Below are 57471 nucleotides of genomic sequence, written 5' to 3' on the forward strand. Positions count from 1 at the left end.
CAGGAGAATCGAATTAAACTGGTATCGCTGTCCGGATTCAATCCGTTACTAGAAAGCTTGCGGGCCATACCTGCCAAATGATTCCAAAATGTTACCACCAAATTCATACCTTTGTTTTTCACTGGAATATATCTGATATCACTATAAACGTTGACGTTGGAATTTGGTTTAGCATTTTTAAATCACCAAATAGTTTTTTTGAATGCCGGGGATACCTTTTGCGTCAAAAGTAATACAGTGGTATCACAGATATTTGAATTATATTCATTCTGTAGCCTGTATATATATTCCTAATGTAACTTACGTAAAACGGATTTGCAGTATTTTTTTCGCATCCGTGAATAACCGAATGTCCATTGTCCATTCGGCCCAACAAAGTTTGCACTTTTTCGCCTTCTCGGAATTTGGCAAGGTCACCGACGTGGTGCTTATGGGGACTATAGTGAAAATTCAACACCGTAGTTGTATTACTAAAATATGATATATTTACATTATCTAAATTTGCTGTCTTGAGTGAATCTTATTACTTGAAAGTATATTTTTCTTACTAGAAATATCTCTAACAGCTGAAGGATTGCGCGAAAATTGGTAGGGACCAAATACATTCTGTGGACCCAGTTCTACCATTACAAGTCAAGGAAAGGCTGGTGTGTGCTCGCTTTTAGCGAAGAGCATAGAAAACGTATCAACAGCGCCACGCATCTCTGGAGCCCTACGCAACAAGCAGGCTAAGGCAATCGATATCATAATAATCTGACATATCCAATGTAGACTACTTAGACGCAGCCTACATATCTCTATCAGCTGAAGGATATTGCGCGAAAATTGGTAGGGCCCTAATACATTCCGTGGACCCAGTTCTACCCTTACAAGTCAAGGAAAGGCTGGTGTGTGCTCGCTTGTACCGAAACGCATAGAAAAAGTATCAACAGCGCAGCGTTTCTCTGTGGCGCGGTTGCACATTGCTATTGCCGCGACGTCAGCTGATCCCACTCTCGCCGCTCGGCCGCATCCTTGCTCTTGAGCTAGTCTCTCGTTTCGCCAGACATCATTGTTGCGTCACACTGCCAATCCACTCGACAATGAATAATTTGGGGCAGATTGTGGGGGTTCCAGGGCCATGAGTGGAATAAAATTTATATTTTCGCAAGCAGTACAGCGTCAGCTTTCGATTGATACCCGATTCATCAAATTTAATGCTCGGCAAGTCGGTCGAAAATCACCGTCAAATTGCCTGTAGCCAAATGGAAACTGTGACGTGATACAATTTCATTGAACCGTGCGATTTGCTTGTGTCGACACCATATAGGACACTATGGTACCACCATCACTGCCGTTTGTTATGTATTTTGGTTCGATGAAATTAAAGACTCTCTCTCTCTCTCTGTCTCTCAGGTGCTAAGGGGATAACTCACCCCACTGATCTAATCCATCCGTAATCCCAGCCTCACCAAACTCTCCAATCACTTAAGTCAACTCGACCTTATTCAACTCTCTGCAGTAGTATATCGTGACATCGCCAAAGTATAATATGATATCTCTAAAATATATGATTAATCGATGATGATGATGATGATGACATCTCCTGAGCATATGGTATATGTTGATATCGCTGACATCGCCGACACCGCTGACAACACTAATGTATATGAACCCCAATATCATAACCACTGTGATGCTAATAGCACATTGGCAGAAATATGATGACCGGGTGAATCATTGTGAATGTACCTGTAAATCATGTGAATTTTCTGTATGTAAAATTTAGAATTAACTGGGATAAGGGTTGCCAGATCACAAAATTCTTCGAAAAAACCGGTTGCCAGGTATTAGGCACTAATTGGTGGTTACAGATAGATACACTTTACCAGTATTGATATTATAACGAAATTTCAAAAATCATTTTCACTACCCTGCCGCGTCCTAGGCGTAACTACATATTGCTACAAGTTGAGAGGAGTATCCCAACATTACCCCCAAAAATATTTAGGCCTTCGGAACACGAGAGGGGACCCACCATAATCCAATGAAAATGACCATTTTTCAGGAAATTGACATATCAGTATTGATACTATAACGGAATTCCAAAAATCATTTTCACTACCTTGCCGCGTCAAAGGCGTAACTACATATTGCTACAAGTTGAGAGGAGTAGCCCAAAATTGCCCCCCAAAATATTTAAGTCTTCGGAACACAATAAGAGACCCACCAGAATCCAAGGAAATGGGTCCTTTTTCAGGAAATAGATATACGAGTATTGATATTATAACGGAATTTCAAAAATCATTTTCACTACCCTGCGGCGTTAAAGGCGTAACTACATTATGCTACAAGTTGAGAGGAGTATCCCAACATTACCCTCGAAAATATTTCAGCCTTCGGAACACAATATGGGACCCACCAGAATCCAAGGAAATGGGTCCTTTTTCAGGAAATAGATATACCAGTATTGATATTATAACGGAATTTCAAAAATCATTTTCACTACCCTGCGGCGTCAAAGGCGTAACTACATTATGCTACAAGTTGAGAGGAGTATCCCAATATTACCCTCAAAAATATTTCAGCCTTCGGAACACAATATGGGACCCTCCAGAATCCAAGGAAATGGGTCCTTTTTCAGGAAATAGATATACGAGTATTGATATTTTAACGGAATTTCAAAAATCATTTTCACTACCCTGCGGCGTCAAAGGCGTAACTACATATTGCTACAAGTTGAGAGGAGTATCCCAACATTACCCCAAAAAATATTTCAGCCTTCGGAACACAATAGGGAACCCACCAGAATCCAATGAAATTGGTCATTTTCAGAAAATAGACATATCAGTATTGATATTATAACGGAATTACAAACCTAATTTTCACTGCCCTGCGGCGTCAAAGGCGTAACTACATATTGCTACAAGTTGAGAAGAGTATCCCAATATTACCCCAAAAAATATTTCAGCCTTCGGAACACAATAGGGGGCCCACAAGCATCCAATGAAAATGGATCATTTCCAGGAAATAGATATACCAGTATTGATATTATAACGGAATTTCAAAAATTATTTTCACTACCCTGCGGCGTCAAAGGCGTAACTACATTATGCTACAAGTTGAGAGGAGTATCCCAACATTACCCCTAAAAGTATTTCAGTTTTCGGAACACAATTGGAGAACCACCAGAATCCGATGAAATGGGTCATTTTTCAGGAAATAGACATACTAGTATTAATATTATAACGGAATTTCAAAAATCATTTTCACTACTTTGCGGCGTCAAAGGCGTAACTACATTATGCTACAAGTTGAGAGGAGTATCCCAACATTACCCTCAAAAATATTTCAGCCTTCGGAACACAATATGGGACCCACCAGAATCCAAGGAAATGGGTCCTTTTTCAGGAAATAGATATACCAGTATTGATATTATATCGGAATTTCAAAAATCATTTTCACTAACCTGCGGCGTCAAAGGCGTAACTACATTATGCTACAACTTGAGAAGAGTAACCCAACATTACCCCTAAAAGTATTTCAGCCTTCGGAACACAATTGGAGACCCACCAGAATCCGATGAAATGGATCATTTCCAGGAAATAGATATACCAGTATTGATATTTTAACGGAATTACAAACCTAATTTTCACTGCCCTGCGGCGTCAGAGGCGTAACTACATTATGCTACAAGTTGAGAAGAGTATCCCAACATTACCCCAAAACATATTTCAGCCTTCGGAACACAATAGGGGGCCGACCAGCATCCGATGAAATGGATCATTTCCAGGAAATAGATATACCAGTATTGATATTATAACGGAATTACAAACCTAATTTTCACTGCCCTGCGGCGTCAAAGGCGTAACTACATATTGCTACAAGTTGAGAAGAGTATCCTAACATTATCCCAAAAAATATTTCAGCCTTCGGAACACAATATGGGACCCACCAGAATCCAAGGAAATGGGTCCTTTTTCAGGAAATAGATATACCAGTATTGATATTATAACGGAATTTCAAAAATCATTTTCACTACCCTGCGGCGTCAAAGGCGTAACTACATTATGCTAAAACTTGAGAAGAGTAACCCAACATTACCCCTAAAAGTATTTCAGCCTTCGGAACACAATTGGAGACCCACCAGAGTCCGATGAAATGGATCATTTCCAGGAAATAGATATACCAGTATTGATATTTTAACGGAATTACAAACCTAATTTTCACTGCCCTGCGGCGTCAAAGGCGTAACTACATTATGCTACAAGTTGAGAAGAGTATCCCAACATTACCCCAAAACATATTTCAGCCTTCGGAACACAATAGGGGGCCGACCAGCATCCGATGAAATGGATCATTTCCAGGTAATAGATATACCAGTATTGATATTATAACGGAATTACAAACCTAATTTTCACTGCCCTGCGTCGTCAAAGGCGTAACTACATATTGCTACAAGTTGAGAAGAGTATCCCAACATTACCCCAAAAAATATTTCAGCCTTCGGAACACAATATGGGACCCACCAGAATCCAAGGAAATGGGTCCTTTTTCAGGAAATAGATATACCAGTATTGATATTATAACGGAATTTCAAAAATCATTTTCACTACCCTGCGGCGTCAAAGGCGTAACTACATTATGCTACAAGTTGAGAAGAGTATCCCAACATTACCCCAAAACATATTTCAGCCTTCGGAACACAATAGGGGGCCGACCAGCATCCGATGAAATGGATCATTTCCAGGTAATAGATATACCAGTATTGATATTATAACGGAATTACAAACCTAATTTTCACTGCCCTGCGTCGTCAAAGGCGTAACTACATATTGCTACAAGTTGAGAAGAGTATCCCAACATTACCCCAAAAAATATTTCAGCCTTCGGAACACAATATGGGACCCACCAGAATCCAAGGAAATGGGTCCTTTTTCAGGAAATAGATATACCAGTATTGATATTATAACGGAATTTCAAAAATCATTTTCACTACCCTGCGGCGTCAAAGGCGTAACTACATTATGCTACAACTTGAGAAGAGTAACCCAACATTACCCCTAAAAGTATTTCAGCCTTCGGAACACAATTGGAGACCCACCAGAATCCGATGAAATGGATCATTTCCAGGAAATAGATATACCAGTATTGATATTATAACGGAATTTCAAAAATCATTTTCACTACCCTGCGGCGTCAAAGGCGTAACTACATTATGCTACAACTTGAGAAGAGTATCCCAACATTACCCCAAAAAATATTTCAGCCTTCGGAACACAATAGGGGGCCCACCAGCATCCAATGAAAATGGATCATTTCAAGGAAATAGATATAGCAGTATTGATATTATAACGGAATTTCAAAAATCATTTTCACTACCCTGCGGCGTCAAAGGCGTAACTACATTATGCTACAACTTGAGAAGAGTAACCCAACATTACCCCTAAAAGTATTTCAGCCTTCGGAACACAATTGGAGACCCACCAGAATCCGATGAAATGGGTCATTTCCAGGAAATAGATATACCAGTATTGATATTATAACGGAATTTCAAAAATCATTTTCACTACCTTGCGGCGTCAAAGGCGTAACTACATTATGCTACAAGTTGAGAAGAGTATCCCAACATTACCCCATTTGCTGGCAAGCCATAATCACTCGTAGATACATCGTTCACAAATACTTGCAAAGTTTTTAGCAACGTAGTTAGTTACGTATCATACAGATTCTCTCGTTTCGTCGTGTCCCGATCCCGCTGATGTACGGGCGAACGTTACGTGATTGACTCAGTACGGTCCCTCGACATGTGGTCGCAAATACAGGAATTATGGTCAGGTTGAGGAGACGCCACATAACTCCTAGGTTTCTTCAAATTTAATGTTTCATCATAGTACTAATATCTCTGTAGTGCAGATAGGCTATAATTAATGTTGAAAGTTTCGAGTAAACCTACCTTTGAAACCTGGCGCTTCGGCTATATCTATATACGAGAGCTATTTTGGTGATTCGCGTCAATATTTCCTATTCTCCATTTAGTACATAGTTCAGGAGTTGGCAAAATTCAGGTGACATCCCTGTAAAGGAATTATACGTGACACGCGAAAATGCAATGGCGAAGAAAAGAGAAAAGGATGAAGAATTTGATCGACAAAAAGTAAGAATTACAAATTCCAGTTTATGGGGATTTAAGGGGTGTTGATAGCCGAGTAGCAAATTGACCCATCCAATTTTAACCTCTTTTCTCCAACTTAGAGCCATTTTGATGCTTTTCGCACCTTCTTTTTCCACTTTACGTAAAGTAGAAACAACCTTGGGGTGTCTGCAATGCAATATTACTACTTCTGCGTTAGCTGGGTGTCATTAATGACTGATGACTCGGGTACATTGACGTACACAGTAACACATTGTCGAATTTCATGCCTTGATTAAAAGAGTGGCGACGAAATCGCTTGCGAATGATTGTGAACGGGGGAATACTGCTTGCGATCGTGTATGCCAGAGGTGTCAACTAGCGTCGCGGGTTGGATTCAACACTTCAGATCGCTCGCGGGCCGCCCTAAAATTCATCAAATTCATGCTCTTGCTTTTCATTTGAAGACTTTATTACCAGCCCATGTACAAAATAATATATTGCATTATATAACGAATCATAGACGTTCTGTTCTAGCTGTACCTTATTCGCAAACAGTGGAATTGATCATAATACGATGATTGGGCGGCTGAATACAGTTATAAACCGATACAACATTTGCTCTAACGATGATATGAGTTGGCATATTTCTATGCCCTTCGTTTTAGTGATATATTGGCATCACCCCAGCGTAGACTATGCGTTGTGAGGAATGCAAAAGATTTAACTACTGTAAACGCGGTCGTTGGAATTTGCTTCATATTAAAGTTATATCCCGATTCGGGGTTTTCTCGAGGATGGAGACCCTGTAATATGTTTTCCATGTAATCTGCATATAACGGTTTCGCTTAGCGTTTTTGCTTCTGTGAATAACTAGGATTTTGTCAGTAAAGTGAATTTGCATTTTCATGCATTCTCGGAATTGGGTGTCAATGTCAGCGACCTTCTTCTAATGTTGACTAGAAACCATGGCCGTCGGGTGGTTATAATGTGGCCTATTAACACACTCGACATGTACTGTCTTGACGGACTATTAACTGGAAGTATTTCTTACTAACAATCTCAACAATTGTAAGAAATGTGCTGGATTATACAGGCATTTTTCAATCTATACTTAGAATTGCTTCGCGGGCCGAATGAAATCGTCTGACAGGCCGTATGTTATCGCCGATTTTTACTTGCAACCTATATTTTTGCGACCGAACTCTAACCCTGGTTCGCATTCGCATTTACGATCGAACGTGAATATTTTACTTTAGTCGAACATCAAAGAACATGACATGGCGCGACAATATTCGTGTTTTTTTTTCGGAAAAGTTTATGATTGGGATAGGCATTTCGACCTGTAGCACAGTGTAGTTCTGCCTGTGAGGCCACAGGGGAAGGATATGAATATGATGTTTCTAACTTCAGTTATATTATCAGTACGAGCATGTCTATTTCCTGAAAATGATCCATTTTCATTGGATTCAGGTGGGTAACCTATTATCTTCCGAAGGCTGAAATACTTTTGGGGTAAATGTAGTAGTGAAAATTAGGTTTGTAATTCCGTTATAATATCAATACTGGCATGTCTGTTTCCTGAAAAACGACCCATTTCATTGGATTCTGGTGGGTCCCCTATTGTGTTCCGAAAGCTGAAATACTTTTAGGGGTAATGTTGGGATACTCTTCTCAAGTTGTAGCATAATGTAGTTACGCCTTTGACGCCGCAGGGTAGTGAAAATGATTTTTGAAATTCCGTTATAATATCAATACTGGTATATCTATTTCCTGAAAAAGGACCCATTTCCTTGGATTCTAGTGGGTCCCATATTGTGTTCCGAAGGCTGAAATATTTTTGAGGGTAATGTTGGGATACTCCTCTCAACTTGTAGCATAATGTAGTTACGCCTTTGACGCCGCAAGGTAGTGAAAATGATTTTTGAAATTCCGTTATAATATCAATACTGGTATATCTATTTTTTTACTGAAAAATTACCCATTTCATCGGATTCTGGTGGGTCCCCTATTGTGTTCCGAAAGCTGAAATACTTTTAGGGGTAATGTTGGGATACTCTTCTCAAGTTGTAGCATAATGTAGTTACGCCTTTGACGCCGCAGGGTAGTGAAAATGATTTTTGAAATTCCGTTATAATATCAATACTGGTATATCTATTTCCTGAAAAATGACCCATTTCATCGGATTCTGGTGGGTCCCCTATTGTGTTCCGAAAGCTGAAATACTTTTAGGGGTAATGTTGGGTTACTCTTCTCAAGTTGTAGCATAATGTAGTTACGCCTTTGACGCCGCAGAGTAGTGAAAATGATTTTTGAAATTCCGTTATAATATCAATACTGGTATATCCATTTCCTGAAAAAGGACCCATTTCCTTGGATTCTAGTGGGTCCCATATTGTGTTCCGAAGGCTGAAATATTTTTGAGGGTAATGTTGGGATACTCCTCTCAACTTGTAGCATAATGTAGTTACGCCTTTGACGCCGCAAGGTAGTGAAAATGATTTTTGAAATTCCGTTATAATATCAATACTGGTATATCTATTTTTTTACTGAAAAATTACCCATTTCATCGGATTCTGGTGGGTCCCCTATTGTGTTCCGAAAGCTGAAATACTTTTAGGGGTAATGTTGGGATACTCTTCTCAAGTTGTAGCATAATGTAGTTACGCCTTTGACGCCGCAGGGTAGTGAAAATGATTTTTGAAATTCCGTTATAATATCAATACTGGTATATCTATTTCCTGAAAAAGGACCCATTTCCTTGGATTCTGGTGGGTCCCATATTGTGTTCCGAAAGGTGAAATATTTTTGAGGGTAATGTTGGGATACTCTTCTCAACTTGTAGCATAATGTAGTTACGCCTTTGACGTCGCAAGGTAGTGAAAATGATTTTTGAAATTCCGCTATAATATCAATACTGGTATATCTATTTCCTGAAAAATGACCCATTTCATCGGATTCTGGTGGGTCCCCTATTGTGTTCCGAAAGCTGAAATACTTTTAGGGGTAATGTTGGGATACTCCTCTCAAGATGTAGCAATATGTAGTTACGCCTTTGACGCCGCAGGGTAGTGAAAATGATTTTTATAATTCCGTTATAATATCAATACTGGTATGTCTTTCTCCAGAAAAATGACCCATTTCATCGGATTCTGGTGGGTCCCCTATTGTGTTCCGAAAGCTGAAATACTTTTAGGGGTAATGTTGGGATACTCTTCTCAAGTTGTAGCATAATGTAGTTACGCCTTTGACGCCGCAAAGTAGAGAAAATGATTTTTGAAATTCCGTTATAATATCAATACTGGTATATCTATTTCCTGGAAATGATCCATTTTCATTGGATGCTTGTGGGCCCCCTATTGTGTTCCGAAGGCTGAAATATTTTTTGGGGTAATGTTGGGATACTCTTCTCAACTTGTAGCAATATGTAGTTACGCCTTTGACGCCGCAGGGCAGTGAAAATTAGGTTTGTAATTCCGTTATAATATCAATACTGGTATATCTATTTCCTGGAAATGATCCATTTTCATTGGATGCTGGTGGGCCCCCTATTGTGTTCCGAAGGCTGAAATATTTTTTAGGGTAATGTTGGGATACTCTTCTCAACTTGTAGCATAATGTAGTTACGCCTTTGACGCCGCAAGGTAGTGAAAATGATTTTTGAAGTTCCGTTATAATATCAATACTGGTATATCTATTTCCTGGAAATGATCCATTTTCATTGGATGCTTGTGGGCCCCCTATTGTGTTCCGAAGGCTGAAATATTTTTTGGGGTAATATTGGGATACTCTTCTCAACTTGTAGCAATATGTAGTTACGCCTTTGACGCCGCAGGGCAGTGAAAATTAGGTTTGTATTTCCGTTATAATATCAATACTGGTATGTTTTTTTTTTCTGAAAATGACCAATTTCATTGGATTCTGGTGGGTCCCCTATTGTGTTCCGAAGGCTGAAATATTTTTTGGGGTAATGTTGGAATACTCCTCTCAACTTGTAGCAATATGTAGTTACGCCTTTGACGCCGCAGGGTAGTGAAAATGATTTTTGAAATTCCGTTATAATATCAATACTGGTATATATATTTCCTGGAAATGATCCATTTTCATTGGATGCTGGTGGGCCCCCTATTGTGTTCCGATTGCTGAAATATTTTTTGGGGTAATGCTGGGATACTCCTCTCAACATGTAGCAATATGTAGTTACGCCTCTGACGCCGCAGGGTAGTGAAAATGATTTTTATAATTCCGTTATAATATCAATACTGGCATGTCTTTCTCCTGAAAAATGACCCATTTCATCGGATTCTGGTGGGTCCCCCGCTATTGTGTTCCGAAAGCTGAAATACTTTTAGGGGTAATGTTGGAATACTCTTCTCAACTTGTAGCATAATGTAGTTACGCCTTTGACGCCGCAGGGCGGTGAAAATTAGGTTTGTAATTCCGTTATAATATCAATACTGGCATGTCTATTTCCTGAAAAAGGACCCATTTCATTGGATTTTGGTGGGTCCCCTATTGTGTTCCGAAGGCTGAAATATTTTTTGGGGTAATGTTGGGATACTCCTCTCAACTTGTAGCAATATGTAGTTACGCCTTTGACGCCGCAGAGTAGAGAAAATGATTTTTGAAATTCCGTTATAATATCAATACTGGTATATCTATTTCCTGGAAATGATCCATTTTCATTGGATGCTTGTGGGCCCCCTATTGTGTTCCGAAGGCTGAAATATTTTTTGGGGTAATGTTGGGATACTCTTCTCAACTTGTAGCAATATGTAGTTACGCCTTTGACGCTGCAGGGCAGTGAAAATTAGGTTTGTAATTCCGTTATAATATCAATATTGTTATATCTATTTCCTGGAAATGATCCATTTTCATTGGATGCTGGTGGGCCCCCTATTGTGTTCCGAAGGCTGAAATATTTTTTAGGGTAATGTTGGGATACTCTTCTCAACTTGTAGCATGATGTAGTTACGCCTTTGACGCCGCAAGGTAGTGAAAACTATTTTTGAAATTCCGTTATAATATCAATACTGGTATATCTATTTCCTGAAAATGATCCATTTTTATTGGATGCTGGTGGGTCCCCTGTTGTGTTCCGAAGGCTGGAATATTTTGGGGGGTAATGTTGGGATACTCCTCTCAACTTGTAGCAATATGTAGTTACGCCTTTGACGCCGCAGAGTAAAGAAAATGATTTTTGAAATTCCGTTATAATATCAATACTGGTATATCTATTTCCTGAAAATGATCCATTTTCATTGGATGCTGGCGGGTCCGCTATTGTGTTCCGAAGGCTGAAATATTTTTTTGGGTAATGTTGGGATACTCCTCTCAACTTGTAGCAATATGTAGTTACGCCTTTGACGCCGCAGGGTAGTGAAAATGATTTTTGAAATTCCGTTATAATATCAATACTGGTATATATATTTCCTGAAAATGATCCAGTTTCATTGGATGCTGGTGGGTCCCCTATTGTGTTTCATTGGCTGAAATATGTTTAGGGCAAGCCCCGAACTACTGCTATCTCCGGCTAAGCAAATTTGCGTGATCCCCATGCGCAGATGCATTGTGGGTACTCGGTTAATCGATTTAGTACAGGGGCTTATGGAAAAGCGGTCGGTGTTTGAATATATTTGATTCGTATTGGTTCTGTAGTATTGTATGCGTATAGAGCTTTGAATGGCTAATTATTCAAACATTCAGGATTTGTTTCAGCCCAATATCTCGTGTCAGTATATTGATATTCTGTGTAATTCGACATGTCGAAGATAGTACGTTTATCTGGTGGTAGTGGTAGCCTTTGCTGTGCCTATATGGGTGTAGTAAAAGGCGGAAGAAGATGTCCAGTGAGTCGTATGCAAGAAGTAATAGTAACGGCAGTAGTGATGAATGAGTCGATAGTAAAGCGTCGATACCCCAGAAATTTTCACCGGTAAGTAAATAACAGAATAAGCATATCAGCCAGACATGCCCAGATCAGTCACAGTTGTAATGAACAGGTCATGGTAAAGTGATAGCAGAACATTTCGTTGCAGCTATATGAATGAAATGACCAGACCAGACTACAAGCAGAAATCCGTGTCACCATATCTTCTATGTAATGTTCATCATCAATATCTGTAATAATGTCCATCTCACTGTTCGTATTTTGTCCATGATCGAGTACAAGCAGTTCGGCCAATAATCAGTTTAGTATTCAATTCTTGCTTATGCTATGTAGGCAAGAGTAGGAATACAAGGAAAAGACTCAATTAATGGCCTATGGGTTTTCATCAGCATAGTTAAAACAGGATATCTTTTTCAGATGCTAAACAAATACTGTGGAATTTGCAAATTCCATAGTCGAGTTCATCTATATAGTCCTTATAGCTCTGTGCGAAACTGTCAATTTATTCATTCAAAAATATTTTTTAAGGTTTACCTTTGAACTGCTTTAGCTTTAGAAGGCTGCGTCAATCTTGAATACAATAGCCTATGGAGTGAAAAGTGGCAGATGTATACTTTTATCAGACAAGTTATTTTATGTCCCTTCTGCTTTTATCATAGCTCGTAACAAAGAATTGACTATTTAGTGTGATTTGCTTCATACAATGCTCCGTATAATGCAGGTTTCCTACTAATGAATCGCTGAAAGGAAGATGGTTAGAAAAAACTGGGTTCCATCAAGATCGTCAGTTATCTGCTGCGATCATTTTCCGGAAAGTGCCATTTACCATGTGGGCCAGTTGATACGTTTGAGAGAGAATGCGGTGCCAACGAGATTTCTGAACTTTCCGAAATATATGAGGTCAAAGGTACAGTAGACATTTATAAATTTACTTCTGAAGTTAAGTTTATATTAGTATACCCTTACCCTAGCCTCTGTTGATGTGAAATTCGTGAATTTCAGGCTTCCAACAAACGGCAAGCGAGACCAGCAACACTTCAAGATAAGAAACGTTATTGTAAAGCACAAACCGGTGAAGCAGTTCTCCACGACCATAGTTACTGTGCACGTACCTCTCCTCAAAAGCTCATTCAACAGCAACGCCGTAGAGTGGTACAAATTAAAAAGGGGTTGCAAGCTGCCAAAATGAGGACATATGCCGCCTGAGGAAAAAAGTGAAAACTCTGGATGAGGTCATTGCATCTCTGAAAAAAAAAAAATTTGATCAGCGATTTGTGTGGAAAAGTGATGTCACACAAATTCAGACGTCTACCAAGTGAGCTGTTACAGCCATGAAGCTACAAGTTGGTGGAAGAGGAGTCAAATACTCTAAAGAACTGCAATATTTTTGCAATGACGCTGCAGTATTATTCTGCTAAGGCATACAATTTTGTGCGTCAAAATTTTCAACTCGCTCTTGCCCATCCGACTGTGATAAGGTGCGGGTATGGAAAACTTCCCGCTGAGCCTGGCTTTACTGGTATTGCGTTTTATGCTATCAGTTGATAAGTAGAGGCATCAACAACTCCTGTAATATGTTCCATAATGATGGATGAAATGTCGATCCGCAAACAGGTTTTTTGGGATGGAAGAAGATATCGAGGATATGTAGACATGGGTACTGACTGCGAGGACGATGATTTTTTGCCACTGGCAAAAGATGTATTAGTTTTTATGGCTGTTTGCGTCAATTCATCCTGGAAGATTCTGCTTGGATACTTTTTCATTAATGGTTTGACAGGATCGGAACAAGCAAATATGGTATGGCGAAACCGGTGCAACTGTTGCTTCATTGACATGCGACGGGCTTTCCTGCCACTCCGCTATGCTTTCCTCATTGCGGGCAAACATATCGTCCAGGAACATTGAGTCTAGTTTTCCCGGTCCATATTTACCCAATCATCAAATCCAAGTAATTTTAGATACTTGTCAAATGCTCCAACTCATCAGAAACTGCCTAGCAGAATGGGTACTTTGCTGGAATGGCGTGGTCAGCAAATTTGGTCTACTAAATTGCAATTACGATCAGAATTGGTTCGTTTATTGTACCTCGTTTGCAGATATTAAGCCCTTACTTATCCCACATTTTACTTTCAGATCACCCTCAATTACGTCGAGGGTGACGTCAAGTCAATAACAATTGATTAATTTCTGTTTTTATTTTTTTATGTTACTTATTTTAATAGAAAAATCATTCAAAACCTTGCGTTTCTCGTGACTGAAGCTAGTGTTTCTGAAAACGAAAGTTTGGGTACGAGACAGTACAGCGTGGTATTTCATGTGATCCCAGAAATAGTTGATTGAAAGCCAGGTTGTAATGCATCGTCTTGTAGGGAAGAAAGGTAGGCAGCAATTGCGTGATCCCAGAAAAAATGGTTGATCCGAAAACGCACCAGGTAGGAATGCTTCATCCAGCAGGCAAGGAAAGGTGGGTGTAGATTACCTCAGGTCGTTGCGTTACCTTGCTATCTTTTCATCGATGATTGATCTGATCAAATCAATAATGATAATAAACTCCGAGCGCAGATTGCTGTAACCAACATAGCGTCAATTTCAGTGAGCACTAGGCAATTCTACCCCGATCTAAACAAGGACTCATGCATTCATTTTGTTTCTCTCATTTAATGATATAAATATATTATTTCTCTCATTAGATAACCTCTGCAGAAATCGCTAACCCATATTGCTACACATAACTCACATATCCTCACTTTCACTTTCTACGATTTATTTCGACTACTTTGACACAATGAATAAGTAGAATAACAATTAGATGGTATAAATTTGATTGTAGCTGTGCCTTTGTCATGTCACATGATGCTGAATCTTCCTCCGCCAGTGGTATTCATAGCCCCCACGTAGCTGGCAGCGACAGCATTGACATCAGCGCCATTGTAGTGAGAAGATTTCGAATCGAGGCCAGGGTGATTCTGAGGCAGTCTCCGGTAATAACTTGAAGCTGGTGGTCATAGCCATAGATGCTTTTACTACCTATAGATACAGTACCTGGGAAATAACAACAAAACTGACATTATCCATTGCAATCATCTGATATAGCTTGGTAATTATTTATACTTGAGATGTGCCTGTTTGCTGGTTTTCAAAATTTGAAAGAATAGTAAATTACAGTGTGTGCTTGCAACAACAATAATTCGAGGACGCAGTACATGAAACTGAAGCTATAATGAGTAAAAAGACAACATCAGCAAGCTCCCTCCGGATTAATGGCATCATATCCAAATCAAATTGCCATACACAGTACCTGAAACTGAAGCTGTAGGTATAGAGAAGACTGCATTACCAAGCTCCCTTAGGATTAATGGCATCTTATCCAAATCAAATTGCCATACACAGTACCTGAAACTGAAGCTGTAGGGATAGAGAAGACAACATTACCAAGCTCCCTTAGGATTAACGGTATCACATCCAAATCGAATTATCAATGCCATGACATTTGACTTATCCCAGCAATTGTGAAAACAGCACTCAAGGCCAGCAGGAATTTTTGAGTAGAAGCATATGTTTATTTACCTGGATACAACAAGTTTAGCAATCTACATCAGGAAGATATTTGCAAATGAATACATACGGTGACACATATATAACCTTATCTTGTCCGAACCATTGAAATCGATATGTCCAGGCCAAAGAGTAATCAAAACAGTCACATCAACCAACCACTTCTGCCTTGACTACCAGCTTAACGCGCAACTATCAACTTAACCCAAAGATGGCGGTCAATCGATCACGCAAATATCGCGAGTAACGCACTCCAGTGTTTATATAGCTCAGTGGTTTAGGGGTAATGTTGGGATAGTCATTTCGACTTGTAGCAAGGTGTAGTTCTGCCCTTGAGGCCGCAGAGGAGTGGATATGATTTTTCGGTTTTATGGTTAAAATGTGGGCACTTGCATGTCTATTTTCCGGAACAGGATCCTTTTTGTTGACCACCTCCAAATATTAAGAGCTGGCAACCGGTTTTTCGGAGGATTTTGAAATCTGGCAACCCATATTCCAGTTATTCCTAAATTTTATAGACCGAAAAAAATCATGTTGTTCATGTACATTCACAATGATTCACCTGGTCATCATATTTCTGCTGATGTGCTATTAGCATCACAGTGGTATATCATATTGCAGGTGCATTTGCATTTGCATTAACATACGTGTAGTGTTGGTGTGGAAGAATACTTCTCGTTGATCGCAGCTTCGTTTTAGCAAGATGTTTGGTAACAGTTACGGATATGGAATGCCTCGTATGGGATACCCGCCAGATTTCCATCAGCAGCGCATGATGCGGCACAGGTACGCCAACGAAATGGCCCGTCGCCAGCAAGAGGCCATGTGCATGGAAGAAAGACTGTACGCGCAGGCGTACATGCCAGATCGCATGTTACCGCCTTCTATGCGTCCTTTCCCGCGACCAAGGCACTCCAGAATACCCAGATTACCTTACAGTCGCGGCCCTACGCATACCCATTGGACTAAGCAGATTATTCATGACACTATTAAAAAAACACAAGAAAGACTTCTGTCAACTCAATCGAGTAATGACTCTACTGCAAAAAGTGCATCGACTTCTTCAACAAATAATGACAAGGAAGGTGGATCGGAAACGGACGTTGACGCCCCGCCTGTGGCGATTGGCCCGCGTATTCCTGCTAAACAAATGTGGGAGAGCGCTTACCGCGACGTGGTTTCGGAAGAACAAGAAGCCAAAACACTGGAAAAGCAACTGCCCGCACAAAAACCGAAGCAAGCACCTCAAAAAAGCAAGAAAAAGCAAAATTTTCGAAACAAAAAATTCAAACCTTACCACAAGAGAAAAGGCAAGAATAACGGTACAAACGCAGCTACCGATAATGGAACTGAGACAAAGGATCAAAACAAAGATAATTCGCAAAAGGAAACGTCTGCTCACAATGAAAACGTTACTAAATTCACAACCAGCAGTAAGCCAGTAAACTTAAGTTTAGCGAAATTGAACGAATCCACGGAATTACCGACCAACACACCCGAATGTACCCAATGGGGAAAAGACACGGGAGATAGGACTGTCAACACAATCCATTTTTGCAGATTATGCTCAGTTAGGATGACATCGTTACCAAATGCTTCGCAGCATTACTCGGGAAAATCGCACGCGAAACGTATTCGAATAGTCCAACGCGGCCATAAGCCACACCGTAAACCATTCGCTCCGACAAGATTTATCAGCGGTGGTACCTTAGGAATGCAAGCTAAAACAATACCTACTTACTCGCTGACAAATTACGGTTACGGCACACAGTCGGTAGCTACAAACTCAGTTGTAGCTACTCATTCTGTCGTGCAGCAAGCTGTACCTACGTATCAGCAAGTTGCGGATACACTGGCCGCACCTGGGACGTCGTCGATTAATCTGAAGCCTAATTTGCCGGGAAATTTCGCGAACAGCATGACTCCGAGCGGGCAGTATTACTGTTCGACTTGTAACGTCGTCATTGAACACGCTGGCAAATTGAATCTGCATCTACAATCTAAAGCTCACAAGCAAGCTAAAGCTAGTGTATGAAAGATTATTGATTTTTGTTGTTTTATGCAATGATATGATGACATTGAGAGGACTGATACACTCGTTTGCAACTTTGTTGTAATATTCTCCTCCCCCACTGTTTATAATCTGACTGAGTCACTCCCAAGCAGACTTGGACCACTAGATTATTTGTGAAACACTCCTGTGCTCTCAATTTAATTTCGGTTTTCCTGAAAATGCGACATGAAAACTGTATAGTGTGAAACGACTCAAGCTTGATGTACATTGTACATACATTAGCCTTTCTTGTGCTTATGAGTATCAATTCTTATTTGATACGAATTGAATTTATGTTATTCAATTTACGGGTTTTTGTGAATTAAGTGTAATCTAATTTGGAAAAAACTCAAACTATAATATTAATTCTAATCTAATTTGGAAAAACTGAAAACTTTCTGGTTTTCCGAATCTGCTTTGTTTCAGTCAATAATTTACTCGAGATCTTTTTCTACTTTTTGCTATTTTCTTATTTCCTTGCCCACTGGGACGAAAATTCGGTCGCAAAATCCGGGCTCTGCTGTGCTGATGACTCAGTCTGGACAATATAGTTGTCGTAGTCAAGGCGCAACTTTATGTTGAAAAAGCACATCTAACCCTTATAAATATACATAATTTAAGTGGGGGGGGGGTTTGCAAAAGAACCAAGGTAGCCTTTTGCGAAACTTTGCATCGACCCGTATTAGTTCAGTCACGCTATAGCCCTACAACCAATCAAGGGCTCTTTTCTGTGTGGCACAGTTATTTTGGGTATGTACAATGTACATAGCCTGCAATTATATGTGCGATGCTGTCAGGCTAAATATTTTCATGTGGAAATGGCATTGTTGATATTATTTGTTAGTTGGATTCCTGTGTAATGACGCATTACAACAATTTTGACGTATGATAACTTTTTTTCAAGTGTTACTGGCTATTTGATAAAATTGTCCAATTGACTAGAAAACGCTGCGCATCAAATTTTGCTCGATTTCAAACTGTAGAAGAGATGTTAATAATTAATTGCGGTAATTAATTATTAGTTAATTGATCATTAATCATGGAATTTCCCAATGAAATAGTAATTGTTTTCAATTCCAAAATTTTCTACTCCAAAAATTAACTTTCTTCAGGTTGGAACGAAGCCAAATTTGTTGTGCATCGTTTTTTTCAGACAATCCAACAATTTCATGTGGTAGCCAGTAAAATGTTTGAAAAATGTTTACATTTTTTATTTGATGCAATTCAAACTTCTGCTCGAATATCTTTGCTTCTGCAAGTTGGAATTTAGCCGAATTTGATGTAGAACGTTTTTTATGCTGCCTTTCAATTTTAGCAACTGGCCAGTAAAATTAGAAGAAAAAAAAGATTTTTGAACAACCCCCATGTTGATATTCAATTTATGGTGCAAATTTTTGCATCAACGTACTAATTGAAAATTTTGTGTGATCGCTCGTATTTGTGCAATGCAATTCGCGAATCAGTAACCTATGAACCCTTGTCGGCCATATTTTTCATGCCTCACCGCAACTTATCACTTGGTTATGGTTTTGCGTTGGCAGACTTCAAAATACCATTGGAGTAATTTCTTTTGGGGTTATTTTTCTTTTTGGATATTGTTGTAGTAAAAGGAATTGTGTTACAATCCTGATTATTCTTGATGTTCTCACTGGCCATAAATGTAGGAATTTCATAGCGTGCGAATACTGAACGGGGCTCAAGATATGAAGTTGATATGAATCGTAGAAAAAGCATTGAATACCGTATTGTTTTTATCTTGTAATGAAGCCCGTTTACACTTTGTCGTTCGTCTGCCAGACTTGGATAGCTAGATAATGCTAGTTTTCTGATTAGAGCTAAATGCTGGTAATCTAATTCTAATCTAATTTCAAAATACTTCATCAAAACTGTATAGCGCGAGGATGAGTTGCTCTAATTTCATATGAACTCAATTTTGTATTTCAAAGTTTTCGCAAATTTAGTAATTCTAATTCCAATCTAATTCGGAAAAAACTTAAAGTGTAATTCTAATCTAGTTTGGAAAGCTGAAAATATTCTCGTTGTCCAAGTCTGTAGTGTGCTGCTATTTTTTCAAGTTGTCAATATACTTTTAACGCCTCCCCGGTGGAAGTGTTACAAATACCTTTGCAGGTGCTTGGAAGAAAATGACAAATGATTCGTAGATATGGCCTTTCCTTTTGTTTTTCATTTTAGCGATCTTACAAAATGAGCGTAGATGATTCTGTGTCGTGGAGGCATCGGAGTTGTGCTTTATCAGACGAGAAAGTACCGGGTTGGAAAGTTCAAAGGTTGAGAAAAAAAAATATGATTCAGCTAGTGGACGAGATGTTGGAAAATGATTTGGAGTACGACGCGTTTTCGATGCTTTATGACAAGGAGCTGGAGGAATACTCCTCGTATGTCGATGGTTAGTCGTGCTCCAAATTTCTAGCATGTAATCTTGCTCCGGGAAGTGCCCTGTTCAGTTTCATGACGACAAAACCAGCTTTCGTAGGTGGTCAGTATAGGGTTGTCACGAGTCAATCTCACGTTTATGCATTTGACTCAAGCCGTTGTGTACAGTGTTCAGGTCATGTCCAACCCAATTTTGCAACTACGCTTGACTCATCGGCTCAAGACTGATGCGGAACAAGCAAAGGCCATAAATTCTGCAATTGGCAAACTCTTGTTAGATAATCCCGCCCGTGCGAAAAATTAACGAGACGACAGATTTCACGTTGTCGAATGGGGCCGTTCACCAGAGTTGTAATGACTCGAGTCGCGATTTTTTTGGGGCTCGACTTGAGTCAAGTTGTGTATTGACTCGACATGTACTCGAGTCATTGCGCATGACTCGGACCAAGTCATATGACTCGAATCTGGGTCTACCAAGACAGGCATTTCATTGTAATTTCCAAAAATAGTAGAGTTATTGCAATGTTATTATTCCGTCGATCAGTACTGGTACTTGAAAATGCTACCATAAACTGTTAAAAGTGAGGAAATTAGTAATGCAAAGCAATCGATATCACTGAGCAGAGTTGTAACAAGTGGGTTTCACATGACATTAACGCAGAACTGAACAGTGAACGCAATGACTTGGACTCGGACTCGACACTATACGGTACTCTGTGACCTGGACTCGGACTTGAGTCGGTGGTGAATTGAAAATGACTCGAGTCAAAACTATAAAAGTGAAATTGACTTGTGACTCAGAACCTTGTGACTTGGTTACAACCCTGCCGTTCACACTTTCATTTGTGTGCCTTGAGGTCGAATTTTATCAAAATGCGGCAGCCAAGGCCGTGTCAACAAAAACAGTTCGTGTACCATCTAAAAATAGTACATTGAACGTTCTCGTTTTCGAAATTTCATGCTGGCGATGTCATATTTTGTGATACGATTGTTGATATACGATGTTCTTTTGAATTCTCTGCTAGTTGCTGACGATTACCCCTGACGAGTGTCAGCCGAAAATATCCGGTTTCATTTCAATATGAATATACTATTCAATTGTATATTGAAGCTCTGTACCTCCAAGGAGCTGTTCAACTGTGCTTGGGTGATATCGAATGACTCGTACGGTATTCGTAATATACCAATTCCCTCACTCTTAACAGTTTCTGGCCCCGTTTTTCAAGAACCAGCACTGATAGACGATATAGCCTACCTATCTTATGGTAACTTACTATGGTTCGAAGTGACAATGAAATGCCTGTCATGGCCGTCCTCGTCTTGAGCCGTGCACAATCAGTGTTACCTTATGTCCAATAGGGCTCTTCAAAAATGACTTTTTTTCTCAAATCGTACTGGCTACTTGATAAAATTGTTAGGTTACCTAATTTAAGCCTACACACAAAATTTGGTTCAATTCCAGCCAGTAACCGCTTTGCTACAGGAGAAGAAAGTTTCTATTTATTATATAAAAATAAATAATAAAAAATTTGAAAATTTTCTGTTCACCCCATGAAAGTGTTGGGCTGTCTATAGAAACGATGCTCACCAAATTTGGTTCAATTCCAACCGGTGGAAGCGGAGTTATTGCCGTCGAAAAATTTGGATTTGAATAAAATAGTATTTATGGTGACCGATTCTTTGTTTATTTATTATAGTTGTGCTCACCGTAAATACTATTTTAATAAAATCCAAATTTTTCGACTGCAATAACTCCGCTTCCACTGGTTGGAATTGAACCAAATTTGGCGAGCATTGTTTCTATAGACAGCCCAACACTTTCATGGGGTGAACAGAAAATTTTCAAATTTTTTGTTATTCATTTTAATATAATAAATAGAAACTTACTTCTCCTGTAGCAAAGCGGTTACTGGCTGGAATTGAACAAAATTTTGTGTGTAGGCTTAAATTAGGTAACCTAACAATTTTATCAAGTAGCCAGTACGATTTGAGAAAAAAAGTCATTTTTGAAGAGCCCTAATGTCCAATGTGCTCGGAGCACGCCCAAATGTCCTATTTCGCAATTCGTCCGCGTGTAGCTTCAAGAGTCAGGTGATCACACGGAGACAACTAAAAAAATGCTGTAACCTGTATTTCGATGGCAAGGTTGACTAAAAAAAAGTTAACTCTATATATTATAAGCAGTAAAATTTCATTTTTATTTATGAATGCTACTTCAAATCTCAGAATATAGTAACTCTATAGTAACCCAATGACTCGAGTAGGCCTATAAGTCGAGTCAATACACAAATTGACTCTAGTCGAGTCATTTTCAGTATTTTAAAAACATTCCTCGAGTCACCGAAAAAATCTCGAGTCGAGTCATTTTCCGTATTTTAAAAACATGCCTCGAGTCACCGCAAAAATCGCGAGTCGTTACAATTTCGGGTCAGTGTGGAAGAACTCCAGTAGGTATTACCTTCTTACACTGGTTATTCTAGCGGTTATACAATTGAGTAGTATATTCATACTGAAATGAACGTGAATATTTTCGGCTGACACTCGTCAGGCCCAGGGGTAATCGTCAGCAACCAATAGAGAATTGGAAAGAACATTGTATATCAACAATCGTATCTCGGAATATGATGTCACCAACATGAAGTGAGATCTCAAAACAGTTATGTTTTTTAATCAAATCCTTCTGGGCAAAATAAATTACTTTTTTAGACTTTTCATTTGGTATAGCAGGAAGTAGTTTTGCAGTAAGTATGCATCACCTTCATAATTGAAATCTTAATGTGAACTGAGATAAATAGCCCTATGTACCCCGGTTTATTTTTGAAAATTACTCATATTTACAGTGATGCTGATCATGTTGCGTCTACAGATGCACCCTGCAATTACTGAAATAGCCACCTTCAAGTAACTGTTTAAATTATACAACCTCTTGAACAAATTTGATGTGACTAATTTTCCTCACTTTTAAGTTTCTTGCAGGATTTCCGAGTACCGGTGCTGATTGCAATTAAGCTGAAATGCCTGTCTTGCTAGTCTGAGTCTCGAGTCATGTGACTTGGTGCGAGTCACACACAATGACTCGAGTACAAGTCGAGTCAATACACGGATTGATTCAAGTTTAATCGAGTCATTTTTTGTATTTAAGAAACCGACTCGAGTCATTACATTACAACCCTGCCTGTTAGCAGTTCCGTTGCATAAATAGCTGGTTCGTGGTACAGAACATGAATATAGCTTTCAATACAACATCCATTGTAGCAGAATATTTATTAAACTCGAAGACTTTTCGTGTGCCTCTTTTCAAGAGTTAACGGCACACTAAAGGGATTTAAACGGATTTAAAAGCAAAACCAAAAAGGCAAAGTATGATGCAACAATCAAAATCACAGACCATGAAATTCGCATTGTACCAATGGCAACAATAACAAACTATGAAGTATACGGACATGCGGTACTATAGTAGCAGCGCAATTTGTAAATAAACAGTTACACGCACGAAACAACATGCACTAATGAGAAATTTGTAGCTTATAGGGCAGATCTTTTTGTCTGCATAAAATAGGTTTCTTCAACTGAATAATAGTAGACTCTAACACTTTTAAATGAAACAAAGACCTACCACGCGCAATGACAGTGAACATATTGTCATCATAGTGCTGTGCACAGGCGAGGTTTTCACTCAGATGCTGACCGATTGACGAAGCATATGTTTGGATTGCAATAAGAAATTAGAGCTGTTGTGCTTAGGCCTATAGTAGGCTACCATTCATCTTTAAGTTTACATTCTGATGTTACAGGTGATGCTCAGCGCAGCAGCCACATCAAAACGCAAGTCTCAAACCTTGTTCCTGACTACAGAAAAAAGCTGGACTCGCTAAAATCCGGGCTAGACGCCGTCAGACTTATGGAAAGTGAGGGCGTCAAAAATATGATCAAAAATTGCAAACTTTTAAGTCAACCGGCCGAAAAAGAACTAGAAAAATGTGGTAACTCAATTGTTCTGGTGAGAAAGAAGCCAGCGCAAGAAAAAACTGTCGAAAAATCAACCTCGCCTTCAGGTGAGATTACGGAACGCTCCCAGTGGAGCACGTTTCGAAGTGTTGGGGCTCAACCCTCGAAACCTGGTCCTGGAAAACCCGGTCCCAGGAAGCCGAAGTATACTTTTGTAGAGGAAAAGAAAATGCGTAGCAAGAGAAAGTTTCAGACCGAAGAAAATTGGGAGGAAGGTAAGCTGGTTATGGCAGTCAGCATTGCTGTCCTCAAAAGGACGAAGGCTTATATCTTCTTTTACTTTTTATTCAGTGTGTAGGCTATACCTCCTCTTTACATCGCCTAGGCCATAGTGGTTGTCTGATTCCAAGACTACTCCTATCTTTTCATTGTATCGCATTCCATTGCGGTGTATTGGACTGATAAAAATTGCCAATAAAACCGAAACCGAGAAGCTGAAAATTTTTTAGTGGTCCAAGTCTGCTCTGCTCTTTAGTTGACAGACCATATATATGTAACAAAATGGTGGAGCGTCAGGCTTCTTGATCGGTGGGCCGGGGTTCAATCCCCGGTCGGGTCAGACCAAAGGTCTGATCGGTGAAACTGGTATCCGTGGCTTCCCCGCTTGGCGGTCAACAGCACAGGGATAGCATGGACCATGGAGGGGTTGAGCAAGACTTAGAAAGCCATATAAGGTTATATCTGAGACCCGGGCAAAGTGCGGCCCGCAAAAGGTTGCTTGGAATTCAAAACATAAAACTAGCTTTTGGAAAGACTGAGACCATAACCTGTATCAAATCGACAGGAAATTCGTTTACTTTAAAGCCTGTTCATTATTATATCACCATTACGCTGCCTACGTACCTCACATGCGTAATCCAGATTCAAATTAAAGACATTGTGACAAAGTACAAGTAGCAAATAAAGTTACAAGAAATCACTCTATCCACGTAGTTCAGTTCAAACATTCTCTGTTGTTATTGTCTCATTACGCATTATACAGTATGTGTTTCAAATTGTCACACGTTTCCAAATTCCTGATTCGTAAAACAAGTCAATCAGTGCTCGTGATTACTATGTGACTCGTCATATCTAACATCCATAATGGAGGTAACGGGCATGTCAAAAAAGAAAGCCCAAAACTGAAATTTACTGAGGTTTACCCCCCAGCTTTCACTTATTGCTCTGTGTATTGTCGAACTTTGATATTTCAGAATTCAATCATCAACAGCCACAAACTTCCATGTCATCAAACTATGCGTTGGGATTGCTAGCGTTCTGATTTCATTTTTTATCATTTTGTGATGTCATGATAAGGGGACTCGAAAATTTTCACTGTGGGAGGAGTGCCTAAAAAGTTTGAGATTCACTGTTCTAGAGTTTTAATAGAAGAACGTAGTTAGGGGTTTAAAGAGAGTTAAAAATGTGTCATGGTTTAACATTGTTTCGAATCATGACGGCAAATAGATATTTTTTCATTAACCGTCACTTTCTTATTACCCGACACGAACACATTCGCTGAGCACCATTTATTAACAATGACATTTAGAAATGAAATTAAAAAGACGCTGCAGAATATAGCTAACGTATGTTTCCAATTCTTCTACGACATCACTAACTGTTATTTTTAGAGATGGACGTTGAAGTTGAGAGGAGGAATCCGTTCAAATCCGCAAGAGAGCAACTTGATATTGATCGCAAGAAAAACAAACACCCGTCACCACAAGGTACAAGAGGTGGCCAGTAACGAAGTACTTTCGCTTTTTTGGTGTACCGGTACTCAAATAGGTTTGCCTTCTTGCACTGTTTACTCAAAGTTCATGGTTTTATACTACTTCTACTTCTACACGACAGGAGGATGCCGAACGACCAGTTACGGTCTCTTAATCTGGCGTCTACTTCGGGCCTAGCGTCCGATGTCACAGTTCTTTTCGATGTTAATCTCTATTCCGGGGCTCTTTCCATTCCGTGTGAGTGGGTCTTTTTTCGGTCTTTTTTGTCGCGGAATCGAGCCCGGGCCGCCTCGGTAGCAGGCGCTTATCGCCACCACTATGCAAACTTTCCGTAATAGGCTACTCTATAGTTGTATCTCAATATATTTTTGAAAATAGTGTCGATAGCCATTTTGAATTAGTCGCGAAAAAATTTCTATACGTTCGACAGTTAATCAGAGCAGGGTTGTAATGACTCGAGTCATTTTCTCAAAATACGGAAATGACTCGACTCGACTTGAGTCAATCTTGACTTGGACTCGAGTCATTGCGCATGACTCGAACCAACTCATATGACTCGAGACTCAGGCGGCCAAGACCGACACTTCATTGTAATTTCGAATAATAGTAGAGTGACCACACATTGGGATTTTGTCTATCGGCACTGATACTTTAAAATGCGACCAAAAACTGCTAAAAGTGAGGAGAATTAGTGTACCGGTATCATAAATGCGAACCATTCGATATCACCAAATAAAGTTATAAAAATAAGTTTAACAAGATTTTAACTGGAAACGGAGCGGTCAACACAATGACTTGGACTCGGACTCGAGTCATAATACCATGACTCGGACTCGTCCCGCTGTTAAATGACTTGGACTCGGACTTGACTCGAGTCGAGACTATGAAAGTGAGATTGACTTGTGATTTAGTTACAACCCTGAATCGGATCCAGAGGTGCATACCTAACTAAGAACTCGTGACTCTTCAGAACTCTACAGATAGGCACAATCTTTGAAAATATATTCAGCAGTTGCCGTGATGCAGGGGCTAACGGGCTATCTCACGCAGCCTCTGATGACAATTTCACGCATGAAAGGGACGCAAACCTGTCCCAAAACTGCTTTCTACATTACAAAATCAACATAGATTTTCGACTAGAAACCGTTTGTGCATTAGTGGAAGCTAAAATCATGGCCATTCGAGTAAGCAGCACAAGTAGCCAAAGCCAATTTCAGTGCGTTGTCACTGAAACTGAAATGACAGCCTCTGGTGATATGTCGGAAGTAAATCTTATACAACTTTTAGTATATTTGGAAATAGGCTAAACAAATTATGTTCTTGGTAATGTTTGCTACATAAAGTCAGATTACTGTGACTGTTTCAAGCGATGCATTCGCACTGAATTTCAGGATCAAACGGAAATTTTAACCCCCTGAAAAAATCTCTCGGCGCAAGGCCGCGTAACGGCTGTTTCACAAAGTTTGTGTCTCCGATGGTTAAAGACCGTGATAATAACGAGGTTGGTCGCCGTATTTGTACTATTTCAATAGCAACGACGTTGTTTATTACCAGTAAAATTCTAATTGCTTTAACTCACGTCACCTCATGGATTTTGATAGCGTACTCGATTGCACTTTGCAATTTAAATGTGGATCCTTTCCTATTGATTTCCACAACTCTTGTGTTCTTAATGTGTTTTTATATCGTCAGGCCTTTAATTGTTTTTCTTCTGTGTTTTGTTGCGATGTGACGTATGCGTGTCAATTGAGTTTTATTTTGAGTAGTTTCGGGTGCGAGGATTCAAGCAGACTTGGGCAGCTTGATAATTATATTTGGTTAATTAAACTAATAAGAGTGAGATGCCGGCAATCTAATTCTAATCTGATTGCGAAAATGCTACAGGAGAACTGTATAGTAGGGGTCTTCAAAAATGATTTTTTTTCTCAAATCGTACTGGCTACTTGATAAAATTGTTAGGTTTCCTAACTTAAGCCTACACACCAAATTTGGTTCAATTCCAACCAGTAACCGCGTTGCTACCGGAGAAGAAAGTTTCTATTTATTACATAAAAATAAATAGCAAAAATTTTAAAATTTCTGTTCACCCCATGAAAGTGTTAGGTTGTCTATGGAAACGATGTTCACCAAATTTGGTTCAATTCCGACCAGTGGAAGCGGAGTTATTGCCGTAAAAAATTTGGATTATGAATAAAATAGTATTTACGGTGACCAAGTTTATTACCGTAAATACTATTTTATTCAAATCCAAATTTTATTGGGGTGAACAGAAAATTTGAAAATTTTTTGTTATTTATTTTTATATAATAAATAGAAACTTTCTTCTCCTGTAGCAATGCGGCTACTGGTTGGAATTGAACCAAATTTGGTGTGTGGGCTTAAATTAGGTCACCTAACAATTTTATCAAGTAGCCAGTACGATTTGCGAAAAAAAGTCATTTTTGAAGACCCCTAATGCACAAAGCTATGTACGTTTGTGGGAATGACTTTTCTTTGAAGTCGTGGTCAATCCAAACTGCATTGTTTGCAATGAAAAATCTATGCACTAAAAATATTAAATTGTATTTGATGTGATGTGGAACTGGTAGTTTATTCTTTGTGGTCACGTAAAAGGTACGTATTTGAACTTCCACATCTTCATGATGAGTGGCACTCGAATCATTCAGATACTGGATTTTACCCATCTCTAATTTCGAGAAATAGGCTTACCAAACTTTGAAGAGCTTTTCTCTCATTGATTGCAGGGCGCTCAGCAAAACAGCTCAGAAATGGAGACGGATATCGATCCCAGATTGAAGGGCATCGAGCCCAAAATAATCGAACTTGTCACAAACGAAATCATGGACCACGGACCCCCCGTCGGTTGGGACGATATCGCAGGTACTGCGTCGATCGTCATGATTACATTATGAATAAATTGAATGAATAAAATTATGGGTTGCATTTTGATGACTAACAAAAGTGACCAATGCCACGAAAATTGGTGCGATTTGCGGAAATATTTTCAGATCAAGTTATCGTGGCACAGGGGCTATTTATTTCACTTGTAAATGCGATGGAAACATAACCAAAATGTGTAAAATGACTTGACTCGACTTGGACTCGATTCGTTGCTCATGACTCAAACCAAGTCATAACACTCTAGACTCAGACGGCCAAGACCGACATTTCATTGTAACTTCGAAGAATAGTAAAGTCACCACATGAGTGATATTTCGTCTATCAGTCCTGATACTTGGAAAATAGGGTCAGAAACTGTTAGAACTGAAGAAAATTACGATATTATGAATGCGAGCCATTCTATATTACTCGAGCAGAGTTGAAAAATGTGGGTCGAACCGAATTGAACTGAAAACTGAATAGTGAACATAATGACTTGGACTCGGACTTGACTTGGTGGTGAATTGAAAATGACTCGACTTGACTCAAGTGAAAACTATATAAGTGAGATCGACTTGTGACTTGGTTACAACCCTGGCAAGAACGCAAGACCTACTTGAGTATTCCAAAAAACTAGAACTACATACAGAGCACCTCCGCTGAAAAAGTAGTAGCAGTACAAACTATGCTCGCATGGAGCAGTGGTGTTGGATGTATTTAGCCACAAATATATATTCTCACAGGTTTGGAATTTGCCAAAACCACCATAAAAGAAATCGTCATCTGGCCGATGCAGAGACCGGAGCTATTCACGGGTTTACGAGGCCCGCCTAAGGTACCTTTACGCTACAAAAACACTTTTCGACCGACGTCTATTCTTGGTCTTCTATGAATTTCCAGGGTATACTTCTGTTCGGCCCTCCGGGTACGGGAAAAACGTTGATTGGCAAATGCATAGCGAGCCAGTCGGGAGCTACCTTTTTCAGTATTAGCGCCTCTTCGCTCACATCGAAATGGGTTGGAGAAGGAGAAAAAATGGTGAGTGGAAATCGGTTTTAGGTGGTCGGGTCGATTTTAGACAAATTCCACTTTTACTTGAGTTTTTTAGGCAAAAATGCATAATTTTTGCACTTTATATTTTGTAAAGTAGAGAGCAGTTTTGGGATGTGCTTAGCACTTCATTTTTTAAGCAAATCTAGGCCCAACGTACTTACTTAGAAATTACTTGTGTTATTACTTGCACTGCATACAACCAGTTCTTAACCAAAGCTCCTATCAGTTTTGCGCTTGGGATTTTGAATAATATACGGTATTCATATTGAAATAAGCCCAAATGTTTCCGGCTGACACCCGTCAGGCGTAATAGTCAGCAACTAGTTGAGAATTGGAAAGGACATTGTATAGATACAATCGTATTACCAAATATGACATCACCGGCATGAAATTTCGAATAAACGAGGCGAAGAGATCGCTTAAGCTTGATCTGCTATTTTCGGATGGTACACGAACTCCTTCTTTTTGCACAAACTAGCAGGGTTGTAACCACGTCACAAGGTTCCGACTCACAAGTCAATCTCACTTACCGGTATGTAGTTTTGACTCGAGTCAAGTCGAGTCATTTACAATTCACCACCTAGTCCAAGTCAGTGAGTAGAGGGTTGAGTCCGAGTCATAGTGTTCTGACTCGAGTCCAAGTCATTATGCTCACAGTTCAGTTTTCAGTTCGAACTGAGTGATGTAGAATAGCTCGCATTCGTAATATCGGAATTTTCCTCAGTCTTAACAGTTTCTGGCCCTATTCTCCAAGTATCAGGACTGATAGACGAAATCAGGGATATCTAGATATCCCTGGACGATATTCTAGATATCCCTGGACGAAATACCAGTCATGTGGTGACTTTACTATTCTTCTAATTTACAATGAAATGTCTGTCTTGGCCATCCTAGTCTAGAGCAGAGGTCTCAAACACGCGGCCCGTGAAACCATTTTGTGCGGCCCGCGACGGCATTTTGGATTACGTAGTATTCGACAATATTTTACTACCAATTTTTCTCGTTCATTCCGAGAACTTGAAATTCGCTCCAAAACTACTCCGAAAGCCTGAAACTACTCATGAAACTCCACTACTACGTCACTTTCAAAAGTTACGACGCAGTGGAAGATTACTTATTACGTGACATTACTTGTTTATGATGGTTAAACCCGCTGATGATTCGTGCTGAAAATTGTGATTTGTACTTGGGCGCGACCTTTTGTAGAATTGCTCGAATCGGACTCAATGGGTGATAAAATAAAAATGACTCGAGTTGAGTTGCGTCAAAATATACACTCATAGAAGGAGTTTTGTGACTCGGAGCACCGTGACTTGGTACAACAACGGATGCAACAAACCATCAAACTGGTATGGAAAATAGTAAAATATCAAAAGGACGTAGCTTGCGTTTCGTAGCTTATTTAGATATCTAAGCAGGTCGGTATGACAACCATCGGCTTTATGTTGCCCTTTTGATGTATAGTAGGTTACATCCTGTGTCATTTTGGGTATCATTATCCATGTTAATATCGCCAGTTAAATGTAGCGAGGGTAAAGTAGTCGTATCCTACGTTTCACAGCTGTACCACAAATGGATTCTTCGGCGATTGGACATTTCTATTGCTATGGCAATCATTATATTCAAGTTGTTATTCATCTGTTCAAATATTCGTAGGTAAATCAAAGGCTGATTTAATTTGACTTCGGTAAGGGCATGATGAAGCCTTGTTATCAGGAGTATACCCGAAACCCGGGTTAGGCTGCACTGCTCCGATGCTCTGATATCAGATTAATCTTTGCAAAATTCTAAAATTCTACCTATAAGTGCGGCACGTCAAATGTCCGCTAGCTGCAGAATTATAACGTGACAGCTTTTACGATGTCCTGCTACATTTGTAGTGTCGCATGGTGTCTACAACTAGTTATTTTGACAAACTATGCCAAGTACGGCAACAATTTTATTCAAATATCTAAAAATGTTATTTTTTTCGCGCCTGGCGTAAATCGCAATTTTACGATGCGTGTGGGATGTCAGTCTGCAAGGTCCCGTCAATATAGGGCCCACTTGGAAATGCATTGAATTACCCTATTATTGGTGCTGCGGCCCGCGGCGCCATCTAAAACATGGAAATTGACCCGCGAGCACACTTGTGTTTGAGACCTCTGGTCTAGAGTCATATGACTTGGTTCGAGTCATGCAAAATGTCTCGAGTACAAGTCAAGTCAATACAAAATACCATTAATGGGGTAACTTTACTATTATTCGAAGTTACAACGAGTCCGGGCTATCCTAGTCTCGAGTCAACACACAAAATGTCTCGAGTCAAGTCGAGTCACCAAACAATCGTGACTCGAGTTATTACAACCGCGCAAACTAGGTTGGCGTATTTTGCTAAAAGTCGACTCCAAGGCACACAAATGAAAGTGTGAATTTTGATTTTGTAAAATAGAAATATATTTGGGACCATATAGTATCACTTTTACGGGTAAAAGTGTCATAAAAACTGCCGTTTTCTTCTCAGGTTCGAGCTTTGTTCGCGGTGGCAAGCTGCCATCAACCAGCTGTGATATTCATCGATGAAATCGACTCCTTGTTAGCGCAAAGGTCTGACACGGAACATGAGTCGTCGCGTCGCATAAAGACTGAGTTTCTGGTGAGGATTTGTATTCTCGTCTTTGCTGAGGTGGTCATTAACGAATTGCTTCGAGTGTGGAACCGATTGGAATAGTCCGGTGGCACGGTAATTTAATATATATTTTGGTAGCGATTTTATTCAATTTGCGTCAGCCGCAAAGATACATGTTAAAGTTTCGGAAGTAGGCACTTCATTTCATAAATTAATAATGAAATCTACTTTAGGAAGCTGCTTGCTTGATATTTACTGCTTCTACTTGTAACAGAGTAGAAATGTACAGCGCTACCAGCAATACAAACTGGTTACCAGTGGGTTCAGCGTTGTATATTTTTGCGGCATCTCCACCGACTCATGATATACACACACATGATCTGTGCATATTCATATACATATTATGAGTGCATGGACAAGGAAGGTGAAGATATAGCCTTGTAAGGCGTTGTAAGTCTTGCGCCACCCCACCATGCTATTCCGGTAATGCTGAGCACCAAGCCGGGAAGTCATGGATACCAGTGTTACTGATCAGCAGTGTTGTAATCAAGTCACAAGGCTCCGAGACACAAGTCAATCTCACTTTTATAGTTTTGACTCGAGTCTTGTCGAGTCATTTTCAATTCATCACCGAGTCAAGTCCAAGTCAGCGAGCAGACGGTCAAGTCCGAGTCATGGTAATATGACTCGAGTCCAAGTCATTGTGTTAACTGCTCAGTTTCCAGATAAAGTCTTGTAAACCCACTCTTAATAACTCTGTTGGTGATATCGAATGGTTCGCATTCATAATATAGGCTACTAATTTTCCTCACTTTTAGCAGTTTCTAGTTGAAGTTTCAAGTACCAGTACCAATAAATGAAATCCCAATAGTGTGGTTAATTTACTATTCTTCGAAATTACAATGAAATGTCGGTCTCGGCCGTCTGAGTGTCCAGTCATATGACAGGGTTCGAGTCATGCGAGTCCAAGTCGAGTCATTTCCGTATTTTGAGAAAACGAGTCGGGTCAAGTCATCAGAAAATTGTGACTCGAGTCATTACAACCCTGCTGATCAGGTCTTTGGTCTGACCCGGCGGGTGATCGAACCCATGATTACTTTTCCTATGCCAACTTCACGAAGTACCAATTTCGCTGGTAACCTGCTGACTACTTTGACAACCTCTTCTACTTTCTTGGTTAGTAGGAAGAGATTTTCAAACCTATTAATTCTGCATTAGGTGCAGCTAGACGGCGCCGCGACTGCCTCCGATGAACGAATATTAGTAGTCGGCGCTACGAATCGACCGCAGGAAATCGACGAAGCAGCCAGACGAAGGTTATCAAAGCGGCTGTACATCCCACTGCCAGGATGTGGAGCTCGTAAACAGGTAACAGGCCGCAACTGGTCGTTTCGGCGTCCTTCTACCCCTTACTTACATCGCATAGCACATTGCGTGTGATGAAAATATAATCGGACGATTATTGATTATTTTTATTGAAGTGGCGATGTAAGTTACTTAGAAAATGGAAGGTCTGAAAGTTCTCTAGTAAGTCAAGTAGTATTGCAAAGTAGGTAGGTGATATATTCGCCCATCACATTCGCATTCTAATGACTTTCGCCATCTGTTATGTCTAGGGCGATTTTTTTACATGTCAAAAAAGTCAAAATTGTAGCGTTAGGTCAAAAAGTTGTCAAAATTGTTTACAAAGTCAATATTTTTTGCAACCGACATTTTGTTTGTATTGTAGATGTTTGCGCTGTCGGTGAACTTATCATTTTACATTTTACAGCGTGTAGCCTACTTTATAGGCCTACCGTTGTAGACGACCCATTGTCTGCTCATTGTCAATCATAATTTTCGGTTTACTTACTACTAACTTACCGTTGATATTTTACAGCTTGGATCCCAATTTATCGGTCTATCGTTGTAAACGGCCCATTGTCTGCTCATTGTGAATCATAAACGGTCAAATGAAACAAATAGGTTGACATAGTGTTATGCTCGATGTACCGCAATATCCTAACTGAAGCAAGACTGCGTGGGCATTGGTTCTTATATCAAGAAGCGCATGATGAAAAATTGTGATGTAGACAACATTGTCAGAATGAAGCAACGCGGTGTGTCACCGGCAGCCAGCAACTGCTGCTGTTGAACATTCATTGCACTACAACAAATTTTAATTATTTCCACCATAAACTACTGGAATTCTTCATAGGTGCAGATTTCGATGAAGTTTTTTTCATGTAAAATATTGTCAGTTTTTTAACTCAGAAAAGTTTGTTTGGCCCAAAAATGTAAAATGTAGGTCAAAATCATCTGTTTTTGGGGGATACAAAAAGATCGCCCTAGTTATGAAAATTTCACTCATAAAAGTGATGCTAACATTTCTATTTTACAACATCCAAAGAGTAAAATGTGTGTTGTTTTGACTAAAACTGTTGATTGTTGAAGTAGGAGTAGTGTAAATACGCTACCAGTATAGTTAGTAGTGCAAGTCGGTAAGCAGTACTGGCCACATTTACGTTTCAGCTTGTTGTTCAACTTTTGTATCTAGATCGTGGAATTACTCTTAAAAAAGCAAGACTGCGTTCTGCCAGAGGAAGCGATTGCGGAAATAGTGTCAAAGACCGACGGTTACTCCGGGGCTGACATGGCCAATTTGTGCCGCGAGGCCGCGTTGGGACCCATTAGAAGTCTGCAGGTACGGTAGTTCTGTCAAAAGTGGGGCTGGTTTGTAATGACTTGACTCGAGTCACGATTTTCTGATGACTCGAACCAAGTCACATGACTCAGACGGCCAAGACCGACATTTCATTGTAATTTCAAAGAATCGTAAAGCAACCACACTATTGGGATTTCGTCTATTGGCACTTGCTCTTGAAATGCGACCAGAAACTGTTAAAAGTGAGGAAAATGAATATATTATAAATTCGAACCATTCGATATCACCAAACAGAGTTATAATAAATGGGTTTAACAATATTTCAACTGGAAACTGAGCAGTCAACGCGGACTCGAGTCATAATGCCATGACTCGGACTCGACCCTCTTCTCGCTGACTTGGACTCGGTGGCGCATTGAGAATGACTCGACTGGACTCGAGTCAAAACTATTGAAGTAAGATTGACTCGTGGCTCGGAGCCTTGTGACTTGGTTACAGCCCTGGTTGACGGGATAAATCTTTCTCCTGCAATTTGCGACCTGTGATATTCTGTATATGCCAATATTCTATCATATCACCGCTTCAAATAGCTGACGAGGATTGCTTATCATGTTCCTGTTGTTTGGCTGCAGGGTCTCGATATAAGCGCCATCAAAAAGGAGGACGTTCGCGCTATCATATTGGATGATTTCAAAACTGCCTTGCAGCGTGTGCGTCCGAGCGTGTCGGCCAAAGACCTGGATCTTTTCAAGGATTGGAATAGACAATTTGGTTGTTGCGATATCTAAATGTTTTTGTTACCGTTTTGTTATGCCGTTCTCTCTATGTTTTTTATTTTGCGATGTTCTTTTTCTTGGATTCTTGAGCCTGGGATTGACTTTCAGTAGTAGGGTTACCATATTTTGGAGTCGGGGAAAGCAGGACGCTTTTTCAAAATCATAAAAGTTGGTGTGCCTAAACTGAAAAGAGCTGATAATTTGTTGTGTTCACTAAAAAGAATAAGTCTACATTCACTTGAGTACCGAATGATCCACCTATGCCGATTTATAGTACATTATTAACCTAGCTGTAAAGGTGGACATTTAGGTGTCTCGAAGGACGTATTCAATAAGTGATTCGCACGTGGATGTAATGTTACTACCTGTGCTTTTGGCTAGTTAGTTGGAGATCAGCATATATGAACACCGATAGCAAGCTCATTCAACGGCAAGTATGGCAATAGAGCATTTATTTCAACAGCTGAAAAGGGCTGTATCTGGAAGCTAACGTTATGCCACTGTCGAAAGCAAGTACGTAGTTTAGTCAAATAGCCAGGCTCGCGTTAAGGAATGTCAAATATAACCTACTTGGATATCATCATATACTAAGAGAAATAGCGCAATCTTCCAAAGCACATATTGTGGGTGTGGAATCAAAGTAGCTTTTCTCTATTATACCCAGGGTCACCATATTTTCCGATCCTGACATGATGATACTTTTTACAAATCAAAAGTTGAATTTCTAGATTATAACACGGGTGATTTTGAAATTTTCACCGAAAATATGTGTTGACAAAAAAGATTTCATTTTCTCCAGTTAGGCTTAGCCTGACTTTACATATGTTGGAATACTTATCTAGATGTTAATAATCCAGTACATGAATCAAAGAGTGAGAATATTAAAAAACTTATATGACTATAAATGTAGACATCCACTGTGACAATATAGTTCAATGCCTGGGCACCATGATATTGACAACTAACTTAAAACCGGTCGAGCTCACCAATGTCAGAATCCTTATACAGCAGGGCACACACAAACAAGTGTGTAGCATTCTCGTATGTCTAGACGCCATCCAGGACGTGCATGCAAGCCTTAAAATCACCCATCAGCACCCCAACAGGGCAACAGCTGTTCATAATGCAATTAAATAATACCAAAACCTGCGCAGAAAATTCTAGAGCAATGTCTCAACAGTAAGAGGAACCGCGCATGAAACGAGGTAAATAACACTTCGAAAATGGTTAAAAATCGCTTTGGTGCATGATAGACCTCTCCATCGAAAAGTCATAATCATACTGCGACGTTGACCATGAAAGTTCATCTCCGATGTCGACGCTCAAATGTCCGTGGCTCAATGCGCAAGCGACTGAATCGTCCAATTTAAAGGGCACGTCAAACAGTGGAGATTTTGGAGTACGTTGAAATGTCTGCTGATCGCTTCCGTCGGTGGGTGCTTTGTCGCGAGGATCTTGCCGTCTGGTTGAGGATGTCTCTGGTAGTGTTTTCGAAGAGTTCTGGTGATTTCCGTACGTGCTTTGAGATGTCTAAATATTGAAAGGGTAACCAAATGGTTATAGCATCTTAAACATATAGATCAGCGGCTCCCAACCATTTTTTAGACACACCCCCTTTATGATAGTGATAAATTTCGCGCCCCCCTTATCGTCACATCACAAAATCCAATGCGGATGCTAGCAACTTCAACAGATTTTTTGATGGTATGGAAAGTTATAACTGCTGATGAGAGAATTGAAAAATATGAAATTCGGTGTATATACAGAGAAACACGCGTGAATTGGAGGTAAATCGTGCAAAGCATGAATTTTTGTTCAGTTGACCGCTTCTTCGCGCCCACCTTCCGAGCTTTCACCCCCCACCCCCCACAGGTTAGGAACCTCTGTTCTAGATGTAGGGTGGCTGTATCTAATAATCAAATATAGTGTTTCTCAAAACTGTGTGCCGCCCAGAGGTGGCCAGTAATGAAGTAGGCTACTTCTACTTTTTTGAATTCAAGTAGTTTTCCACCACTTGGGAACTTACTAAAGTTCCAGCTACTTCTACTTCGCAATATTTTGTGATCTACTTACTTACTTTTCGCTATTTTAAGTTTGTCAAGTTGAAGTAGTTTAATCCTCCAATCAGAAAGAATAGCCCAAGGATTTTCGGGGCTGTTTTCATTGAGTAGCCTATCAACATTCAATTTTCATAAAATTTGGGTAAAGTGCAGAATTTTTGCCGCGCACCGCACAGTAGACTAATATGATTTCACGAATGTATCGGTGAATGGAATTTAGGTACCGGTAGCGTGATTCCGTTCACACCGCATTGTCGCCCATATGAAATATTTCATCATGGTAAATATGTCCCATCGTGGCGTTTGAAACTAGCATTTCGCAAACTAGCATTTACCTATCATATCCTAATCTAGCAGCCCATGGCGTGTCCAAATCTGGAAAAATGGGCTCCGACTTTTTCTTAGCTTTACTCCACTGTTGAAACTTTCTGGACATAAGACATGAAATATATTTCCCGGTTTTTAGAAGTAGCATTTATAATTCTCTTTCAATTCCCAGTATCATACTTTGAGTTCTAATTATAGTTTCAGCTCTTTTGTCTGGATAGCATGGATATTGAAGTATAAAAGCAATTGTAGCGATGCCTCTATTTTCCGAAAATAAAACTTCACTACATGGCATTTTTACGACCAGCCATATTTTTTACTAACGTTTACTAATCGCGCACCATGTCCGACACCACTTCTCTGTGTTGCTCTTCGACCAAACTACGGGCTTCGTAATATGGGGGAGGATGCCATACCATGCTATTTGCTAAATCGGGGTGTTCCGAGTAGACAGAGGATTAGTATCGCATTCCCATATCATCGCTATCATTTTCATCCTATGATGCGGACGGATTCTTATGCTGTCGAAAGTTAATACCTCCTGGGATGCATCAAAGAATCAAGCTCTGCACCTTTCGCATAGCTCAATTTGCAGCTTTTGACAGTATATGCGAATGAATTACGATCGTTTCACAACTAACTGCTTACTTACTAAATTAGACTTAAAGTCAGTCAACTCTACTTCAAGTAGTTTTAGGCTGCTTTTAAAAGGATTATATCTACTCATACTTGAGTAGATTTTTGCATCTCTACTTCTACTTGAGAAGATTTCTTGACTACTTTGACCACCTCTGGTGCCGCCACAGATTCAAGTATCTTTCTGAATTTTGGAAAGGAACTGTATAAATATAGCCCATCTAAAATAGTGTAACATTGTAGGTATCAAACGAGGTATTGATGTGGGGGACGATGGGACATAGCATAGTAGTGAAGTTCGGAGGTCTATGTGGGCTCATCTTCCCCCCCGTGTTGCCGTTCTAATATCAACAAAAAAGACCCGATGAAGAACGTACTCAAGAAGAAAGCGATTGGAAAAAGCGTCTAAAAAGAACCGCCTCATAAAGTTTAAAATCGAATAACCTGTGACAATGGATGGTCGTTTCGGCATCCTCCACGCTGTTCAATGAGAGGGTAAACCGAAATTGCGGTCACTAGAGGGCGCGCGTGCGACTGGTCCTTTGTTTACGTATCTACGACGACGACGCAGGAAGTGTAGTAGAAGTAGTATTGGAGTGGTAGTAGTAGTAGTGGAGTAGCAGTAGTAGTAGTGGAGTAGCAGTTAGTAGTAGTGGAGTAGTTATAGTAGTAGAGTAGTAATAGAGGTAGTAGTGATGCCGTGTTGTTCTATTCCCCACACGCAACTGCAACGCGACTGAAAGGACCAGTAGCTCTCGACTCCACCAAGTGGTGACCGCAGTTTACCCTCTCATTGGCATATTTGATTGCCAACTGTCTTAACAGAGAAAAATGGTGCTCGGCTAACTCACCCCATCCACGGATGACCTCAGGTTTAACAACCAGAGAAGGGAAATATGAAGAAAATGAACTAAAACGAGAAATAATTATATAATTCATGTTTAATCTATAGCTATAACCCGTCCGCCTAAAACAAAATAAAGGGCAAAAACCAAAACATGATAAAACGATTTATCATTGAATTGGAAAATTACACTTAGCAGCTAATAAATCCCACGCAATACACAGTATGAGTGTGACTACAGTTTTATTGCAAGCTAATAGGTAATAACCCCAATCACACTACGATCTGAAAGGATAAAGAAATGCAGCAAACAACGTTAAGCTCCCGCGTAAGCGTGAAGCCTGGCGACTACGAGCGGAGCGCGACATCAGTCACGGTCGACTAGTGTTCAATTATAATGAGCCATGGTTGCGGAATTGAACATATTACAGCAAACGAAAGTTGAGATATATCAGCAGCCATTGTAAGCAGTGTCAATTAGTGCTTTCAATTTAGAAACCAACTTAACACGCCGAAGAATGTAGGGTATACTTTTAGCTTCACCCATCACATTAACCCCTTGGGAAACTAACTGCCCGGCCCTATTATTGGCTAACCCCATCTCTCTTTTCAGCAATAATTTATAAGTTATGCTCCAAGACATTCCAAATCAATACCCAGTAGTACATAAAATATACAGCTGCAAGCTAATCGGATACACTCGAAAGTAGTACATTAACCTACCTCATAATCAGGTGGCTGATCTGCATTCGGGTTCTGTTTATCCGGAGTCAATGCTTTCACTTCGTCCTCCGTCTCTCCGATCACTAGGAATCCGTCTTCCTCCATTTCTTTCGGGTTCCCCGGAAGAGGAGTCTCTTGCTGGATCTGTTGCTTTGCCTTCCTCTTCAGCAATGACATCACAACGGTGATCAAGCGAAACTATAGGATTCCCTAAGCCTATTACCTAAAACTTGAATTCAGAGTACATTTATAAATATCGTGCATAACACAAGGTCTGTCATAATAACTGATATTTCAGTTTTATCATCTAGATCAGTGGTTCTTAACTATGGTTCACATGAACCCCGGGGGTTTGCTGAGCCAGTTTTGGGATTCACCAAAGTTCAAGGACAAAAACCCGACTGATACAGCAAGTCAGACCGATTTGAAGTAAAACTTTGTGATAATTTTTTTTTCATGTGAAAATCATGCTTTAAAGTACCGGTATTTGTCTTTTAACACTGCTGCTGATGCGCAGTTCATTTTCCAATTGAATAATATATTCCTATTGAAATCAACCTTTAACATGAACATTTTCGGCTGACACAAGTCAGAGGTAATCGTTAACAACTAGCACAGAACTGGAAAGAACTTGATATATCAATAGTCGTTCTATTGAATTTTCTATTAGTTGCTGACGATAACAACCGACGAATGTCAGCTGAAAATATTCGGGTTTATTTCAAAATGAGCATATTATTCAATTGTATAATGACGTTCTCTACCTCCAAGAGTCACTACAGTTCATTGTGTACACCAATATTTTATAATAGAGCTTCTTCAAGGTACAGAACCTCAATATACAATGAAATAGCATATTCATATTGAAATGAGCCCGAATATTTTCGTCAGGGGTAATCGTCAGCAACTAGTAGAGAATTGGAAAAAATATTGTATATCTATTCTATAGTAATGCAGTATATTAGATGTGTAGTGGTAAATTTTTGTTTTCCAGACTTTTAGACGAAACTTTGAGGTTAAGAATCACTGATCTGGATCCATCTTCACGACAAGGTCTTCAAAGTTACTAAAATACAGATTGGACAAACTATAAAAACTGGATTTTGAATCCGGAAATATTTTGCTGAACACGTCAACCTGAACCAATTAAAACGAAGATATCCCATGCATATTAGGTACTAAAAGATGACCATGATTATTCATTCATTCAATGCTCCGTAATTGAAAGAATATTCCTGGTGAATACACTCACAATGTCGATATTACACGTTTTTCAGGCATCAATTTGTGAATCTATATTATACGGCAAAAATTGTTAAATGTTGGACCAGTATTGCCAGACTGATACAAGTTCTAAATGGTAGACAAGACACCATAGGATACAAAATTCAAATGACTGGTAATGATATCTGCGGTAAGCCTCCATTAAAATTGGTAATCGACCATCATGATGCTTGATAATTATAAAATTCCAGTTTTTTCATATCAAACGCGAATTTGAGATTTTCACTCAACTCTTTTTCAAGAAGATCATGAAAATTCGATCCATCATGAGAATAAATCCATTGTCCGTTAAAGAAATCAAACCTCTTCGGCCCAGATATCGGCGAGGATAACCAAATCTGTTTGTTAGGCGCTTGTTTGTTGATGACATACGTCCCAATCGCATCACCGAGACTGACAGTTAATACACCGCTGCTGAAGTTCACATCAAGGTCTTCCTTGTCTATTTCTTCGAAACAGTTTTCTAAGTATTCAGAAAGTTCGTCTAGCGTTCCATCGCTGATCTTCTCGTAAAATAGCGGGTCTTCAAGCTTCCGAAATTGGTGGCATCTCGATCTCAATGAAAAATTGCGTCCAGCAAAAACACTGCCGTGAACTTTTACGTCAAGGACTGATTTACTAATGAAGGGTTGCTTATTTGTTGCATAAATCCCACGCGGACATCCTTTGTTTAGTAATCCTCGGACTCTTCCGAAAACAAGCTTGTTTGCCATTGTTTTGCGTACGCTGCCTATCTGGTTTTCTAGTGTAAACACAAAATACCAAGTACGACGGGGGAAAACCCTTTATCGTGAACTTTTGAATCACTGATGCGCATCTATATTCTTTATGCATGTTGCGTAAGCCGAAAAAATATACGTAAACGAGTAAACGAGTATTATCCATAGGTGGTCAAAGTAGTCAAAAAGGCTACTCAAGTAGAAGAAGCGATGAAAAATCTACTCCTCAAGCACGAGTAGAATACTTTATAGACTACTCCAAGTTATCCATAGACTACTCCAAGTCGCTTCGACACCTTCCTATCTGTGGTGTATGGAACTGATAAAATTGCTAATATACCAATGACGATGAGGTACTTAATTCATGAGCAACCTAAAACTACTTGAAGTATAATTGACTGACTATAAATCTACTCAAGTAAGTAAGTAATTGTGAAAACGATCGTATAATTCATTCGCATGGAGTGTCAAAAGCTACAAATGGAGCGATGCGATGCATATTGATGATGAATCCCAGGACGTGTCAATTATTGACAGAATAAGCAGTCGTCCACAACTCCACATCATGGGATATCCAATCGAAGTTACAATATGGCATCCTTTGTTGGGGGCTGCCAATAAAACTGCACTCGAGCCACTGCAAAAACTACAACATAAAGGTACTCCGTATAGCTATAGAGCCCCGGAATTGCCTGGTTGTCCAATGTCCATCCAACAAGTCGCTGCTGAAGAGATTCGGTGTCCTAAACATAGAAGATCTGCGGAAACTAGAAATCGTTAAGTTTATGTATCAGTTCCACTGCGGTTGTTGCCCCGATTATTTCAATGACTTTTTTACCTCGGAAACAAAAGCTCACAAGTACAACACACGCGCGTCCACGTCGTCCAAATATCATATGATCGACCGAAAAGATCATCGCTCCATCAAATATGCCAGACCTGATGTGTGGAACAGTATCCCGCCGGCTAATCCGACAGTCGCGACGAGCATGTCCAGTTGTTCACATTCAGTCCAAATACAAGCAATTACTACTAAATGAATACTAGTCCATCCTCAAGATTACCGGACCACGACTGACCTACCGATCTCGCCTTCCATGAGATGCCACCCCATTTTTGTCGTTTGCTTTTTTCTATACTTATCTTCTTTACTTTTGATTCAGTGTGCATGCCCCCTCTTTACATCGCCTAGGCCAGTGCTTTTAAACCTTTTTGAGCTCCATTCACACTTTTTTTTGTAAAATATATTTCATTCGCACAAATCAAAAAAATTATTAAAAAATAAAAAATTATTATACAAATAGAAGATGAATATACTTAACAACATTTTGTTCAGATTTGCAACAAATTAGCTACCGCGTGTATAGCTTAATCTATCAAGTGTCTCATTAAAAACGCAACTTTTCTTGCTCGTATTTATGCTTTCAGCTATTTCACTTAAACCCTTTTCGGCTGAGCAATTCTTCCCAACACAGCTCTACAAAACATGTCTGACGCAAGTGATTTCGAATTAGGGCGAAGTAAATTCCTCTTCTTGACGCAGTTGTACTATAGTCTACTCAGATTCCAAGAATGGGTATATTCCGTGCCGACAACGGAACATATCCAATCCATCTCGAAAGGTTTGGCCATTCAGCATCGGTGATTTTTAGATCGTAGGTTTTGTCGCCGCTTATGTTTTTATCACCGCATTCTATACGCGGTTTGTTTGCCAAAACTTTACGTCTTCATGTGCCTCGACGCAGGAGCTGGACTCGAAATGAATGAGTCTCGGGCATGAATTCGCTCGTTGCACACCCCTACACTAGTTCATCCCAACGGTCTTCGACGATGTGTTTTCCAGAAATATAAAAAATAACAGTTGGACAAATCTTATCATGAATTCTCATGATATAGACAACACAGTGACCTCGGATGTATATAAACTATCGCAGTATTTTTTTGCAATAAATTTAATATTACATACATATTAACAGATAGCTCCGGCACCGTGTTGAACCAAAATTATACCCTTTGCGGTCCATATTTTATTAACTCTACAAGAGGTAAAAATTTGCGTTACAGTAACTTGCAAATGCGAGTCTGTAATGATGGTATTTAGTACTATCCTCGTGCCTAGCGCTAATCGAACAGTTATTATGAAAATGATTGTTTAGCGAAAGACAGCAGAAAGTCAATTTGACGTCTTTTTTCCAGGCTGTCGCAGGCTCCAACGGGCTGATATACGATACGTCTGCCACCGGGGTTGTAATTACTCGAGTCCACATCGAGTTACGATTTCCTGATGACTCGACTTGACTCAAGTCATTTTCTCAAAATACAAAAATGACTCGACCCGATTTGAGTCATTCTGTAGCCTACATTGACTCGACTTGGACTCAAGTCACTGCGCATGACTCGAACCATGTCATATGACTCCGAGAAAATACCGACATTTCATTGTAATTTCGGAGAATAGGAAAGTGACCACACTATTGGGATTTCGTCTATTGGTACTGGTACTTGAAAATGCGAACAGAAACTGCTAAAAGCCAGGGAAATTAGTATATTATGAATGCGAACCATTCTATATAACGGAACAGAGATATAAAATGTGGGTTTAACAAGACTTTAACCGGGAATTGAGCAACCAACACAATGACTTGGACTCTGACTCGAGACATAATACCATGACTCGGACTTGACCCTCTTATCGTTGATTTGGACTCGGACTTGACTTGGTGGTGAATTGAAAATGACTCGACGTGATTCGAGCCAAAACCATAAAAGTGAGATTGTCTCGTTAAGTTACTCGGAACCCAGTGACTGCCTGGCACTGCACCAGCTTCCAAACCAGGCTTTTGGTTATGTAATGATTACAGTGCGAAAATATTAATGCACTACGGCTTGTGACAGTTAGTGGTGTGTCGTATTCAGTTTTTACAATTGCGTCGCAACCGTAAATTCCCTATTAGGTTTATTTGAATTATTCCACGTCAGAAAAATTAACAATTAATCACGATTTTCATTCGCACTTGATCCGGATTTTCATTCGCCCCACCTTCGTCATACGCACTGCAATTTTTTTCATTCGCACAAGTGCGAACCGTCACACAGGTTGAAAAGCACTGGCCTAGGCCAAGCTGGGTGTCCGATTTCATATACTACCCCAAGTGCACCGTAGCGCGGTAATTGCCAGCGCGGATATGCCCATTTCTATAAATCTTGCGTATTTTTTCTTGGGGAAAGAGTACCCAAAAATCAAGATATTTGGCAAATTTAAATCGCGCGAAAATTTTTTGAAAAGGTTGCATAAATGTTCAAAAAATACTCCAAAATTTATGCTAATTCACAAAATAACCTCCGAGCTCGCCCCCCCCCCCCCCCCATGGGTGGGTTTGGGGTGCGGTCCGGCTGAATCTCGCAAGACAAATACCATCCCGCAGGGAAAAATTATATGCCAGTGAAGAAATACCAATTTGAAATCGTGTGCGTCTTTTAGTTTAGTAGCCTACGTTTGGGTGATTCTATATTTTTTGATATAGCAGACAGGAGGTCACGAAATAACATCAAGTTACGGAATCATACCAACGGGCCTTACAGTTTCCAAGACACCTCACTCAGCTCTACCGGTAAATCTAATTGCGTAAGAAATTGATAGCAATATATATGCAATTCCCGATTTTATCATCAATTATCGAAAATTTTCGCGCTGGCTCACTGAGCAGTACGACTAATTTCGTGGCAAAAGCGAACAACGTCATTGGGGTTAGGTTTATCACCCTATGGGAGCCCAAGACCTAAGTTTTTTTTGGGGGGGGAGGGGGCTGACGAAGTGCTGTTTCGTTCCTGCCAATGGGTATGCGTCCGAAGATGTTTATCTTCAATACCAACGTTTTTTTTTTTGGGGGGGGGGGGCTGGCGAAGTGCTATTACGGCCCTGCCTGCAAGAATACGATTGACCCACTGCAAAAACTTTAACATCGGATCATCCGTATCATTGCCAAAGCCCCCAAAGGGGCCTGGATGTGCAACTGATAAATCGCTTCTCAAGAGATTTGGTTTTCTAAACATAGAAGATATGAGAAAGCTAGAACTTGCCAAGTTTATGTATCAGATCCATTGCGGTCAATGCCCCTCACATTTCAACGACTACTTCGCCTCGGAGTCAAAAGCGCACAATTACAGCACACGCACGTCAACGAAGAACAACTACTATATGATCAGGACGGAATACAGGAAAAAGCATTGCTCTATTAAGTATGCCGCACTTCAATTGTGGAACAACATCTCGCCGGCTATCCGATAGTTGTCAAGCATGCCCGCATTCAAGTCGCAATGTCTTCTAAATGAATACTAGCCAGCGTTCAGAATTACCGGACGACGGCCTAACATCAACCTCGCCTTCCGCCACCTCATTTTGTCGCTTGCGTCTTATATTCTCTGCATTACTTTTCATTCAGTGTGCAATGTGCATGTCTCTTCTTTACTTCACCTAGGCTAAGGCAGATATCTGATCTTAGAGTAGGGTTGCCATACGTCCGGAATTTCCCGGACATGTCCGGAATTTCACTGTTCAAACTAGCGTCCTGGAGGAATTTCTAAAATATGCCAAATGTCCGGAATTTTGAAGACCTCGCGTAACCTCATAAATTTTTTGTAAATCAACATAAAAACATTATTTTTGGGAATATTTATGCTGATGCGCTATATTTTTCTTCGCGCGATTCACTACCACATTTATTGATTTTAATATGGGGACTACCACTCTCGCAAAAACTACAATGAACTTTAAATTAAAAAAACCCTCACTTACTGGAATAAACCTCACTGTAATCGCAATTATACGAGAACAGTATATTCCTAGAGATCGATAAGGCCGTTTAAATGCTTTATTCAAAGATAGTGGTTCCAAACGTGGGGGTCGTTTGCCTTTATTCTGGGGTTTGCGAATATGTTGAACGTAATCAGCTTACAAAATAGCCTCTTGGTAAGTCTGGGCAAAGGTGCTGACTTCTTTAAGTAATTAGCTCGTCAAATTTTGATCCGGGCCACGGAACATTTTGAGATTGGAGATGTAGTCGCGACCATAAAAGGTTGGAAACTACTGGATCCGGGGTGTTTATAAAGCTCCGTAGCGCGTACCGGCATAAGGCTGATAAACTATCTTATTGGTAACGCATGAACATGACTTAACGATGTACAATTACGCTCGCTGTATTTTCGAACTCATCATTCTCCACCATCTCTACCGCTAACTCTGAACATGAGGGTGGAGAGTAGTATCTATATAGTAATATATGGAACAACCAATATTATTGACAGAATTCATTCAAAAAATTTAACAACCAGATGTATATAGAAACCAGATTCATATGGCAACCCCCCCTCCCCTAGAAGTTGCATCGATTACCCTATAGTGGGGGCTCAAAGTCATTGCTTATTTGGGCAGGAATGGGCTGAAAACATGTGCTTTCTTTCCCGGTTACACAACACACAGCCACATACTCCTGAACCGGATCGTGACCACCTCTGGTCTATGAGGAAAACTTTGCTAGTGTGACGTCATAACTCATTTTGAAATCCGCTAGTGGGCGCTAAAGAGTGTCCGGAATTTGGGTCGCAGAAATATGGTAACCCTATCTTAGAGGCTACTCCAAGTTGTTTCGACACCTTCCTATCTTTTCATTGTATCACAGTCTTGTGATGCTTTGAAATGATGAAAATATTAATGAAAGTGATTGATAAATATGAAATTCGTAAGTCCTGATATTAAAAACAGTGAACAAACACATATCCAGATATTTCAGAGGTCCTCTGCACCATTCAGAAATCATCTTGCAGTATCGTACTCAGATTGAATCTTTCCGGCGTGACGCAATTTGAGAAACAAATTTCAAGCCTTTAAATATTACAAGAGAAATTTGCATTCTAATTGTCATTTTTACGGAGCAATCTCCGTGAAAACTGCACTTGAACCGAGCTGAGTACACAAATTCTCCGAAAATAAAACAATTGATGCTGGTCCTTTCTATCGCTTTTTTCTTCCGAGTTTGATCTTCAATAGTTTTCCGGAATTCTTCGCTTGTTTGCCGGAATTCTTCAATTGTTTTTCGGAATTCTTCACTTGTTTTCCAGAATTCTTCAATTGTTTTCCGGCATGCGTCATTCGTTTATGCCTCCTCAAGTATGATCTAACGGCGAATTCTTTCAAGCAAATTTCACAGCGATAGTCCTTAGTCTCTTGATGAGTTTGGACATGTTCAGCAAAGTAGGCCTTGCGTAGGAACGTTTTACCACAGGTCGGACACTTGAAATTTTTCACTCCGCTGTGTGTCAATGTCAACATATGATCGTCCAAATGGTGTTTCCGAGCAAAACAAATGCCACATTCTTTACATTCGAACTTCTTCACATTGTTGTGCGTGTTCATATGATCTTTCAAGTTGTATTCGTTTGCTAAGATTTTGCTACAAAGCTGACATTTGACACCCCTTGCAGGATCGTGTGTCCTCATATGTTTCATCAAGTGTCCATTTCTGATGAACGATCGGTCGCATTTCTCACACTTGAAATTCCTCTCTCCGGTATGCGTCAGAAGATGGTCTTTTAGATAACGATATTGGTGATACACTTTCCCGCAAGTATCACACGGAAAAGTCTGCTCGTTGGTATGTTTGTACATGTGACATTTTAAATTGAATTTGCGGGCAAATGCCAGACCGCATGTATCACAAACAAATTTGTGCGATTTCCTATGCTCATTCAATTTGGGGTTTGTATCAAATACGTTGTCACATTTGTCACACTTGAATTCCTTCATACCCTCGTGCTTCGAAAGATGGTTCATCAAATGATGGTATTGATGATACACCTTTCCACAAATATCACATGGAAACTTCTGTTCACTGTGCTTAGACATGTGAGAGTCCAGATTGCATTTACGAACGTATGCATTTCCACAAATATCACATGAAAACAACAAGTTATCTCCAGATTTGTTGGACGTATCACTTTCCATTCTAGACCCATCAAAATAACTATTTGTGATTGCATCTATCGAGTTTTCCCTTGATTTGTTGGATGTATCACTTTGTATCCCAGACACGCTAGTATCAGCCCTTGCGCTGGTTTCCTTCGAGTTCTTCCTAGATTTGCTGGACGTATCACTATCCATCCCAGACCAATCAGTATCAGCACTTGTGCTCGTTTCCATCGAGTTTCCCCCAGATTTGTTAGACGTATCACTGTTTATCCTAGACACACAAGTGTCAGTATTTTCGCTAGTCTCCATCATATCAATCTTGGAAATGATCTAGTCGTTCGAAATCTGCATCACATGGGGTATTACCGGTACCGTAAATTCATTTTCACATCAGCAAGGAAACAAAACCGAGTTCAGTGACCAGCTTTCAGCGGATTTTCAAGAGGAATATCATCTGTAACAAGTATAACATTTGTATCGAAGTTTAAAAATGAATACACATGTTTCAAATTTAAACACCAACCTGCGCATCAGATAGATATCCAATTATCCATATGCAAAGCTTCATTGCACATCCCACCACTCCGGCACATTTCGGCGTTACGACGTAAACAATACGCAACAAATGCTGCAACCAGGGATCAGGGAAACCTAAACCTAAACTGCGGACCGGACCATAACAAAACACCTTAGACCTAATCGACGGACGGAGATACGCGATTACGGCAGTTGAATCGCTGAGTATGGCAAAACGTGGCACTATTCGGGACAGCGATTTAATTATTTCTCCGCTCCCACACCCCCAGCAATATGTGTCCACTGTCGCCTGTCCTTTGATATTATCTTCTTTTACTTTTCAGTCAGTGTGCATGCCTCCTTTTATATCGCCTAGGCCTAGTGGTTGTCTGATTTCCAAGACTACTCCAAGTCGTTTCGACACCTTCCCATCTGTTCATTGTATCGCAGTCTTGTGGTACATTGAAGTGATGAAATTGTTAATGATAAATCGAATTGAACTGAACCATACAGTCCCCATAACTGCCCAAGATTTGTTACATTTAGAATTGATATGGTCCCGGTGAATCATTCATTATTTCCGCTCATAGGAAATTTATGTCTCAATCACAGCAGTGCATATAGTTGTGTTTATGATAAAGTATTAGACCACTGTAGATTTTGAATCGTTGAGAACTGTCCACACCACACGATACTCTGTGTCCAGTGTCCGCTGTCCGCACGCTGCTAGAGCATCAAAACTGCTCAAGATGCAGTTCATCTATTATCATCACTATCATCATCTATTATTTCCGTTTATGCCTAATTTATGACACCATCGAAGCGGTGCATCTTGTTGTGGTGATAAATAAGACACAAGCACTACATTGACAAAGCGAGGGAGGTAAATTCTGAATTTTGAATTCAAGTTCATTTGTCAGTTTCAGTATAAATAAACAACTTACCTTAGCCATATATAGTTTCGGTAACCATATATTAAACTATGTTTACAGTAGAACGAGAGATGGTACACACGAAGTAATATCGTATCATGTAAAGAATGGCGTCGAACGCAAATTTCCCGCTTGTTGATCTCAGTAAAAGCCTACTGATCGCTGCGCGTAGAGGTAACGAGACAGAGGTGCGAACATTACTAACCCAAGGAGCCTCATTCACATCTGATTGGCTTGGATCATCACCCCTACATTATGCTGCACAGTATGGACACCTAGACACTGCTCTGCTGTTGATGCGTGCCGGAATGTCGTGGGATGCAAAGACGAAAGTGAATAAAACACCATTGCATTTAGCAACTCAGTATGGACACATGAACTTGGTGAGCGCATTTATAATGCACGGAGCAAATGTGAATGCGAAAGACATGTTATTTATGACACCTCTACATTGGGCGGCCCAAACGAATAACGTTGATATTGCTGAACTGTTGTTGGAAAATGGCGCGGAAATCGAGATCAAAAACAAATTTGATAAGTCACCGATTGACATCTGCATTGATAACAATTATGAGGACATATTGGCGAAAATGAAACGTCGCAAAGAGATGTCTGACGATATTATTAACGCCGAAAATATTGATGCAATGGAGGGAGATAGTAATGATACAGTTACTTCTGAAAAACCTGCAGACATCATATCTCCAAATATTCTCTCAGGATTGACTGCCCTTGCGGGTATACCAGACAGTTCATCCGCTAGTGTCGTGACATTAGATGACCTCACACAGTTACAATCTTCATTTTTGAACTATCCTGGTGTATCTCTAGAAAACATAAGGTCGATCGTGTTAACTGATGCCGGACGGTTGGCTTTGCAATTTTTGAACAAAGGACTTGAAAATTCACTGTTTCAGTCTTGCGATAGAAGTAATAATGACGGTAAAAATGCGGCTGAAAAAAATACGTCACACTTTGATCAAAATCCAGAACAATATCTTAATAAAACCTCGCGAAGCGTTGATTCCGATTCTGAGAATAAGAAACCTTCAAAAGCGAAAGAACCTTTTGCTGTCACAGACTTTTTTCCTTCTACGTCATCATGTATTTCTTTACCGCCAGTGTTTCCAGAATGTAACTTACGCAACGGCGTCGAAAGTAGCGATAACTTTGTGTTGAATCTGGAAACCGATTTGCTGCAAAAACAAATTGAAAGTAACAGGCATTCCGTCGATTTAAGCAAGAACTTGACTTTGGGAGTTGCGTCTGGTAGTGTGACGTTAACTGGAAATATCAGTAAAAAGTTGTGAAATTCGGCCAATTGATCCTTCCAGTAGGGCTGGGCGCGAGGATTCATACGAAACATCTGGTACAAAGCTATCGCATTGTCACAAAGTGCAATGAAATAGGCATGGTCAAAATTTCCAAACAATGTTCGTGTGATGTAGACCGGCACTTTATTTTTTGTGCTCGCATAAAAAGGTACATATTTGAGCTTTTCGGTTCGCATTATCCTTCCTGTCTAGATGTCATAATGAGCAATACTCGACTTGGGTTCTCGATTTGCCCAGCCTTACCTACCAGTCTTCAACTTATTTTGAAACGGCTGAAATCTTGTGATGGCAACTTCTTCATATCTAGTTATTGCGACTTTGTGTGAGGAATTAGAATTTGATTTGTGATGCAACTAAGAACTAACTACAAGATCTGTAATCGTGCGAAACAAATCTCTATGATTTGCTAGTACCTCAAAATGACATGTTCACTTTGACTCATAATCAACCGTCGCTCATTCCTATTAGAACAATTACAAGCTTAATGTTGGTCTTTTATTGCACCGGTACCTTAGTTGACCTCAGTTGGTAAGACAATCTAGGCAAGTCTGGTTATTGAACTTTTCATGACTGATGTACTGCGGGATCTACTTGCCTGGCCTTGATATTATGTGACAAAATTTATGCAACATGCCCTGATTGCTTTATATAACTGGGCAGTGATTCATGTTATACCTCTTGTCTGCATGCTACACAATTGCATCAGAGTTCTGTTGGTGCCATGAGTCAAGCCGAGGGCTGGTGTTAGGTCTTGTGCAATTTTTTCTTAATTTGCTGTCAATTTTATATTTTACTGCATTTGGTCTGCTCCTACCGTGTTGAGGTTTTCAGAATGTTGAACTCGGTGAACAAATCCCGATGAGTAACATGTGTTACGTTTTTGATACGTCTAGCATTAACGCTAAATGTTTCGGGTTTAACTGTTCTCAGTCGCATGTGCTACATTTTTGAAGCATTCATATCTTATCTCCTAGAAAAACCATGTCTCCTAAGCCCAGGTGACAATTTGAATGTTCATGTCTGCATACTGTCTTGACATGCTGTCGGAATTGCCTTTTTAACCCAACTGAAAATGTTCCACTATGCATTCTTGAAACCAAACACATCACAGGTAGATGAGTTTTTGTCATTAATGTGACACCAGTAGTGCGATTGACGTTAGGTAAGATGCGGACTGACTGTTTTCATCATCGTCGTTTCAGATGTTTGATTATGGACTCGCTTCGATTCATACTGTATTATTGTATATCTGCCCTTTGATTGTGGCGTTGCTACTCTCAATATTTTTTCTCTGATATTTCGCCTGTAAAATTGTCTCTGATAGAACAAACCACAAAAAAGAAAGTATTTGACTTGAAAAGTGTACGTTTCATCATGCAAAACAATTGTACGAATCTGCAAAATATTTGGAGTCCTCATGACGCACAGGGAACATTCAAAGTGTGATGATTTTTCTTTGAGAACTCACAATTTTTAGGAGTCAGAGTATGCAACTTGATTGGTGCTAATTTTACATTGCTGTCTGTACACTATGCTTGATGCATTTGCTTTAGACTTCTTGCCTTGATTTGTTGTTGTTCTTGTTGTATTAGTAAGTCTTAATGTACTTCTGTCTACTCAGTCTTAATTCTTATGTCGTTCGGTATTAGCTCACCACCTTCTACTGAACAACATTATTGATTTTGAGAAATATTGTTTAGGATTTGCCACTGGTCTTTGCATTGCTATGCTTTCGGTATTCAATGTAAGTGGAATCAATTATATTGTTGATGTAACCTTGTGCCCGTCTTGGATACAATTGCAAACTTTCGTGCCAAATATTTAAAGCACTCAGTTTCCCCGAAGACATTGCATCTAGCGACTCATCTGTTTTCTCAAATTCTCAGTCATGATGGAAATGGGATTTTGGAATACTCAAATTATCTTCTTGATAACTGAGTTAACGGAACTTGTTTATGCTTGATAGCATGAGCACTTGATATCTTGGGCTGGGTGCTATGATTCGAGTACTCAATTCTGAGTGATGATTTTTTCATGGAATTACACGCTCTTTGCCACTACAAGTTGATTTATCAATCAGAAAAAATAGATTTGATACTATTTTCAATGTGGGAGACCATAAACCTCAATTGCATTGAAGTAGGTATCCTTAATGTGATGTAGGCTAAAACTGGGGTTATATTCTTTGCGATCGCATAAAAGGTACATATTTGAACTTGACTTCATAATGAGTGATATTCAAATCACACAAGCACCCAATTTTGCCCAGACCCACTTATATCCATTTGAATGAAAATGAAATGGACCCATTTCTGAATTAAAACGACACAGTCAATGGCACTTGATATGGTGCAAGTGAGTGCTTGGCTTTAGTTATATCTCTCCACTGTTACCCCTCCAGTCCAATAGCATTTACTATTCCCTACGGCATCATGGCATCTTGTATTTTTTTACATTGACTCTTTGTAGTTTCCCCGCGTTTACCTTTTAACTGATACTGATATCTGTAATTTTCAATGGTGCTGTTTTTTATTTCATCCGCAGGCTCGCGATGATTGTGACTTTAGTTTATATAGAAAAGGACTTAACTTTGAGCTTGGAAGTTCAGCCCGAGCTGACTTTAGAGAACTTCCAGGCGATATGCTCGATGGAGGTCGGCATTCCTAGTAACCAGATCGCACTGCTTCACAACGGACGCGCCTTGACGGGCGCCACGTCTACTTTAGCGTCTCATAATGTAAAAGAGAACGATGTGATCGGTGTACAGCCCATTTCTACGCAAAGTCGGCCGCCAGGGATGCCCAGGATTGACTTTGGTTCAATAAGGGTGAGTTAGGACTAGGGTTACCGTACGCAGAACTGAAAAAAACACCGTAAATGACGCGAAATCTGGATTTCGACGACGGTGGCGGCAAGGGTGGGTTTGTGGGTTGCCCGAATGCTCTTGTATTGGTATTAGGCCTAATTATTGTAATAATGTAGGGTTTACGATACGTTCTCATTTTTCAGGAAATTGAAAATGTCCTTCTCTTTTTGACAGTTCGTCCTTTTTTACAGCTAGATTAATGCACCGGGTCAACTTTCGTCCTCCTTTACAGCTAGATTGATGCACCGGGTCAACTGGAAAATGGCATAAATGACGTGAAATAGGAAATACGGACGTTCGAGCATGTCATTCAGGGGGCGAATGAAAGTGATTTCCTTCAGTCAACACCAAAAAATTAACTTAACTGTGGGTAATTCGGGAGACAAGTCTTTTTGTTTTAGTTAACACAACAAGATGTCAAGGAAATATATCAAAATCTGCTATTTTCAATTTCGGTCTGCTAACTTTTATGATTTGGTAAAAAGGTCCTGCTTTCTTAATTCCAAAATATGGTAACCCCAATTGATAAGCATCTCCACTTACCGATCAAAAGAAAATACATAATATTACATGAGAGCAACTAGCAAAAAATGGAACAGATCATTGTGTGTAAACAATTCTATCAATTTTTTTTCAATTCTCTACTAGTTGCTGACGCTTACCCATGACGAGTGTGGGCCAATTTACTCGGGTGTTTACTTTAACAAAAATGTATTATTCGATTGTGATTGTAGTTCTGTACCTCCGAGAGTCAAAACTATAGGTGTAGGCCTAATTGTGATTACGATCGAATATCCTTGCAGATGCCAAATCAAGCAGGCTCCAGTAGACCGCCGCCTCAAAACACGCAAGGAGGATGGGATATGAATGACCCCGAAGCCTTGAGACGTCGATTTCTTAACAGCCCACACGATTTAGCTCTCCTGTCCGAACGAAACCCGGCATTTGCTGATGCTATTAGGAAAGGCGGGGAAGAATTTACAAAGCAATTAGATAAAATGAGGTAAAATCTGTGAATAGAACATTATCAATTTCTTTGAATACCCGTACTACATTTCTCGATATATATCATTATAATGTATGTTCGACTGAGGGGCTCACAGTAGTCAATGTTAGTACTCGAGTAGATGTAAGGCGTAAAATTTTTATTCAATTACAAGTACAGTGTCGCAATTTCCAAGACAACAAGACATGTCAAGACTACACCAAGTAGGAGTAAAAATGAAGATTTGAAAATCATATAATTACGTAGTTTCAAACAGTAGATTTAGTCGGGGATCGCATGTTTTTCGCAGTCGAGCAATTGCACTGCAAATAGACGTGGTTTTTGAAAATGTATTCAGGTGCCGCGACACGGGGGTACTTTCTAAGCTGTCATGACGTATTCACTCATAATAGTTATGAAAGCACCAAGCGAATCTCAGAACTACTTTTTAATGTACAAAATCCAAATTGTGATAAAAAGAATTTTTTGTCTAGAAAAACGGTCAAGTAGATGTGGTCATGGGGATGTAGTACAAGTAGACAAAGGGGCTGAGATCACTTTTTCGCCGCTATTTAGCCAACGCTTAATATCCCTAACATGACAACCGCTACAGACAGGCTCAAGCGGAAGCGGAACGGCAGCGAATACGAATGCTCGCCGCCGATCCCATGGACCCGGAGACCCAGAAACAAATCGCGGAAGAGATAAGACAGAAAAACATCCAGGAGAATATGAACATGGCGATAGAGGAAGCTCCCGAAAGCTTCGGACAGGTGTTGATGCTGTGGATTAATATTAAAGTTAACGGATTCAGTCTCAAAGGTGCGTTGATACCAAAATGTAACGTGTGATGGCTGACTAGTATTGGTGTTGCTAGTGTGATTAGTTGGGTCGAAGGGTGGCATACTTTTATTAGGCCATTTAATTGGAGGAATGCTTTCGAAATTAAAGGAGGTATCTTTCATAACTAACACTAAATGATTGATGAATAGGATTAGGTCGTTGTACAGGACGTTGTTTTTGCGGTGTTTAAACCGACTCTTGATATATGCACACATGATATGTGCAGTGTGCACAGAACATGCATACCATGAGTGCATGATGTAGGCCTAGGCCTACATATGCCGCTGGACAAGGAAGGTGCAGATATAGTCTTGTAAAAGCCTTTTCAAGTCTTGCACCACCCCTTGCTGCTATGTCAGAAAAAAAAAAGCGCCAAGCTGGGAAGCCACGGATACCAGTTTTGCTGCAGGCCTTCGGTCTGACCCGGCCTGGGATCGTGCCCACGACATACCGATCAAGAAGCCGGATGACACTGCGAATTGGCGCATTTTATGAAAATTTAAGCCATTTCGTCCTGCTGCCATGAAAGTCTCACCCATAAAGGTGATGGAGACGTATCCCTAAACATCTTTGTACTTTGTAAATTGTAGAGTGTATGAAGTAAGTAGGTTTGCCTGAAACTTGAGGAGTGGTCAAAAAACGTGACCACTCGAGTAGATGGTAAGCCTGCAATTGGCAAAAACTGCTCGATTATTCTAAAAAAGTACTTTATTACAGACCACCTCTGCATAGGCTACTACACATAACACA

General features: G+C 39.9%; 5 protein-coding genes and 2 long non-coding RNA genes across 9 annotated transcripts in view; 4 read left to right on the forward strand and 3 right to left on the reverse strand.

Moving 5' to 3' along the window:
* The first annotated feature begins 12480 nt into the window (after positions 1-12480).
* LOC145442410 (uncharacterized) lies at positions 12481-14242 on the forward strand. The gene is made up of 2 exons (XR_013916062.1): positions 12481-12909; positions 13005-14242. It is a non-coding gene; the product is annotated as an uncharacterized LOC145442410 (long non-coding RNA).
* Positions 14243-14748: 506 nt separating this feature from the next.
* Positions 14749-15833, reverse strand: LOC145442411 (uncharacterized). The gene is made up of 2 exons (XR_013916063.1): positions 15304-15833; positions 14749-15047 (listed from the first exon to the last, which is right to left on the reverse strand). It is a non-coding gene; the product is annotated as an uncharacterized LOC145442411 (long non-coding RNA).
* Positions 15834-19818: 3985 nt separating this feature from the next.
* LOC145442408 (fidgetin-like protein 1) lies at positions 19819-35795 on the forward strand. Of its 3 annotated transcripts, none has more exons than XM_080320307.1 (11): positions 19819-20020; positions 23802-24230; positions 25626-25730; positions 27119-27228; positions 28472-28607; positions 29351-29442; positions 29508-29645; positions 32164-32295; positions 33487-33636; positions 34805-34951; positions 35545-35795. In XM_080320307.1, exons 1-11 carry the CDS (start codon positions 19819-19821, stop codon positions 35698-35700), a joined length of 1797 nt encoding a protein of 598 aa, XP_080176433.1. In that variant the 3' UTR covers positions 35701-35795. The 3 variants fall into 3 exon arrangements, with proteins under 3 accessions (XP_080176433.1, XP_080176434.1, XP_080176435.1); XM_080320308.1 differs by having other exon boundaries at positions 25626-25721; XM_080320309.1 differs by having other exon boundaries at positions 19882-20009.
* A 316-nt stretch (positions 35796-36111) lies between these two features.
* On the reverse strand, positions 36112-40707 carry LOC145442409 (uncharacterized). The gene is made up of 2 exons (XM_080320310.1): positions 40279-40707; positions 36112-37218 (listed from the first exon to the last, which is right to left on the reverse strand). Exons 1-2 carry the CDS (start codon positions 40453-40455, stop codon positions 36916-36918), a joined length of 480 nt encoding a protein of 159 aa, XP_080176436.1. The 5' UTR covers positions 40456-40707; the 3' UTR covers positions 36112-36915.
* Positions 40708-48011: 7304 nt separating this feature from the next.
* LOC145442197 (uncharacterized) lies at positions 48012-49896 on the reverse strand. The gene is made up of 2 exons (XM_080320094.1): positions 49769-49896; positions 48012-49699 (listed from the first exon to the last, which is right to left on the reverse strand). Exon 2 carries the CDS (start codon positions 49555-49557, stop codon positions 48292-48294), a length of 1266 nt encoding a protein of 421 aa, XP_080176220.1. The 5' UTR covers positions 49558-49699; positions 49769-49896; the 3' UTR covers positions 48012-48291.
* A 663-nt stretch (positions 49897-50559) lies between these two features.
* Positions 50560-52808, forward strand: LOC145442198 (uncharacterized). The gene has a single exon (XM_080320095.1). The coding sequence runs from the start codon at positions 50801-50803 to the stop codon at positions 52001-52003; it is 1203 nt and encodes a 400-aa protein (XP_080176221.1). The 5' UTR covers positions 50560-50800; the 3' UTR covers positions 52004-52808.
* Positions 52809-54571: 1763 nt separating this feature from the next.
* The window catches only part of LOC145442196 (protein DDI1 homolog 2-like), a 10254-nt gene continuing 7354 nt past the window's right edge, over positions 54572-57471 (forward strand). The window contains exons 1-3 of the mRNA XM_080320093.1: positions 54572-54854; positions 55697-55896; positions 56492-56700. Coding sequence (XP_080176219.1) covers positions 54579-54854; positions 55697-55896; positions 56492-56700 — 685 coding nt within the window. The 5' untranslated portion in view covers positions 54572-54578. The remainder of the gene's footprint in view (positions 54855-55696; positions 55897-56491; positions 56701-57471) is intronic.

Source organism: Botryllus schlosseri, chromosome 7, assembly GCF_051294905.1.
Source record: "Botryllus schlosseri isolate E-star chromosome 7, Bs_hap1, whole genome shotgun sequence".
NCBI classification, from domain to species: Eukaryota; Metazoa; Chordata; class Ascidiacea; order Stolidobranchia; family Styelidae; genus Botryllus; species Botryllus schlosseri.

Excerpts from the sequence above, each read along its gene's own strand:
- LOC145442408 (XM_080320307.1), top strand. The coding sequence starts at position 19,819 with ATGAGCGTAGATGATTCTGTGTCGTGGAGGCATCGGAGTTGTGCTTTA. Across the intron at positions 29,646-32,163 it reads TTGGAGAAGGAGAAAAAATG|GTTCGAGCTTTGTTCGCGGT; the intron begins GTGAGTGGAAAT and ends TTTTCTTCTCAG. Across the intron at positions 34,952-35,544 it reads GACCCATTAGAAGTCTGCAG|GGTCTCGATATAAGCGCCAT; the intron begins GTACGGTAGTTC and ends GTTTGGCTGCAG.
- LOC145442409 (XM_080320310.1), bottom strand. The coding sequence starts at position 40,455 with ATGTCATTGCTGAAGAGGAAGGCAAAGCAACAGATCCAGCAAGAGACT. Across the intron at positions 37,219-40,278 it reads ATCAGCCACCTGATTATGAG|ACATCTCAAAGCACGTACGG; the intron begins GTAGGTTAATGT and ends TTCAATATTTAG.
- LOC145442197 (XM_080320094.1), bottom strand. The coding sequence starts at position 49,557 with ATGATGGAGACTAGCGAAAATACTGACACTTGTGTGTCTAGGATAAAC.
- LOC145442198 (XM_080320095.1), top strand. The coding sequence starts at position 50,801 with ATGGCGTCGAACGCAAATTTCCCGCTTGTTGATCTCAGTAAAAGCCTA.